This window comes from Idiotropiscis lumnitzeri, chromosome 21, assembly GCF_059441095.1.
Source record: "Idiotropiscis lumnitzeri isolate Australia: NSW breed Sydney's pygmy pipehorse chromosome 21, RoL_Ilum_1.0, whole genome shotgun sequence".
In the NCBI taxonomy this organism is placed as follows: Eukaryota; Metazoa; Chordata; class Actinopteri; order Syngnathiformes; family Syngnathidae; genus Idiotropiscis; species Idiotropiscis lumnitzeri.
In genome coordinates, this window is record NC_142411.1 from 10,349,450 (window position 1) to 10,421,538 (window position 72,089).

Here is a 72,089-nt window from a genome sequence, read left to right on the forward strand (position 1 = left end):
ACTGTACAGTGTTAATACAATTTAACACCACAGGTTAAATTACTCTGAGGAGTGTAAATATGACTCCCGGTGGTGTTGATTATTTACTCTAATGTGGTACCAAATCAACTCTCTTTCACACACTCTTTGCCACTTCATTGGGTTATATAACATTAACTCTGAAGACCCAAATAACTCTAACTGAGTGTTAATTTGACACACTGCTGCATTGATGATTTCTCTGCTGCAGTGAAAAACAAACACAGATTGAGTCAAATCTATACAATATTTAACACTGCACAGATGCATGTCGTTTTATTTTTACACTTCTGTAGTGTTAAAATCCATCTATTAAGAATAGCTTGTTAATTTTTAAAAAACATCACTGAATAAGAACGGGCTAACAAATATCGTTCTTCAACGCTTTATTGTCAAAAAGCATGACTGAACAGCTCATGAACTACAAGCATCCTTTTAGAATTAGAATTAGAATTAGAAATCCCTTTATTGTCATTGTACTCAAGAGTGCAACGAGATTAGAGACCTCCCCTCTCCAGTGCAATACAACAATAATACAGACAAATATATAAATTAGATATATAAGAGAGTGCAATGGAAAATAATACTGAAGGGTATATAAAAACACATCACGATGCTGTTCTACAAGGTAAGGGTGGTCTCGTGTGTGTGTGAGAGTTCAGAATAGAGATGGCTCTCGGAAAGAAACTGTTTCTCAGTCTATTTGTCCTTGTTGTACAATTAGAATTAATTATAGGTAATTACTTTCCCAATAAGTAATTGTTGTTAGTAAATTAGTGACTGAATGATAAATATAATTACCTGGAAAAGTTATTGTTGAATTTCTTTTTTGAAAGGCCTGTAAATAAGTATAAGAAATCTGTTTTTTTTTATGTGTTTCACGTGCTAGTTACATAGAGTACAATGGCATTGATAAAAATTTTTACTTAATATTTATTCGTCTTTAAACCACAAATAGTAGCCGTACTAATTTAGATATTTGCTATATTTTATGCAAAATTACAAAAGCACTCCCACAGACAGTTGTTACGTATTGTATTTCCATATTTTTTCCACAAAATATTCTCCATAACAGCAAAACAACTTAATCTATTATAATGTTGTTGAGGGATGAAGAGAGTCAAGTGTAGATTTAATTACTATATTTTTAAAGTAGATTAATAAACAGATCAATGTATTTCATGAACATCTGTTTACATACCACGGCTATGCTAACGCTGAATTGTTTTGGCAACTAATGCTCACTGGTGATCAACAAGATGTGGAGGCAACATGTCCTCCACATCATAGCTTACTGCTTGTTTTGTTAGGGGCTGTCTGAGACAAAAACTGCAGGGCCGGAAAAAAAAAAAATCAGTGTTCATCTCCTGCTGTGTTAATGACAACTGTGTTTGCAGAAGCATGTGGCGGTGAAAGACGTTTATTCAGGCTGGATTTAGCTAATGCAGGGAAATTCTTTGTCGTGTTCCCTCTTTTTTTTTTCAAAATTTCAGGATGTTTTCAAAGAGGTTATTTCTCTTCTTCCAGATAAAGAAGGCTACATGTTTTACCTGTAGATTTAACTGGGCTCTCCATTCCTGTTGTCGTCTCTTCAGTCCTCACAATGTACTGTTGTCGATTTGTGTGTGCCTCAAGGCAACCATTCTTGGTCCCGTTTGTTTCAATCAACTCTACCTCTGATTCACCAACAATGAAATTTAACCTATCTCAACCAATTATCATCATTGACAAAAACAATTTCCTCACAGTTAAAAAGTCATTTTGGTGATCTTTTTTTCTAAAGAAATTGATTATGTTAGAAGTGTTGGAAACATGCAAAGACTAAGAACAATGTGTATTTTACCTTTTGTGTTAGATTTTTTTTAGGGCATGGCGACGATAAGATAGACTCAGTCTCCCCGACTTAATCTCGGCTCACATGTTGATAAAAGATTCATACACACATTCTCACCAATGGGAATTTCACAGTCTGCAGACACCTGATATGCATATCTCAGAATGCGAAAGGTAAACCCATGCAAGCACCACGCACAAATGAACAATCCCAGATTCGAACCCTGAACCAAAAACATGAAAATTTAATGGATAATTTCCAAAATCATGTACAACATATATTAGATCCAACAGTGTCACCATTCATTATCAGTTTAACACATTTCTTTCTCTTCCAGGTATAATGTCCGCCACAGGGAATGGATATGTCTTGTATATGACTATCAAACGCAAAACTAAGTTGAGGCCACCAGAGCTCATGACGGTGAATTTAGCCATCTTCGACTTTGGCATATCAGGTAATTTTGCATTTTTGCTGGAGCATCAGCAATGCAACAAAACATCGTTTTAGAATCACTCAAAGTATCAATACCTATTCTAACAATCACATAAAATGTAGAATAACAAAATATATAATTCCGAAGTTGTTTTTCTTTGGCAATGTGTCCGATGAACCAAATGCACAGAATTCAACACTCGTAACTGCTTGGTGGTGAAGTATTCACTCCACGAGGCAAAATGTAATCTGTGTGATCTTTGTAGGTGCTCACCGGTGCATCACAATTCATTAACTGAATGCGTACATGTCATTTGTTATTCCAATTTACCAATCCTATAGTTGTCCTGATAACATGATGTGATAACACCGTGCGCATTTGTTCATTCTGTGTTTTACTAATGAGCATCTGTATATATATATATATATATATATATATATATATATATATATATATATATATATATATATATATATATATATATATATATATATATATGACTGTCGAAAGTAAATGCAAGTGCCTTGAAGTTGAATGACTCCAATTAAAGTAAATGAATAAACACTTTCATATTAATTTATGGTTAATTTGATTTCATTTATTTTCACATAATCTAAACAGATAAGACCAAAACATTTATATTCAATAAAACTGATAGTGACACAGATTACGCTATTGCTTGTGCCTGTTTAAAAAAAAAAAAAACCTGGGAAGAGGATGTTTAAAAAAATAATTGCATGTTTAATTGTAATCAGAATTTTAAACAAATGTTCAGCTCAATCTGATATATGTATAATCTTGCCATTTTTTTCTCATTTGGATTTACACACAATATTAAACTATTCAAGTGTGTGAATGCAGTGTAATGGCAAACGGAAACTGAATGCGCTTTCAGAAGCTGCATTGGGAAAGAAAACTTTGCTTTCAAGGACTATAGATGGTCTCAAATGTGAAGCAGGTGGAAAAGATGCCATCAAGCAATGAAACAATGACAGTAAGCATGTGAACATTTTGTGGTTTCTAACAACCACCATAATAGGCCTGCTAAGCTCAAGGGACCATGTTCAATGATGTGGCATGGAGAATTTGCCATGCCGGCTTTCAGATTGACATATGTGCTAAACAACACATGAAAGTCGCCAATTGCTGCTCATCCATTTCTGTCTCTGGAGTGCAGGATTTGTGTGGGATGGGTTTGAAAGTAGATAAAAGCAATTGTTGGCCATCATTTGTGTTTACTAGCCTGCTTTCACATGCTTCCATTTCTTAACAAGAATCAGCAGGTTGGAAGTGCATTTTTACAGTTCAATTGTGCATTAGAAACTGAAGAGAATTGGTTTGGGGCCTCAAGCCTGACTGCTTTCCCAAGTGTAGTTTTGTCGTTTGTGGTGGAAAGCCTTTGCTAATATTGTATCATTCTGGTCTGATGGCAATCATGTGGCACTTCGTGACATGATGACATATTCATGTGCTGCTTTTTTTTTAATTTTTTTTTTTGACCAGATCAATAAACAAATACAGGGTGTGCCAAGAAATTGGAATAAAGAACATGTTGCAGTGATAGTAGTTTTATACATACGTTACACACACATATAAACAACACAATTTCTTAAATTCACATTGTGTAAAGCAACAAACTGAATTTTCTTCTGGTAACATTTTCAGTGCGCCAATTTCAAACAAAAAAAAAGGTACATTTCTTTCTTTCGTTTCTGAATGGCTTGTATGGTCTTTCAGCAAAGGATATCAATTTACTTTAATGTGATTTTGGTGTTCAGACCTCAAAAGTCAAATTGAAACGCAGGACTCGATTGTGAAAACTGACAAATGACAAAATGACGTATTCTGTAACGTAAGGTAATTCATTCCCTGTTTCCGTTCTGTTTAGCCTTGTAGCATCGTGAATAAGACGTCATACGCCTTTTTTGCGCACGTTCAAGGTGGATTCTCCCGTCCAGACTTCTCACAAACCCCTCATGCCTAATCTAGAAATATGTGGGCACACAGCAAAGCGACGGGAAACTAAGGGTGGCTTTAATTGCCGGATCATGCTAGTTATCATGCTGAACGAGTCGTGAAATCGTGAATTCCAAAGAGATTTGTTTTTCAAAATTTGGCACACATTGATTGTGAAATTAATTAAGTGAAGTAAACGCCAGCATTCATTTTTTTAATAAATCCATTACAAGGAATTTTAGCCGAATACCATGCTCATAACTGTACGCTTAAGAGACGGTGCAAATTGATGCTTGACCAGGTTGGCAAGCACCACACTGCGCGCGTGGTGAATCCAAATCCCCCCAAAAAATCCATAACTGAGTGATCGACGCTTTAAGGGTTAAGAAAAAAAGTCAGATGTAATGTAGTGGGACATATTTAAAGTTATTGTGAAGTCGATTCATGACTCACTGTGAGTATCTGAACTGACTCAAAACGTGCAATTTGATGTTTTTGCCTTTAAGAGGTGAGATTAGTTAGCAATGTACAATAGAATACAATTTTATTTGTATAGCACATTTCTCAACAGATTGAGCTGTACAAAGCGGTTTCTGCAGTTTTTTTTATATACACGTGAACAATATACAGTATTTTGTAGTCTTTACCTTTTCACTCAGCATATAATGTTAGTGCATACGTTACAGTTTGTCCTTTTTGTGTGGCTTGTTCATATGGCTATGTTGCTGTGTATGTGCGTGTGCTTATGTTTCAGTTCTAGTCGGTGCCTGGGTGGGAGATTTAAGAACATTACATATTGATTTTGAGTGAGGTAAACAGTGGGTCTGATGTCAGAAAAACATGGCTAGATTAATGCAGCTAACGTCCTCCTGCGTGAACTCGACTTTGTGTATTCTGCTATTGTCTATTGAAGTGTTGAGTCAAATGAATCCAATATGGCAAGAAATCTAAGCCTTTGACTTCTTGCCTACAACCCCCTGTGGTGAAACCAGCTGTTTGGATGAGAAACCAATCAGGTCCTTTAGCTCCTGTGCAGCAATAGATCAATGTGGAAGAATTATTAGAAATGTGGTCTTACGATTACAAAATACATTTCAAAAGATATCCAGGCCTCCTTTGGGTAATCTCAACATTGCAATATTCACTTTTCAGGCTACTACTCCAGAACGACCATTATTTACTTCCAGGCCACTAATCTGTTTTTAATCAGCAAATATAGCTCATCCATAACACTTGAATCTGACTATCTTGTCATAAAAAAAAACATATTGCCATCAGTTGAGGTATATGCCATTATATTATATATTGCAAGGCTCGAAGGAACTTTTTTTTTTTATTTGATGAGCAATTTTGCTAATCACTGACTTAATTCTAGGAAAAAATTGCTAATTTTGAGAAACATTTTTCTCCTCGTTAATACTCGGGACCTGAAGGAAGGGTTTTATAAAACAAAAATATGACTAAGTGGTTTAATGGAGGGCTGCAGCTATAAATATTTCAGTATTTGAATAGCCTCCTAAATATTCCTGAGAATTATCATGTATTCGGTAAAGAATATATACATCTCACTTTTCAACAAACAATCAATTGATTTGGATTTATTTCTTAAATCCACACTGTGCATAGGACCAAAATGTATTTTATTGACCTGAAACATTTTCAGTGGGGCAATTCCCAACAAATATACATTTAAACTTAAACTTATCATTTCTTGTATTTAAAAAACAAAAAAAAACACACATTGGCTGTAAACGCACCAAAAACACTCCTCCGCACGTTTGTTTTTTCCAATCACAATTCTAACACCGATAGCCTTAACATCATTGACGTGGCAAAAAAGACAAGTTTCCCTGGATCGATTTTTGTGCCCCCATAAAATAAAAATTTAAAATAGAAGAAGAAAAACATCTAGATAATATTTATATTTTATTTTTATTTTACATGTGTATATATATATATATATATATATATATATATATATATATATAAAAAGTAATTAATTAATCGCAAAACATTCCGTAATTTATTTGCGATTAATCACCTTTTTCAACTACTATTTTTTTGTGAAGCTTGTAAAAGGTATTTACTTGAACAAAATCCTGTAATTAAAGAACGTGCATACGGAGTGCTGCTGGATCGATAAGATAACTCTGAAGCCTTGGATTCATGCGAGCAGCTCCATGGATTTGCGGGATTTATTCGTGCTGGCTCGTTGAGTAACGGCTACCAAAATACATTAATTCTTATACACAACTAACCACAAGTGAACTCATTAGCAAAATCCTGGTTTAACTTACTACTGTTAAAATTTGTTTCAGTGTTTATATATGACTATATCGTTTCAACACTTTGTGTATATTGGGTAAAATGTATTTTTGATGTTTTGCAGAAGATGCTTCGTCAATATGTGTACGTACGTAGGGTCTGAGGCTGTTCTAAATTTGTTCACAGACTACGTCCAAATCCAACCACGACGATATTTATGAATACCACATTTGCGTGCAAAGCGTGCGTATGCGCCAATTTGTGTGGTTAGTAAATGTCTGGGAAAGTAGCGGGAACAATTGACGGAAATTTTATCTCAAACATAGATCCGTCACAACATAGATATATGTTTGTCTTAAGGCCTACCCACCGCTTTTGCAGTGCAATGTCGACAATTCCACTCATTGTTAATGTGTTTGCGATACCGTGGCATGACAATGAAACTCCCTGACATTGGCGTGAACCTACTTGAGGCAAATGTTTTGCACGGACACTATAGGGACTTTCAGCGGTAGGCAGGACGCAGCAACTGGACGAGACTCGCCAGCAGTTACTAGATTACCTGCTATTACTTTTTTGCATATTGATTCATTGACGGTGTTGTTTCTCTCCCCTGACTTTGGGGCAGGCAGCCTGGGTTCCGTTCCTGCTCAGTAATAGCGTGACTGATTGCTGCTGTGACTCACATGCAATATTCCTACCAAAGGAAAATTGTTTATATTTCTGTCTACTGGATATACGTGAAACAAGTTTGTCAACGGTCAGCGCTTCATTAGTGTGGTCATTTCATTGGTCTTCGTTTGTCTCAGCTATTGGTTGGCCGCGTGCTGACTTTTTCATGCAAAAGCCTTAGACTCGTCACTCGAGGCTTGGAAAATGTCTTTAATTGATTATATTATCATTTGATTATATTATAATCAATTGACAAAGGCATTTTGGGGGGTGGGGGGCTTACACTCCCCTCCAAAATTAGTTTGCCTCAGAGCTACTTTCCAAGTATTTCGTGGACAAAGTAAATATTTGTTCACTAATTTGTCTCATGACTGATGACAGCATATCTGATTCAATGAATTAAATCACATTTCACTGCAACATAAACCATGATAAACATCAGAATGGTCACTCTCTCTCATGTTCAAAGTTTTTTCTTGATTAATGATTGTTTTTCATTTTTGTATGAGTCCGACTAAAAATATTGGAGCGTCTTGGGATAATCGCTTTGTTGAATACTCTCACGTTTGCAAACCACTCATAGTTCCTTACACTGTGGGTGATCTGTACCTCATTTTTCCAGTTCATTGGGAAATCCAAAATTCCAATCTATTCTACCATTTATTTAAAATGTATTTAATGTAAAATGTTTATTGTGCTTATCATGACAATTCCAGATAAAAAAATGTTGAAATTATTACAGAATTTAGTCCTTTTTAGCCAGCATTGTTGATTGTTGAAAGTATGACTTACCATAACAATGTACAGCATAATAAATCTTGATATAAAGCTACGGTTTTTGGTTCCTACTAATATGCATCTTAATATATTTTATGCCAGATTGGCATCCAAGCAAACGATAAATTTAATTTTACAGGGGAAATATGTTGCCCTAATAGTGATATAATAATACACCATTTGAATTTTTATTCTTGCATCTTGACCGCCGCCCTTTCAGATCTGCTTTTGTACGATTACGAGCTGCTGACATTGCCGATGACTCCATCAGACAGGAAAGTCATTCTGCTACTCTGTTTGTCTTGCTTTCCAATTAGTTATGGGAAAAGTATAGCTTATAGCCCTTCCTGTGGCTGTGCTTTATCACTCAAAATGTCATTAGCCAAAGAGATGACTCCACTGAACAACTCGCAGACATTTGCCCGGGAGCATTTCTGCAGCTGGAATCTTAAGAGCTCCTTTCATTGCAAACTGGTCACAAGGTTCGAAGATAGCCAGATATCAGCCAGTAGCCATGACCGTATTTGTAAATATGGGAAGTTGGAGTCGGGGTGATCACATTCACATTGGAGTCGGATATTGATCACAATATGCATACTTTCTTCAGATCATTTAAAAAGGTGTTACCCAAAACTTCCACACTTTCGGGCAGATTTGGTAGAATCATTGTACTTTTCAGTGCAAAATTATTGTGTTTTTCTGATTATTCCATTCCACCTTATTTTCTTGCACAGATATTACAATGTGCTTTTCGGTTATTATTTCCTCTATTTTATTGGTGTTAAATGTATTTATCCTACAGTAAAAGCGCCCACCCACGTGAACGTAAAGTAACCGTTTTAACTATCATGAAACTATCCAAATTAAAAGGCTGTGATGCAAAGTGTGCTTACCTAAACAGGGCTCATTAAAAAAAGACCAACATCTAGTGACATTTGTTGACAATTTAACTTGTTCATAATTGACGTAGCACATTGAACATTGTGGAAAACCACAATTGTTTCGAAGTTCTTTTCCTCACTTAGATCATAAACATTATCCTTATCGGAAAAACAAAAATAATTTCTATTCAACACATTCCTTATCCTCCTGTTTGGACTAAACCTGCTGCTTGACAGCATGAAAGCTAATGACATCAGCGCCTGCCAGTGAGTACAAGCCATCTTCAAATTTACAAAGATGTGTTCTTCTCCTAGATTTCCATACATGACCATACCATGCATACAAATCAATTGTAGAGTGACTAATGCATTTCTTAGCGTGTTGCGTTGTTAGCACGACATGAATCTGCATTAACTTATGCAAAACAGTCAGCCAAAGGATTATAATGGAATGCATTATAAAACGGATAAAGTTCAACACAACATAGAGAAGGGTGCTTTTTGCAATCCTGTCAATTGTGAATGAATCAAAAAAGAAAATCACCAAATCAGACTTTAAAATTGAGACTTTCAATCATCTCTCAGACATTGTGGGCGTGTCTGCTGAATTGGCCAGAAAAACACCATTTTTGACTCTTATCTGCCACTTAACTAACACATTATCACAGTATGTGCTCAGATATCTGTCATTACTCAAAGATGTCTGTAGTGTCAACCACAATTTGAATGGCGAACTTTTCCTGAATTTCTGCTCTTTTGTGTTATACAATATGTGCTTTGTTACAGCTCCGGCTTTTGTGAAATGCAACATATGAATAATTTTGTGTTATTGTATTGAAGTTCAATAATTCCAATGATGTTGCAAACCTTGGAAGATGTTTCAGGTCGTACTAGGTCAGTGACGCTCATTGGTACACAACAAAGGTAAATGCACTAGGGCAGGTCCATTTATAATAATAATAATAATAATGCCTTTATTAGTCCCACAATGGGGAAATTCGAGATTCGAACCCAGGCCTCCTGGGGAGACTGGGTCCTGAACGCGGCGCCTTAGACCACTCGGCCATCCTGGCAGCCACGAGATTCGAACCCAGGCCTCCTGGGGAGACTGCGTCCGGAACGCGGCGCCTTAGACCACTCGGCCATCCTGGCAGCCATTTGTCATGCAGGTCTTCCCCTTTTCGACAGTGTTCATGTGATCCCACACTGCTTGTGTGTTCTTAAGGAGCTGCCTGAAAATCTTGGTACACCAGGCGTCTGTTGTGACGTGAAAGCCAGGTGCAGCCACGTATTTCGATTAGAATAAATCCGATTGATTTCGCAGAATGAATACGCTCCATATGAACGCCTCAATTGTAATAAAATGTCTGAGTCCGAATTGAATTTCATTCAGACTCACTGGAGTGGTATACATGATTCCTTTTGTCATTCCAAACTAGTGTCATCAAAGTAGTCAGGCTGTAACCGATCTTGACATATATGCAGAGTGGCGGGTAAACGTCTAAAAGCCATTTGCAACTTGTTTTTAATCAAGTTTTTGTTTTAATAAAAGTGTTTAAACCATTATAACTTCTGTGACAAATAGAAGAATGAACTCCGTCTTGATGAATCATGTGATGTTTACATCGATCTCTGCGTGTCACACGGCTGTAACAAGGCTGACCTGATTAACGTAGTGCAGCATTTAAACAGCAGATTGGAAAAGATCACATCACATGCAAACAGGTGACCAGAGATCTTCATTCAATCAAAAAGTTTCCATGTCTCAAGCCTCAACAAGTCTCGTACCCCAAAAGTTGAAGCTGTCAAAAATATGAGCGGGGTTTGACTTAAAGTACGAGTGTCATGTGCTTCATGGGAAACTAAATACATTTAACTGATTTTAATTTTGACGCGAAAATAAAGGATTGCACTTATGTTTTGGGTCTTTTTACATTAACAATTTTTCAGACGCTGCTCAAATGTCTGTTGCGTATCCATTATCTTTACCAACTGTCAGTATGTCAACAAACATTTATTTTTAAATGCAAAAGTAACTTATATTTTGTAATTGTAGGGGAGTACAAAAAATAAACTTTATTAAGCTTCTTGAGGAGAAGTTAAACTATTTCTACCTTGTCATTCTTGTCAAGAACAGCTGTGTTATTAATGTAAATGAATGAATGAGTATATGAGTAAACCTCACAAAAAACACTAATCTTATTTTCCATACTTTTACTCTGTCTCCCTCCCTTTTTTCTCTTATGCATCATCATCCTTGTCAAAACACTATCACGCATCTTTTTCCTCATTAATCCTTATTGTTTGTGTCACCCTCTGTTTTTCTTTGACATCCCTTATACCCCGCTACCCCTGTCCTTTAGTGACAGGAAAGCCCTTTTTTATTGTTTCTAGTTTCTCCCACCGTTGGTTGTTTGGTTGGGACGGCTGTCAGTTCTACGGCTGGGCCGGCTTTTTCTTTGGATGCGGGAGCCTCACCACGATGACGATGGTCAGCCTGGATAGATACCTCAAGATCTGCCATCTCAGATATGGTATGTTGTTGATATTTTGTTTGTTTTTCTTGATATTAACTGAGGAAGATAAGCAATAGCTTTGTGTGAACTCATTCTGCCTCATATTTCTTTCATGTATAGGGACATGGTTGAAACGGCAACACGCGTTCCTCTGCTTGACCTTTGTGTGGATATATGCCGGCTTTTGGGCCACCATGCCACTGGTCGGCTGGGGAAGCTATGCCCCAGAGCCTTTCGGGACCTCCTGCACCCTCAATTGGTGGCTGGCGCAATCCTCTGTGTCAGGCCAAAGTTTTGTCATGTCTATTCTCTTCTTCTGTCTTGTCCTACCGACTGGTATTATGGTCTTTTCCTATGTGATGATTATATTTAAAGTCAAGTCTTCTGCCAAAGAAATCTCTCACTTTGATGCCCGGATCAATAACAGTCAAAACCTTGAGATGAAACTTACCAAGGTATGCGAAAGAAGCATCTTTTTAATTCAAGGAGGAGTTACAGCATGACTAAATCATTTGTATGTGTTCAAACGTAGGTGGCCATGCTGATCTGTGCGGGATTTTTGATCGCTTGGATCCCATATGCAGTCGTGTCGGTGGTGTCTGCGTTTGGGGAGCCAGATTCGGTGCCCATACCCGTGTCAGTCATTCCCACTCTGCTTGCCAAGTCCTCAGCAATGTACAACCCAATCATCTACCAGTTAGTGGACCTGAAAAACTCGTGTTCACCCTCCTGCTTGAAGGCTCTGGGGAAACGCAGGCATTTTCGAAAGTCCAGGTAAGGGAGAAGCTTCTGTCGCTTTTTTTCTGATAAGTAAATTATAATTATTTTACCAACTATTAACCCCCTGGATATCTGGTTATCATTAGGTGAACACAGACAATTTCAAGAGTCTTTTAGATGAGTGATTCGTTTGGATTTTGAATTCTTTGCCCCTTTGAAAACAAAAAATGATCTGTTCAAATAATTACAACAAACGAAGAATAAACAACAAGAGTTAAATGTGAAATAAGATACACAAAGATTTAAAAAAAAAATGATGGACCAAGAGACGAAATACATCAAGACTATTTTCCGTCTCACAAATGATTAATTCCAAATTTACGAGTGAGATGCTAATTTGATTAATTTTGCCATTTAATATACAAAGAAAAAAAAATCTACCCTGGACCGGTTCATGCAAATCCATAACTTGGCGGAGGGTAGTTGGGCATTATGTGCTCGCTATTCGCTGATATTGTATAGAACCGACTTTGTCCGTGGCCTGTTTGTCATTTTGTGAGCTTGTGGGTTTTATTATTAGCATAATGCGACCGTGGCAATTAGCGTCTTGACACGCGTCAAGAGTCCGATGTATTGACCCACCATGGCCCGTGGACCGGTAGTGGGCCACGACCCAGTGGTTGGAGACCGCTGATTGCAAACATTGAAAGCACTGTGCCAAGATTGTGCTTGCCAATACCAAAAATAGGTTATTTAAACTTTGATTTTTAGGCTTTAAACCAAGTGTGCTCTACTTTATTGACTCAAGATCTGCTCTTAAAGAAAGGCAAGGCAACTTTATTTATATATATATATCGCGCATTTCATACACCAGGTTACTCAATATGCTTTAAAGCATCCAGCCTCCCTTGATTAAATTGTCCCAAGGTGAGTGAATGGTTGATGTTGACAATAAGTATGTGCTCTGTAATTGGCTGGATACGGTCCAGGATTCCCCGTGCCGTTCTCTGTACGATAGAATTATGTTTGCAGTTAAACCAGATGGGAACGCGTGTCCTTGGATTTTGTGTCCCCGTGGAAACAATATTTCCTCCTGCCTGAGTAGAAGGTCAATAATATCTGTTTGATTTGATCCCCAAATCCTCATTTTAAAATAGACAAGGTGTTATTAGCGCAGCAGCTGAGACAATTCCGTATTTTAAGCAAATAATTGGCAGGGAAATAGATAGTCATCTGTGTTGTGGGGAAAAACATGAGATGGATTGGATTTTTGTGCTTGCAGGTTCTATACGATTTCTGGCTCGCTGAAGGACACACGAGCACCTAGAGAAGCTCAAGTTGAAATGTGAGGCCTGCCTGCAACTCAAACTTGGGACAGTTTGTCTTTTTCCCTGTGTTCTGTGCCCTTTTCACTTTGCCCATTAAAATGCTGCCTATCACCTGCAATGACATTAACAAGCTCTTACCGTTGTCCCTAAATCATGATTACACCAGGCTCGTTTACGCCTACGCTGATACTCGGTGTCCTTCCTACAGCTCTCGTTCACCACAAAAAACGAAAAAAACCTTTGATGATGTCATGAAATGTCTCGGCTCGGTTTTGCAGTAGTATAGGGAAACTGTCATTGTCTGCAAACATTTTATCGATACACCAAATTACTGTGTCCTTCACAAATATTGACTCAGAACTGAAGATGTTTCGCAAGAATAGGAAGATTTCGCTGGAAGCTAAATGTAAAATATGGACTGATCAAAACAAGCTAAACTGCTAATTTGGATTAAAAAAAATACACATCCCATGTTTGACACCAAAACGGATGCGTAACCATCCAAAGTTTGTCTCGGATGTTATCTTTTGCATCCCTACACATGTGGCTAGTGTGAAAAATATTTGAACTTGCACTTTATCCCATCAGGTTGTGTGTTTTTTTTTTTTTTTTTTTTGCATTTGAGTCCAAGCAGTGGAATATTGTATTGTTGCGACGCAGCACTGGTGAGAATTCAGTGGTGATCTAAAAAAAAAAAAAATCACAACAAAACATACACACATATGAGTGCACTTTATTTGCAAAATTTCTTGGTATGCATTGGAAACTGATACGTTTCATAATTTATATTTGTAAATTGTCATATGACACAAAAAAAGAGCTAGGTTCACTGCTTCGGTATTATTAGCAGCGGGGACAGTTCTGATCTTATTAATGTTCCCTTTTATGGGATTGGTTTTAGAATGTTTCCATATGCTTATTTACTTTCTTGTGCTGAAGATAGAAGAATGAAATAATATCAGAATGCAAGTGTTATGAATGGAGTTTCAAAGCATCAGATGGAAGTATTCTGGGAATCTCTCAAGATTTGGGATTCAGATCAGCAAAATGAGGATACTCACACACAAAAAAATAGTACTATATTTTATACAGTGATGTTTTTAAGAATATAGCCTTATGAAGATTAAACTGCGTTTAATGGGATGGACCATTCAGGAAATATAGCAAATAAAATAACGAAAAGAAAATAGCCGGATATTTTTTTATGAAGGGTTCTGCACCGATTAAAGAAAGAATTTTGTATGTTGCTTTGAAACAGTTCTTATCTACTTTGTTGATGTTAAGGCACTGACAATCACTGAAAATTATAATTTTAACATTTCATATGTTATACATTTTATTGAAGAGAAAGAACAGAATGCTAAAAGTAAAGTCAGTCAAATACTTCCTTTTTTTTCTTTTTTTTAATGGTAACATTTGCTCAAATGTTAACATACGTGCTGGTTGATGAATGTCCGACCAAGAAAATAAATACGTTAAAAAAAATAAAATAAAACCTGCCAGGTTTTTTAGCGCGTGGCAAGTAGCAGCAAACATTTACCTCTTCTTTTTGTCACACTGTCCTTTGCCCAAAGAGGTCAACCTGACAAATTCATCAATCTTACTACTGTGTGAGGGCGTGTGTATGATGATAGTGATGAGTATTCGCGGTGTGGGCGATAAACCTTCTTCATCGTTATAGAAATGTATTCATAGAATGCATTATCATCATCATCATCAGTTTTTAAATCAACCCATCGGACGCATTTAAAAACAATGAAAGGAGCTGCTTTGCTAGCGGCGCACACACAGGCTTTTTTGTTTTAAGTAAGCCAGCTTGCTGTGAAATTACCAATAATAACAGGTCGATCCTGCCACCTTGCAAAAATTTGCACAGATCACAAAAATCTGAGTCCCATTTATTTAAAGTTGCTTTATCCCTTCTTACCCCATTTTGCGGTTTTTTTTTGTTTTTGTTTTTTATTTATGGCTTTCGCTTTACCTGAATTGTAAAACCCCTCGGTCCGATAGTATTTCGACCACTGAACCTTATTACCAAACATATATTTGAAAAATACAAATCAAGTTCAATTGAGGTTCTGTATCCTTTGAAATTTCAGGTGAGAGTTGGAGTTGTTTTTACACAAGTTTACTTTTGCGTCCTTTGACTGCTACTTTGACAGTGTTAACTTTGCTTTCCAGTGCATTTCGATTCATCAAGCTTCTACCACTAGTCTTAAAAAGAAAGTGAATAAGCATATATAACAAAATGCTTAAAATAGTTATTTTAAAGCCGGTTGTTTTTTTTTTTTGTTTTTTTTTTGGAACATACACACACGCTTGAATGCTTTTGTGAAAAGCCAGGCTTGTCATTACCTTTTACATTAACACTCACAAATCAACTTTGTAAGAAGCAGCATTCAAAAGGCTTCGCATACAGTATTTTGAAATTGTACAGTACTGCTGTTTGCACTGCCACTCACTGTATCGTTGATGTGATTTCATTCTAAAGCCACTCTTAAGAATCACTTCTGATAGCTGTCAACTGTTTATTGGAATTTATGTAGCAGCTACTGCACTACTTACAAGTTATTGAACTTCTGCACATGAAGTTAAATTGTGTTTGTTTTTTGTTTTTGTTTTATGGAGTCTGGTATGTATTGATAGAGATTGTGAGTCTGGTCCTCTCAACATTGGTAACCTTACCTTGCATAGGTGTCAACATTTAGCACTAAGCACACTTTTCCAATCTCCCACTGTCTTTAATACCTGACATGCCACTGATCCTCTTGTTGTAATGATGTTTGCTTTGATTTAAAACATTTTGCAACATGTTGTATATACTTAAATATAGATATGCTGTATATAATTCATGTTACGTTTCAGACAAATAAAAAGGTTAGGTTTTGTTTTTGTGGTATCTCTGTAGAAAAGATTTTGCACCATTGTCAATATGAATTACAAAACAATTACAGTATTTACTTGCCACCAAAATGTCATTAGTTGTGTTGTACTCTGACCTTTAAGTGTGAGTAGCACCAGCTGATTCTTTCACAAAATATGAAAAACCTCCTTTTGTAACTTCATTTTGGTTTTATTTCAAAGCAGCATAACTTTAAGTGATGGCTAATAGACAAAGCAGCTTTCTACTTTCTGATATCATTGTTGCTCATCAATGTCCTGTAACTTGTTAAGGATTTGAAAGGTTTCTATCGCAAAATATATTGTTCAGTTGTTCTATGTTTTTACTGAAGAAAGAAATTGTTTACAAACTACCTCTTGTGCGTCATCTTTTTCTTTCCTTAAATGTCTGTGTTGTACACTAAGGGTGGCTAACCATGCTCTCTGCAAGAGAATTTAAATCTAAAAACGTGCAGACATCACCCATAAATATTCACATTCCTTTAAAAAAATAAAATAAAAAAACACTCACAACTTCACATTAAGGAGGAGTGGGCCAACATTCCACCGGCCAAAATCAACCCATTGATCAATTCTTTGCGAAGGAGATGTTGCACTGCAAGAGGCGAATGCTGATCAAACCAGACACTGATTACTTTTCAGACAAATCAGACCTTACAAATACATAACGTGAAAGTGCAGATTTTAGAGTGGCCTTTTAATGTTGGCAGCCTAAGGAATGTCTTTATCTTTATCTGGTCTTTTAGTGATCCCGCGAGCCAAAAAGAAGTCCGCAGGTTCTAGAGCGTTCTCTATTCGGGCACCAATGCTTTGGAATGCACTTCCCTCAGATATTAGAGGCGCCACCTCAGTAGAAATGTTCAAAACACTATTAAAGACGCATTTATACTCTTGTGCATTTAGCTGAACTATTTGTTGGCCTGTTTACTGCCGCTTTTTTTTCTTTTGTTTTCTTTTCTGCCCCCTTTTCCCCCGGCTGGGGGATTAGGTGACGGTGACCCACTAGGAAGTTTAAGGCATTGACCAACTGGGCATGCACCTGTTCCAGTGATGTCGTCTTCCTGCAGCGCGACATTTGATCAATTTACTTATATACTTTAGCATTTAATTTAATTATTTGTTGGCCTGTTTACTGCCGCTTCTTCTCTTTTCTGCCCCCTCCTTCCCCTGCTTGGGAATTAGGTGATGGGGACATGCTTTGAAGATTACGGCACTGACGAACTGGGAAGGGACCTGCTCTGCCGAAGTCGTCTTCATGCAGCGCCTTTTCTGATTTCCTTATATTTCAGCACTTCATTGAACTACTTGTTGGCCTGTTTGCTATTTCTGTTCTTTCTTTTCTGTTCCCAATTCCCCGACTTGGGAATTAGGTGATGGCGATTCACTTGGAAGTGGCTGTACTGAATTTACACCAACTGACCGGTACAAGATCGAAGGCTCATCTTCGGATATGCTGCCATGGATATTACGGCCCTGGATGAGGACCCGCTCCACTGAAGTCATCTTCCTGCAGCACTTCATTCAATTGACTCTTATATTATCTCATCTATTATTGCATAGCATCATTGTATGTGTCAAATGTTGCCCAGTTGGCATCCATTGCAGCCTGGTCATCCTGGAAGGGGGATTCCCCCATCTGTGGTCCCTTCTCAAGGTTTCTCACTTTTCCCCTTATGAGGTTTTGTGAGTTTTTCCTTGCCCTCCTGGGGGTTAAGATCGGGGATGTCGATTGTGGCTATGTAAAGCCCTTTGAGACTGTCTGTGATTAAGGGCTATACAAATAAAATTGACTTGACTTGACTTTACAAAAACAACCTTTCGCTTTTTGTTAAGTGCAGGGGTCGCCAACCTCAAATACTCAAACGGCGGTTGACCATTTTGGGAAAAATAAAATATTAATACATAATCACAAGGAGCCAAAAGTGTGTGATAAAAAAAACAGCAACGTCACTTGCCCGAGTCACAATTCTTGAGTATGTGGTCTCTGGATACACTGAACAAATCAATGCATGGACGATAATCCATCATTTGTCATCAATATAATCTCCCCCAAACTCATTTTTTTAAACTCTACTTGCAGAGAACAACCAGCAGGGGGCAGCATTGTCTCACTTGCCGACACTGACTGTGTTGCATTTATAATATCATTGAGCCGCTAAAGGATGTCCAATTATTATCTTTTTTGTTTAAAAAATCATTTAAAAGTATCAAAAAATTCACTATGTACGTGCAAAATAAAACAGTCACTGTCTATTTGAGTCCTCCTCATAGTCATAAAATGAAAGGCAAACTTAATGAGCCTGCTGTCGTGAATTTACAAGTTCATAAAACATACAATACATTTCAGATTAAAACGTCTTTATTTTTTAATGCAGTTTTATGTCCCGGCAAGACCACCATTGAGGTTTTCTCACGAACGGACTCACTGTACATTTTATGCAATATGATCTACATTGCCACACAAAACTCCCGTGAAAGTTTCTCACTGAGTGTGAAATTAGAGACCAAAGGCTGAAAAATCTTAAGAGAAATTAATCATGTATGATGAAAAGCGATACCGTTTGATCAGAAATTAATTCGGCTGTAAAAACAATCTAAATGTGTTGTTGGCGTTTTTTCTGTGCCTCAATATAGATTGGATTGCAGAGAAACAATCAAGCCATGTTTGCTTCAGGCAAAAGAACAGCAGTACGAAGATTGGTTTTACATACTAAACCTGATTGTAAGCAGGTTAGGTTCAGTCTGTTACCATGGTGACTGAATGGGATTTTTCTCATACCTGGCTCCCAAACTTTCCTTCACTTCAGGTTTAACTTGTTTCTACAGTATAACTTACTCCTTGGAATCCCCCCGTGCAATGTAAACCAACCCAAGACACAAGTAAGAATGGTGAACGTCAAATTAATCACTGTTTTTGCTAGAACTGATATTACTACAAAGCAAATAATTTGCTAGAGGGTGTAGTAACCATAGAAAACCAAACACACCAGCATTCAAGATCCTGAGTAGTGGTGTAGTTGAATGATTAATTTAAAAGGGCGGTGTTCAAAATTATAGTCGTGTGGGGTTCAATTAATGGGATTCATTTTGTACTGTAAATATTTGAAAAAAAAAATCAACAACACACAGACATGAAAAAAATATTGATTGTCTTTCTTTTTGGATTCATTACCTATCACAGGCTGTCTGACCTTTTTACTTTAGTCAGGATTTCATTCTCAATATTTCTCTGAGCGCACTAAGTATTCCTCTCAAAAAATTGGTCTCACCTTGTAGCAGTCCATTAGTTCTCAACAATTCATTGCATGCAGTGCCCCACCTTATCCAGTAGATGTCGTTGCTTATCTTTGATTCTTAAGCAAATTCATTTCTATACTGGACCAGCAAAATTATGACCCGTTGTGCAATGGTGGAAAATACAAATTTTAATATTCAATATATACATAATATTCATATATTCTTTCTTTCTTTCTTGAAGAAGATAATATTGCTCGGTTTTAAGTGACACTCTTAAACAAGTGCTAATTTAACAATGCAGGGATCGACTGTGTGATCATTGCAGTGGACAATCGACTCTGCGGTGAGTGGGTGCTTTTGTCATCTTAGGTTAAGGCAAAGCATGGTGACCATTTCTAGTCTAGCATCTCTGGGTGTTTTGAATTTTGCTTGCAGGGTAAGGCTTGTGTTTTTCTCCCCCTGAGCAATATGCCGCACATGAAACCTGCTGATTTTTTGTGTTGTTCTAAAACTTGTCAATTCTAAATTTAATTATATTCTTGACCACTAGATGGTGGCACACAACTTCTTCTGAAATGGTGTGAATTTGAAAGGTGACCATGAACAGAGAAGTCATTAGCCCGACTCAGTTTTATAGTGAGAATGTTGCGAGAGAACCACTTGTCATTTTTTTCTAGTGTTCTTTTTTTGAAAATTAATTGTTTGAAGGATCGGAAAAGTTGTTCAGTATAGTGAAAATTTTGCTTAAATAGCAAGACTTTTGACAAGTCGGAATTCTTGCTTACTACCCGCTTCTGCCCACACATGCACAACTTTCAAAATAAAAATACGTCATACTTCACTATTTTTATTTATTTATTTTCATACCTTTATGGTCACTGTGAGGCCCGGTGATAAACTGATTTAAAGTATACTATATTTTTGTGTTGTCCATTGTTCTTGCGCTCTCTCAATAAATTACGTGTTTAAATGTGTTTGTATTAATTGTGTGTTTAAAGACTTTAACAATTAAGTGCCATATATGCAATATTAAAAAAATCAAATAAAAATACCTAGTTTTTTTTTAAAACTTGGTTATTTCTAAATTGTTGATTTCAATTATTGTCTTTGATCGAGGGGTGATTACAGTAAATCCAAATGAGCCTCTGCTGTTTTCTCCGAACTTTCCCCACTATAATATTTTTATTTTTTATATTTCCTGTCGTACATCCTCTTTAAGGCTGTACAACAGATTTTCCTTTCTCGCTAAATTATACAAAGCAACTCGAGCAAACACTGTATAGTTCCCAGAACTATATGTTGAACATGACTCTGCAGATTGATTATAGAACTCATTCAGTCGTCACATCTCCTGGGAGAGGCTAAAGTACCAAAGGGAGACCCCACTGAAAAGGTTGAAAAGACTTGCAGCTAATGATAATCGTCCTAATGCGTGGTTTAGCTGAGTAATTGATCGGGGCATACACGATCAATGGACCTCTATTGGTCATTGGAGCCAGAACATTTAATCTTGATGAAATACACTCAATGGCAGGCTATTTAACTATAATTTTCCTATAACCATTGTCCCCTGCTGCTTAGACAAGGAAATGTCAGGAAAATAAGAATATTTCTGCACTTTTAAAAGGAGTGTGGTTGGATGACATTTATTATCTAAGAAAATAATACAAAAATAACAAAGTAAAGATATTAATATACTTAGGGAATGGAATTCTGTTGAGACCTCAAAAGTCATGTCTCAAATTTGACGTGAAGTTCATTGCAGATGCAAGTAGGACACCTAGTGGTTAATCTGCACACAACACCCAATTTTAGTGTACTGATATTGTTTTTTCTGAGCTATTGTTTTTTGTTTGTTTGTTTTTAAACTAAGTAGGTAAAATTTATACTTAGTTTTGACTCTACAAATAAACTTTAAAATAAATATACACCAAATATACACTTAACTGAGTTTTTTTTAAGACAGACAGCTTTGATTACCGTCTCTATTAGAAAAAAGAAAGTTGAGAGACATTGTTTCATTAACCAGTGGTAATTGGTTATTTAACAGTCAAATTGTTAAAAATGTGCATAATCATTCCAATGACAGTAAATAAATTAAGAATAAAAAAGAGAGAAACTGAATTAAATTGAAATTAAAATAAAAAAAAAAACAAAAAACAGTTTGAGCCATTTTTTCTATAAAAAGGACAGAGGACAGAAGTTTCCTGGGCAAACCAGCCAAGCCCAATCTGTGCAAGGGCTGATTCAACGACAAGAACATCGGTGCTGACCTCTGACATCACTCATGTCTCGCGATTCCCGGGGAAGCGGCAAGGCAGGGGAGGGCAGTAGTGTGTGGAGTGTGGAGGACACCGAAGCTATACCCTTTTTTGTTTTATGTTTTTTAAGTATATATGAATTATTAAAAGATTCCATTACTTTATGGTGTAGAACAGGGCTCTTCAATCCTGTTCCCCGAGGCCTGCTGTCCTGCCTTTTTTCCAGTGTCGCTCCCTGCAGCATCACACCTGATTCAAATGATCAGGATTGTTATCCAGCTTCTGTAGACTTTGCTGATAGTCTGAAAACAGAAACAGGCAGGACTGTGGCCTTGAGGAACAGGATTGAAGACGCTGGATGTAGGTAGAGTGAAAGAAATAATTCAATGGAAGTCATTATCGTAGCAGTCTTCGGCAGGGAATCCAGTCAATGTTCAAAAAGAGAAGAAAAGCCTTCACGGTGAAAGTGAAAGAAGAGACGAAACTCTTCCTAGTGTGATTATGTCCTCCTATACTTCTATATTTGTCGGATGTGAAGAGAACATGGCCGATGTTCTATGAAGCCTGCTAATTGAAAAAAAAAATTGCTCTGATTAGGCATTCAAACTATCCCGCGATCACATCTCGTGTGCAGACGCCATTAAAAGGCAACCACGTTAAAAAGGAAGAACAGTGAGAAAGGGGAGGAGGAAGTGAGATGGCAGAAGAGGTTGAGATGAGGAAGCACGAATAATCCATTGAAGAGACGCGACATGATTAGCAGCAGGAGACAAAAATATCCCGGGCCAAGGCTTTTTGGCTCAACGTTGCAACGGAGAAAAGCGTTACAGCAGTAACTCCTGCTGTCACTTTGCGGTGATTATAAAAATGACATAAAGACATTGACAATTTGACTTTACTGACTGTTTTCTGAGAAGATCTCTTAGGAGGGGGGATATCTTACTGTGCATTTTATTTGACAAATCCATGATGGTATGATAATGACTTCTTGGTAGTGATGGGAAAATGAAGATTCAAATTTGCTTCATGAACCAGTTGTTGTATTTTTGAGTCCTTAAGCATCATTGTTGGTTCAAATAAAGGGTTAAAAAAATGGCAAGTCAGTGTGCTTTCAGACCAATGTTGAACAGAGAGTGCCATCTACAGGAGTCCAAAAATTCAACAACTGTTTTATGAAGCAGATTTGAAGCTTCATTTACCCATCGCTACTTCTCTGCCATGTTGGGTGTTTGGAATCGTGAAAGTAATAATTTGGAGTGATGTTGCCTGTTAGAAACAATCTAGACGTGGGGCTGGCTTTGGCCGCCCTTGACCTCGGAGCGCCCCGTCCTTGTCTTCCTTCTTTCCTTGTATTTGGGCAAGCAGCAAGACGTTTGGACAGTGTCGCTTTAGACATATTTGTGTGTCCTGTGCATGGCGTCTCACGCCTCGTACAATCCATGAACATGTATTGTACTGTAATCTTCTTGGGTGTGAAAATGAGCCTAGATAGAGGAGTCAAGACACAAAAACAAAACTTTGTCCTATTTAAATGTGAACAGACAACATCGACCGTGCACTGTGCAAGGAATAAGATCTAGTATACTGGTAACATTCCACTGTTTATTACTCGTCTACTGTGTTCAACTTTTTCCCCATTTTCATTCTTTTTTTTTTATTTAAGAAAATCATGTTAAAAATCTTTCTATAGTATATATTTTCTTAGAAAACATAGAAAATAGTATAGTACATTTATTTTACATATGGAATATCCTCTGGTTTTTGTTTAGCATCATACATAACTCATTTTCGTATTTTCGCAGCGTATGGTGTTACACAATATGCATCGAAAGAACAAACATACGTCAGAAGAGATTTGGCAAAGAATATAAAACAAGTTCCATACATGCATACATACAATGCAGTGCCATGCAAACACAGTCAATTTGTCACCTTCTCTCTTTTTTTTAACCCCCCCCAAACACTTCATGCCTTCTTTGCTATACATATGTGACACTAGGTGCCGTCCAACTGCTGCTACTGCTCTTTTTAGGGCAAAGTCTGACTGATGACACGTAGATGTACATAAGAATTCGACACTGACTTGTCAGAAGAACCTTTTCCATAGCTGAGCTGTCACGTGTAACTAGAAACCCATGGTTGTTAAATTCACACTCAACTTTCCATGCCGTCACATATTTCACACAGTCTGGTGCAACATTGATCCATCATGACCCGCGCCATTGTTCTACAAGACACGCATGCACACTGACAGGTGACTGCTTGTGTGTGAATCATTCAGTTTGTCATCGGCACTGCAAGGAAAAACTCCCTCATGACAAAGCATGACAAGCCACTGGTCTCATTGATTGATGTCATTGAAAGACTGGTGTCTATTAGGGGCTGTGACCTTGTTTTTTTGGGGACTGCAACTGAAAGTGAGTATTCAAAAGAAAAAGCACATAACACGATAAAGATATCATTAAAACAACAAAAATACATTTCAAGAAAAAAAATCCATAATGTTTAGAAAATTAGGCTTTTTAATTTAAATACAACCATTATTCAAAGAATGAACCAAAAAAAATGATAGACTGATAATTAAATCTGGATTTTAACAATAATGCCATAATTCGATCAGAAAAGGCTGTATTTCTACCATAACCATATGATATATATTTGGCAGAATTAGAATCAGCACGATAATTAATAATTGCTCCAAAACTTCAAGAGACAATTTAATTCAAGTGTCAAATTTTCCTCCACTGTGACACAAAGCCAATATTGATGTTGGCAAAATTCAGCGTAATTATTATTTTTTTTTTTTTTACTGAACCAATGTAACTTAAAGACAATCTTCCTCATCTTCAAGCAGGTGACAAACTGCTCCTGTCACTTACTTCATTTTGATTCATTTGTAACATTCTGGTTTGACGATCAAAATATTTTTTTTTATAAATGTTCCTGTGATATTACACCTTTTTTTCACCTTCACAAACACCAATTTATACAACTAATTCCAACTTCACTTTTGTGGACTTTAATGTGACAATTTATAATAATCTATAAGATTCATCCATACTTTTAAAATTTGCAATGATGCTTTTCTTTAAAAAGGCAAGAACATTCAGGATGTAGCTTAATGCATCAGAATGAAACTATAAGCAATGAATAAATACATAAATAAATAAATAAAACATGAACAAAAAGCATATTTACTTTTTTTGCAATCGAGCAATCACATACTGTATTTTGTTCCCAATTGTCTTAGTTCATGTATTTAATTTGAGAACAGACTGTGTTTCCTAACTCTTGTTACTGTAAAAAAGCTACATTATCCTGCCAGAAACCAGCTTTGAAAGTCAAAATGTATATGAGAATAAACAAAAAGTTGCTAAAGTGCCACGAATGCAAACTTCAAGGAGGTTGAAATTTTGTCAAATTTTTGTGACTCAAAACCTTTTTTTCATTCTTTCATTCCTTTTTTTTTTAATTTTTTGGGCAATTCTTAAATCCTTTGCTCATAAAACAAAAGCTTACATGTTAATGTTAGTAGATTGTGAATAATTGTTTATTTTAAATCAGTGAAGGAACATGCTATTTGATATGTGCTGGAAAACATTCACAATTTTTGTTTTTCATAATATTCAAATACATTAACTGGTTTGCGCTGCTTAACTAAAGCCTACTGCAAAATTTGTTTCAACTGTTCTGACTGCTGAGTAGCAGTTATTGAAATTCTTGAATAAACCAATTGACTCTTGGGGCCATGCGAAAGAGTGTAAGTCACACTCACAAAATAGTTCCTAATGTCATAGTGTAAAGTTCAATATCAACACGATATTGTCAGTTTGCTACTTATACAAAAATGTTTGAATATTGAAGAAAACGCTGTGGCGTGTAATAAAAATGTGGTAATCATGTTAATATGTATTTGACGAAGGAAGTATTAAATGCACATGCAGTGATTGGTTATACATACTGTGTTTCTAATAAATGTTTTATAAACCATTCATTTGTGGACTCAAGAGATCAATTGAGAAAAATATTTCAGGAAATAAAAAGAAACCTTCAATGGTGAAGTCCACAGAAATTGATAATTTGAGACTTGAAAGGTGGATTGACTTCAAACTTAATAAAAGTGACAAATATTGCTGCTTTCAAAAAATAAATGTTCATGTGCTCAGATGTAAGCGCCCATTCCATCGGAAAAACATACATTCGTAAGCCAATTCACTAGTAACACATAACTGACATGTTACGACAGCAATAAATGAATCCTGCAGCCTGTGGATAAAAAAATCTTTTGAACTGGTATTTCATTATCATTATTGGTATTATTATTTTGGAACTGGACTAGTGATTTAGTAACTTGTGACTTTATATATTTTTCAAATCAAGTTTATGATAAGGGGAAGAGGGTTTTGTCCCCAACATGTATTTTACATCTAAATCAATTGCAAAATAATGTTAATAAATAAACGATAAATAAATGTCTCATCTGCAAGCGCCAATCTCATATACGGACCCCATCGAGTCTATTTCCATTTCCACAATGTCAAGTACGACGTGGGCTCGAACCTCCATGATTTTAATGCAAATGAAAGATGCCGCTACGATTCGCCACGCAATGACCCACAATGGTGCAAATGCCTCATGATTAGGGCTGGGCGATATGACCTCAAATCAATATCGCGAGAAATTGAGCAATTTTACCTCGATAACGATAAATGAAGCGTTTAAATCCTGTGCACGTCACTAACTAGAGGAGCTTTATCTTTAGCTATGTGCTAGGCTATCGCGTCCACCTCTTAGATGTTCTCTCGTTTGGTGTCGCCTCCTAATGGGCTGTTGTCACTTGTCGAACCTTGCTTCTCACTTTGAACTTTCAGCACAGCATGGTTGTGTTGTGGGTGGTGAAAAAGCTTCTGGATTTGAATCCCAGCTACGACAGCGACATCTGTTTTCTTTCTCGATCAGACGGGTGGAGTCACGTGACTAGAGGCGCTGTAGCGGTCTTAAAGGGGCATGAACATTGCCGCCTGTTGCGGTCTTAAAGGGGCATGAACATTGCCGCAGACAGAAAAGGCTTTTCTTATTTTTTTAAACACCGAATTTACCGACATGGGCAAAATGATTTCGGTCATTGTAATGAATTTCGGTAACGGTAAATTTTCGGTTTATCGCCCAGCCCTACTCATTATGCCCAATTTCATCTGTGCAAAATACCAAATGACAGAAAACTCCATCCATGCACACAGTTTGGCTAATATTTCTGCAGGGGAGTGTTTTCTTTTCGCTCTCTAGCCAGCGTTCCCTAGTCCGTCATTCTATCAAATAGCCCAACAGGTATGACTAGTCGATGTTAAACACTGCCTATAGTAACAACTCCACCAGGAAAGTGTGAAATACAAAAAATAATTAACAGAATCCATGCATTGCTGCATCTTGCTAAAACATGATATCCGGCGTGTTTTAGAGTTAAACCCTGTGTTCGTGTTTGTGTTTCGTGACATTACATTTTTTTCAGCATGGGAAAGCTTGTTTCACTTTGAGGAACGTACATTCAAATTGGCAGCTAAAGAGTTTACTGTAAGTCAGTCTGTTGCAAGAATTGGACTGCCAACTTTATCTTGCCTTGCAAATGGGCAACTTCACAATCGCACTCTGGAAAAGTACGAGAACTTAAGAACCCAAAGCTTCTACAGCAAGTGTCTATCCTGTACCTTGAGGTCTGCTGTCCTGTCTGATTTCCATCGTTCCCTGCTGCAAAAAAACTGATTGAAAAGATCAAGATCATGTTCCAGCTTCTACAGACCTTAATGATTACCTGATCATTTGACGCAGGTGTGTTGCAGCAGGGGGGACTAGAAAGTAGGCCTGACAGCGACCCTCGAGGAACAGGATTGAAGACCTCTGTTCTACAGATTTGGACTAAAGTTTTCCATTATGTTCAGATGCAAGACCAGATTCTGCCGAAGGACGTTTTAAACGTCATTGTGGAGGAGAAGAACATAACAACATATTTCTGATCTTTTTGCTTTATATGATTTACTCATTCGAACTCCCGTATTCTTCTTATAAATCACAGCTAAAGTTTACTCCACACCAACAATTTAAGGGGGGGGGGCATTGTAATCCATGTTGTTTTTGTTTTTATGTAGGCACAACTAATAAATTGGCAAACAGGTATAAATAAAAGTTATAGAAGAGATTTGGTTTTCTGGTGAAGTCTCGCTATCGTAAGCGTTGAAGCTCTGTTTGGAGCAAACGGAGGCCCCAGTTAACTCCCCAAACTTTTCAGTTGATGCAACACAAGCAAGTCATCAGTTGACAGGCACAAACAAATCAACACACATCATTTTCACTGTTTTCATTTTACCTTTCCACCATCCTGTTTGCTCTTTCTTGGCTTAACAGACTGCTTTGCACCTCGCTCTTGTAGATGTGGGCTGCTGGAGATAATGTCTGACTTAGAAAACTTTTCAGAGCAATCAACTACATAGTCATAATTTGCGCACAATTCTGGTAAGCTAGTTTCACAACTACTGTACCTAGTAGTAGAACTATGAGTATGCTGAGGTTGGTACCAATGAAAGACTGCCAGGACAAGTTTGTCCAATGGGACTGCGCTCTACGATGGTTTGCTTAGCTGCTATTGGCCGGGGTAAGCAGTGCTTGCCACAAAGGTGACAGACATCTTCACTGCCCTGTATCTTAAGAGATGTCTAATTACGTTATTCAACCAATATTCACTGCGAAAATTACAAACTACTCAGACATTTGTCACATGATCAGGATTCTCTCTAACGTCTATGCACTCAATCTCCTCCCTTTCTCTTTCCCTCTCTCTCTCCCGCTCCCTTTCTTTCCGCTTGGCCCGTTTCTTTTTCTTGTGTCTCTTTTTCGACGGCGGGAAGAAGGTGAGGAAGACGGGCAGGATGACGAAGCAGTGGAGCACGGTGCAGCCGGCTGTGAGGAGCGAGCACTTGAACAGTGTGTAGGTCAGATTGGAAGGCACAAACACTAAAGGTATGATCCCGATCACAAAGCAAGATGTGTTCTGCAGGATGGCCGCACCGTGCTCCTCCAATGCCAGCTTGATGCATTGTGTCCTCGTGTGCTCGGAGGCCAGCACAAAAGTGTACAGGTGTGGTGCACAGTGATCCATGGCGAAGTTCAGTGTATAAATAAGGCACAGGATTGAGATGCTGTCCATACCAACACTCCAAAGAGTCATCAAACCTAGGACGCCCAGCTCCACTGATGTAACTGTGAGGATGAGCCAGAAGTTCCCTAAGGGGTTAATGACAAGGAAGAAAGTCAAGATAAGGATGGTGAGTACACTAAAGCCTGAGGTTAGGATTGGAGAGATGACAGAGGAACTGTAGCGGTCCATGAACACAAATGTGGGATTGAAGGCAATGAATTTGATACTCTCGATTAGCATGAGTGGGCGAAGCTTCTCCAGAAGCTCTACCACCTCCTCACGCTTCTTTTCTGTGGTCCGTGCCACCAAATACATGCGTGAGGCAATTATATCGTACTCTTTCGTGTCACGGTTTTTAGAGAAGATGATGTCCTCTGTGAAATGCTGGTACTCAGGGCTCCGCAGAAATGAGCTTTTGAGAATATTGATGAAGTCACTCTTGGTTGACGCGCTCACATTCACCACGCGCAGGTAGTGGAAAAAGTTGTCAATCCAAGAGATCTTGTTGAAGCCGTGGCCGAGTGTCTTCAAATGCTCCTGCACTGTGGAGTTCCAATACTCAATGGGCTCATAAATGTAAAAACCAATCACAGGGCTGTAGTTGCTGAAGTAATTCTGCTGAGTCAGCGCGTATGAAACGCTTGGAGAGTTACTTGCCAGAAGGTTGACAATGTTTGAGCCGTCACTGATTTGTAAACATCCCATGAATGAGAACGAAGCATAGATGAGATAGAGAATAACCACAAAGGGCTTGACATAGGTGTTGGTAATCCACTCTGTGTAGTGTTCGCGCAGGAAGTGCTGGATGAAGTGGTTCTGGTAAGGGACACTGTCATGGTGTGTAGAAAGGTCATGGCCATCACTCATCATGGTTTTAAACCAAGTGGGCTGGCGGTCCAAGTACTCTACTGAGGGAATTTTACAACAGAAAACACTGTGGTAGCGGTTCTGTTCCAGTTGTCCAGCGAAAACCAAGCAGGAGCCATAGAACGAGAAAACGTAGAAGTAGTTGACCAGGATTGCGACGCACATGCTCTGGCAGAAAATTTTCACTGATTCAATATTGGTGAAAGGGCTGGCTCCCATGCCAAACGTGATGATGTAGAGCGAGCTGGTCATTGTGTAGCACACCATCACATCGGCAAAAGCGTCGGCGACGCGCTCCTTAAAAGGCAGGTTTTCCCTGGTTCTCCTCCAGCCTGCCAGCAGCTCGAATACCCCTTTGGTTCCATGACCTATAGGACACACAGAAGAGAAACCGGTCCGTCATTAGAGTGGTCATTAAGAGTGCATAGAATTATCAAAGACACACTTTTCAAACTTCTCCCATCTGGCAGATACAACAGGAACGTCACTGGCTCAGGTAACACTTAGAAAACAGTAATCCATGTCTTTGCTCCATCTCAGCTGGATCATTTTGGAGTCAGCCAGCCCCCTCTCAAGCTTCGCTAGTTGGTCCAAAATGCTGCTGGTCGCCCGGTGTTCATAGAACATATAACTCCAATTCTGGCTGCACTTTACTGAGTGCCAGTCCAGTTTAAGATTCTTTTGTTTGTTTAAAAATCTCAAAATGGTCTTGCTCCAGATCAAACTCAGAGTATTTGAATGTCTGCATCCTTGCACCATATATAAATATATATATTTTTTTTTACACTCACTAAACTGTCACTGCTGCCGAACCCGAATACATTGTCCTTTTCTTTTAAATTGTCATTGGATTTAAATTGTTCTTATATACACTGCCAAATTGGCTCTTTGTTTATTGCATTGAATATTCTTTGTTTAAGACAGAGGGAGACAATCAATTCAAGCATTTCTTTGTTCAGGGCTACTGTTGTGTTTTTACTCCGCATATGACAAAACACCATCTTGGATCTTTGTATTGTATGTTTTGCTTTCGAAAATTGAGCAAAATGTTGAGAAACCTCAGAAACTCAGTTGTATGATTCAAAATTTACTGAATATTTTACAGGTGGACAGCTTACATGCACTTTCAAATGATGTTGCTGATAAACAGTCAAATTAAAACAGGCTGGCAAGTGTGGCTAGAGAAATGGCTTTTTGCAACCCAAAGAAGAAGCTGAAGCAAAATGAGGAGAGGAATATGTGCCTGGGAGGCAAGCAGCTGTTCAATGCTAATCAGCTTTGGAGCTCACTGGAAATTCTGTGAATGTCTGAATGCTGAATGATGCACAACCAGAATGGAAGCAAGATGACAAAAGCTTGAGAAGGAAGGTGAAGTAAAATAAGATGGAGACAGTGAATAGGTAGCTGAGGTTCAGCAATTATAAGACCTGCAGCACTTTAAAACGGATGGATGGATGGCCGAGATCATCCATAGATGTGGTGGGGAAAAATGTTTAGGTTTAGTTGAAATTTTCTTTCAAAATTTCAAAAAAATCAAATTTTCCTTTAATTATTTGCACTAAATAATCAATAGTAACACATGAATATGTCCATGCTTCATGGCTTCCCATTAATGACTTAGAGTTCACAAAAGAAACTTCACAAAAGACACTTTTAGACATCATTTTACGTGCGCTGAGACAAAAACACACTACATGAACCTGGTGTGAGTGAAACAATGTTTATCTAGTTTAATTCCTAATTTACTCTATCAAGATAGCTACTAAACTCACAAGTCTGAATCCCACTGGTAGTAGAGATTTATTAGCATTTGGAAAGAGGAACATGATCCTGAATGCAGTGAACACACAAAATTGTGCTTTTAAATTGTATGGATTGGCTTCATTGAAGTTGATGTAGTCTTCAGTCTGAGATTGTAGTATTTCCTCAAGAAAAGAAAGAATTTTTGACTGATGTTGAAGCTGCTTTAAATAACGTTACAAATTTGTTCAGCAATTTGTTTATTTTTTTCCGCTGCAACATGATGAATTGCCTAAGAATGGCCTTCATAACCAGCTGCAAAGCCCTATCACCTACCCCCGCTTGTTTAAGGGACAGTGTGTGCTGTCTGGCAGCCACTGCAGCAGTTAGTCAGCAAACGGGTTGGCTAAAGAGCGAGAGGAAGATAAGAAACCATAGCTCACTATGAAAGGACGCAGAGACGCGAGGCATTGTATCTCAAGGCTGGCCTACTCGTAGGTTCAGGGCTCAATGGATTGTTGGAGGGCAGTTTGTCAACATTTGTCCACCAGGCTATTTTATCTTGAGATGAGGTGTGCATGTGCATGTGTTCAATAATCCCACAGCCTGATCACGGCACTCTAATAATGGAAGCCTTGGCTGCATTTGCCCTCTTATCCTCCCTTGGCCCACACCAAAATGCCACTGAGTCATTAAGCTAAATCACTCCACGGAAACCTTTGTGGCTCTCGCCCCCCTAAAACACATCCATCACATGGCAAGAGAGCGTGTCAGCTCCTCCCACCCTCCATACCGTCTTCCAATCAGGTAGACCGCAGCAATGGTAGCGGAGACATTATAGCGAGGGGGATGTTGGACTGTAGACGAGATCGAAACTCAAATAAAACAAATGAGGAAAGTGAAAGAGAGAGCGAACGCATGGGAGGACAAAATCAATCTTCAAACAAAAATCAATATTTGAGGAAGAACATTTTTTATGAATGCCATTCCTCTGGTCTTTAGCCACATTGGACCAACTTTTGACTGTGCAAACTTGACCTGCTTGCATATATGCAAATATGAATATTTCTTTCCTGTCTTGGGTTACGTTTTAAGTTTGTATTTTTATTTTTTCAATGCTGCTTTTTTCATTTTTATCCTTGTGATGTTTTGTTGGTCATCTATATATATATCGTTTGAAAAAGTACCTTGTATTTGCCCCAAAGACACTTGCCAGGTGATTTTCATGGAAATGATTTTTCCCTTTCAGTAGAATTAAAATGTCATTTCATATCTTAATTATTGTCAAACATAATACAATTGTAAGATTTCATCAAGAAAGTTTAAGTTTAAATCAAGATGCTTTTCCATGCAAAGTTTGCATATTCTCTCTGTCTTTTGGTGGTACTTTGGCTGCCTTTCATAGTCCATGTACGACCATGATGTTTGAATACACTCTAAATTGACCAAAAACGGTAATGTATGGATGTTAGTAGATATCTCTCGCCCAGGATGCTTCACCTGGAAATAATAAATATAATAACATAAAAATACAAACAAATAAATATTAGAATAAATGAAAAATCTGATTAAAAAAATTAAAATGAATAAAAAATAAAAAAATAAATTAAATAAATAAAAAATAAAATATAATTTCATAAATAAAAAATAATAATAAATAACAAATAAATAAACACAATAAAATAAAAATAATAAATGCAAAACAATTACCGTATAGGAAATAAGGGTGGATGGATGCATGGCTATACAAATAAAGAAGAAAATTACTAGAGCTGTTTTTATGCCTCTTTGACGTAATGATGAAAGCACAAGTAGGAAAAGACCTGTTCTACTGTATCAACATCTAAGATAACAATAGAAAGGCTCGCCTCTTCACCTCGGTGCAAATCGCCTCCAGGAACACTTATTATTGATGATGAATTCTAATTACACGATTAATCCCACAATCGACAGGATCGGTTTGATTGATTGATTGATTGCTTTTATTTGGTGATAGCACATAAAAGAGCGGATTAGCACTTACCGACATTCAGTCAAGTACCATTTCCGTGGATGAAAATAACACTAAAGCCCCAGGGCTTAGTTCCATTGTGACCCTCAGTGCATAAAAACAAATACTACAAGAAAAAAAAACATTAATGTACAACAAAGGTCACTCAGAATAAGCAATTTACTTGCTCAACTGGACCCACCCAATCTCATGGAGGGTAAACCATTTGGAAGCAAAACAGTATTCATGTATGTGGATCAGAAATTATACTATTAGGCCTGGCACACACATAAGGATCTGTTAGAGTGTCCACATAGAACTAGTAAAACATTAATAGCAAAAGAGTCTCAAAGGGCATCACAAGATCACAGATTAGTGACATCCGCTGACCTAAACCCGACAACCCAAGCAAGGAAAAACTCAAAACCCCGTTTTGTGAAAAAAGAAGAAACAGTGAGAAAGAACCACAGATCTCCATCTGCCCTTGCAGCAAGACCAGGCTACTGTGAGCTGCGGTTTAACTGGAGCTCATTCAAACAGTGAGATGGCGAAGGTCCAGTTTTGTGTGGTCTGAAAGAAGTATACATCCCACTCCACTGGTCACAAATGAGGTTCTATGGATGAAGACTCTCTAGCTTAATTCCCTCTCACCGCGAAGAGAGCGCATGTCAGATCACGCTTCCTTCATCTTGAACTTGGCAGTTATATCACTGTGACCGTTGTACTAGCTTCTACTTGAACTTTCTCATCTATGGCAGTCCTGGCACACTTACTAGCTGAATCCAGTTAAGTCCCCTGAGTCACACATTGTTACATAGGCTCGTCCCTGTGTGAAGGAGTGGCGAAGATCGTATAAGAACAGGACATTTTGGACAGGACAGACCATGTTCCACATCTGGCAAAAAAATGGCTGTGGCGTGTAAATTTTTCTGGCATCTATTGGATAGGTCAAACTGATAATAAACGAGGATTGAAGGTAAATGGACTGGTAGAAGTTCCCTCAGGATAAAGCAGCTGCCAATGTTATATGTCATATATACCATGTCATATACTTACATGATATCGATATTAGGCATAATACAACTTGAACAAAGTAATGATAGGGTAACTCGACCTTGAATGTTGTCATTTTGACAGTACAATAATTGTTTCTGTCGGACGACGATAAGATTCCGAACTGATTTATTAAAAGCGTTGCAAAATTTGCTAGGCTATCACGTCATCCATTGCGACATTAAGAAACCAACACAGGAGTCGTTCAAGTTTTCTGAGGCATATCATAAGTTTCCATTTTAGCTTTCTAAATTCTATAATCCAAGGGATGTTTCTAATTTCAGTAGTTTACTATCGAGCGAATGCTGAACTCGTAAAAAGCCCCACAAGCCAACCTTTTTATTCATAGTCGCAATAAAACAAACAAAACAAAAAAAGTGTTATTTAAGCTCCTACATGGAAACGTGCCATTTGATTTGTGAATATTTTATATCAAGATGAAGGCTGCAGTACGTTGCTCCGTGGGAGTCAATAAAAAGGTGTGTTGGTGGATAATCTATTTTTAATAGGACATGTTGCAGGAAGTGGCAGGATTGAATATCCCTAAATATAGCACCAAGGAGTGACAAAGTGTTGCATTTTTTAAAGGGTCATTGTCAATCAAACTGGGTACGAATGTATATTTAGCTCCACTGGGCTATTTTGATATGGTTTTTGTCAATATTTTCTTGTGAAGTCATCTTATATTAAAGGTACAAGACAGTCATCATTTGTTTTTTTTCTTGTTCAGTCACAGAAAAGAATGAAATTATTTTTTTTACCTACTGTGTTGATGTACTTCCTGTGCTGTGTGGCCTTAAATCCATTGGTATTGAATGCATGCAATGCATGATTGTGTAATTCATTTTCATCCATGACGATGGAGACCACACAAAAATAAACTGACTAGTAATCAACTCGATTCCGTATTTACAACTGGATTTAATGCATTAAGAGTTGTGATGCTGAAAATAAGACAGCATCCATCTACAGACGCACATAGCACCCTTGCAAAATGCTTCATGAATTTGATTAGTTTGAAACTAGCGACACATTCGGAAACTGGTGTCCTTGAATAACCAAGTGAACCCCTAATCACTCAATGTGCTGGATAGAACCTTGCATCACATTCTTTGCCATCTGTGTCTGAATTATTTGTGTGAAAAGGTGAAAGAGACTATGCTGCAAAGCACCTTGAAATGCACCTCATTTTTTATGTGCCGGTAAATCTTCAGCATGTCCATTTGTGAACAGTGAGTGGGTGCGTCCACGCAGGAGTCAAGGAACCATTCCGATGGTCTTTTTAAAAAACATAATTTTCCTCGCTTGATGGTTGAAAATAATCTCTCCATACCTCCATACATACATGCCTTGGAAACAGGTGGCGCAACAACCCTTAGCTCTAAAGCCATTTGAGCTTTTATTAGAAATCATGAAAAGACACTAAATGATAATAATAAATGATAGGGAAAATAGCAATAACACACTTTCATTTATTTATTTATTTTTTTTGTAATTTTTTTCCCATGACATCAAAATGGCACCATGCCATGAAAATATGAGATATGGATTACGTTTGACATCTTTGCGGTTTGTTCATTGTATTCAATAAATGATAAAAGGTCAAAGGTTAGTAAAACAAGTGAATTTGATTTTGGCTTCGCTGTGACGTAAATTCGATATGCATTATTCAAGTACCTGTCCACTTCATGATTTATACACGGCCAATCAACTCGAGAAAAATGGCTGAGCGGTGACATGCCTGCATCTTGTGCAAAGCTAAAACTTGGCAACGGGTTACCAACCTCAGAGGAGTAGAGGATTACACTGCTTCTATTATTTCGGGAGAAAATCCTAAGCATTTCAGAATTAGAATTGTGCTGTGTTTGGGTACATTTTGCGGAGGATGGTGTCACATAAGAAATAAAAAATACTTTCCCGATTTTTACTGCACAGTGGTCAGTCCACAGCAATGGAAGGAAGAAGATGTGGATGTATACAGACAGTTTGCCGAAAATTAACACCTTAGGTGTTGAATTAACACCAGCAGATTTTCGGTGTGGAAAAAGTCATAACATAGATACCCAAAACTTCAAAAGATGAATAAAGGAGGCAATAGATACACAGAGGCATGGAGATGAGGGCTCTAAACTCACACCTGCTAAACTGCCAAATGCGGGTTGATTCTTATTGGTAGGTGCTGATTAAAACGTACGAGTTGAGAGGCAATTGTGTCATTATTTCTGCCTGATGAACGTTAATGTGAATGCGCTCAAGCTGATGTCTGCGAATTATTTTTTAAACAAAGACAATTTTTGTTCAAGAGGGCCAAGTTGCATTTGACCTACAGAAAAAAAACCACCTGAAGAAAAAGCAAAAGACGTTCATAACAAAAACAAAGTGTATGGCTTGTTGGCTCTCCTAACACTGATAAAAACAAAAATATTTTGTTTCTTGCTCCAAAAAAAACAGCATAAATATACTTCAATAGCCTGAACAGAGGAGTTGAGACGTGAGCATTAAATGACAAATTGCTTTGTGTTTCACCTGCGGGCAAATATTGTAAAACATGTTTTAAACCCAGCAAGACTCCAAATCTAAGAAAATACTTCTGCTTAATTGAGTGTTCCTGAAAACAGAAACATGTTGTGCCACCGTGTCGTACAAATTGGACTATCTATGCGATGCAGGTAAATGAGTTGTGCAAATACGACAAGCTGTGAAAAACGGCATGTTTGCCACTGATACAAATTGCAGGCAATGTGTTTTACATGCCACACCAGCTGCAAAGGCCCACAATGCACGCCACGGTTGGTATAGTTTGGTTGTTGGACACGGTGGAGGGTGAAGGCTGGTAGCGTGGAGAACATTTATTTTAAAGGTCATCAGAGAAAAAAAGTTTCACACAGTGGGTGTTAATTGTTAAATAGAAAAATTATTTGGTTCAGTAGAGTAAGCGCAAAATAATTAAACATGGGACCAAATTGCTTTCTTGTCTGTTGCGCTATACCAACATACGATTAATAAATGATAACTTTTGAATGTGATGTGACTCTCAATACTTGCCATGTATGTTCATTCATTTTGCTTTGACAAAGACCACTGAGAAGTGTATTTTTGTGTTATTTTAATGATTATGTATGCTTATTGAACAAGACTTTTTTTTTTCTTTTTAAATTACAACACTACTACTACTACGAATCAACCGGTTTTATAGAAAGGTTTTCGAGATATGCAAGCATTAAGAATTAAATAGTGAGAGCATTTTGATGTAATGCCTCATGAATAAAGATTCAGTTTCCGAAGCAAAAAATGTTTTCCTCCACTTTCAGCTCAGTGTCAAGGTCTGATGTGTGAAAATATCACATTAATAAATAATTATAATCCTCAACTTAAAGATTGTCAGTTTTTTACAGATGGCTCTGGTTTTGGTTCGGAATATGAAGCCTCGCTCAGGGCAGTGGCGGATTTATTCAAATAGGATCATCACCAAATCATGAAAAATCCCCAAATATTTGGATTGTGATGATGTAGCAGTTTCTCAAATTGACTCCCATGCATAGTTGCTAACTTGCTGCATAGCTTGATGGATTGTTTTTAGAGTGATCAAGAAAGTTGAAGAATGTCAAATTGGCCTTTTAATTTCTCTCTATAAGGGCCTTGGAAGGGAAATTCCTGGGTTTTGTCCTCATAGGTTGCACGCAGACTTTTAGGGCTCCTGAGAAAAATGGGTGACACTTAAGAAATATTAAATTTTCTTTTATATGAAACAAACATGTTTGATGAATCTATTATCTTCCAGTCTCATATGCATCATGATTGGAGCTGTTCAATTATTTTCGTAATCAATTATTTTACCGATCGATCTAATCCAATTTCATTTTGCATTGACGTCTATTGCATTCCGCTTTTTAACCATTAGTTTATGAAGCAATTATCGTGCAGTATTATATATGTTTAGCGTTGAAAAAAAACCACCAAAAAATATTAAGCAATATCACACTAGAGGGATTGATGTAGTTGCCAATATTATTAAAAATATTCAGTCATTGTTTTTCAAATTAAAAGCTGATGTTTCTCAAAAGTTTTTTTGATTAAACACAAAATAATCAGTCTGCTTTCATGCAGGCCTACAGAAATCAAAGCATAATTGCTGTTGACAGGCTGAAATCAGAGGATTTGGACGACTATCAAGTGTATAGGACACGAAAAAAAAATTTGCGTAAAAACTTTTTTAAAATTGTGCAAGTACAAATAAGATTACGATTACTTTGGTGAAACTAAATTAAAAGGCCTCAAAAAAGATGCAGAAAATTCTTTATTTTCACCCGTACGCTGAGCACCGGTTCCCCTCAAGGATGCGTGCTGGGCCCTCTCCTGTACGCCCTCTACACCTACGACTGCAGCCCGGCCCACGGCAACAACACCATCGTCAAGTTTGCTGACGACACGACAGTGGTCGGTCTGATCTCGGAAGGTGACGAGACAGCCTACAGAGAGGAGGTCCAGAGACTGACGGCTTGGTGCGAGGACAACAGACTGCAACTCAACATTGCAAAAACAAAGGAGATCGTCATCGACTTCAGGAGGAACAAGACGGCGCCGCCCCCCCTCTGCATCGAAGGCGTGTGGGTGGAGAGGGTCCACACGTTCAAGTTCCTGGGAGTACAGATCTCTGATGACCTTTCTTGGACACACAACACCACAGCAGTGGTAAAGAAGGTCCACCAGCGTCTGCACTTCCTGAGTGTCCTCAGGAAATTCAACCTGGACAGGAAGCTGCTGCTGGCCTTCTACCACTCGTCCATCGAGAGCCTGCTGACGTACTGTGTCTCCACCTGGTACAGCGGCTGCACTGAGGCGGACAGAGTGAGGCTCCAGAGGATTATTGCGCAAAGGATTATTGGCTGCCCTCTCCCCTCACTGTCGGACATCTACACCGCCCGGTGCCTCAGAAGGGCTCTCAACATCGTCAAAGACAATACCCACCCAAACTCACACCTGCTCGACCTGATGCCCTCTGGCAGGCGCTACAGGTGCATCAAATCAAGGACCAATAGATTGAGAAACAGTTTCTTCCCAAGAGCCATCTCCATTCTAAACTCACACACACACACACGACCACCCGTACCTTGCAGAACAGCATATATCCTATTCAGTATTATTTTCCATTGCACTAACTATTCTCTTATTTATCAAATTCATATATTTATCTGAATTATTGTTGTATTGCACTGGAGAGGGGAGCTCTCTAATCTCGTTGCACACTTGAGTACAATGACAATAAAGGGATTTCTGATTCTGATGAGCTAGATCCGCCCACTGGCCGTTCGACCCATTGCCACCACAGAGAAGATTTCAAAGGGCATTGCTTAAATCCATGGCAGTGTGTCAATTTGAGAAACTGCTCATTGCGATATGGGTATTTTAGTGTTTAATCCAACATATTACATTTTGAAAAAATTGTGTCCCATACCAGGGCTCTAAACCAGGCGTGGGCAAACTACAGCCCAGGGGGCTACATGCGTCCCGTTAAATGTTTGAAAAAAATTTAATGAATAAATCTTGTTAATGTTTTATTTTCTAAATACTGTGGTTTTTCAAAGACATATATTGTTGTAAGGCCTTTGTTCAATGTCATTTACAATTAAATGTATTTTTTTTTCTACCATGATATGAGGTTGTTGCTCTAAATGATGATTCAATGAATAAAAAAAAAAGATTATTATTTTTATAATGGACTAGGTGTTGATGAATCAATTAGTCTAATGGTGATCAGGGGCGGAGTCGGCATGGGGTATTTTGGGAATTTTCCCGAATGGCCGGTGTAGTTCCAGGTCGGTCCTGGACATCTTGGCCTCCAGCAGCTGTCCCCCCAGCAGGGTACACACAGGACTGGACCAGTCATTCCAAATTATATACACCTTTGCCCTCTATGTGGCATAAGTTACCAATCAACTGCAAAATTGTTGCGAATTGTTCGTGCCTGGGACAACAGCCACAAGGACACATCATGAAATAATTCTTGCGCAACCACAAATGAATCACACAACTATGGGGAATAACATTTTCCCGTGCTCAGGGGTGGAAAAAAAAAAAATCGACCATCGCATTCAACATATTGCTGTAGCTGCAGGCGAACTCATTAGTAGAAACGGGTTTCAGTAAACTGGGCCAGATTCAAGATGGTCTGAACAGCCCTTGGTGGAATTTCTCATAACTAATAAAACAGGGAAAAATATGTGTAGTGAAGTCTCAACGTGGGTTGCCACATTAGTAGACCGGGCCCTCAAGTGAGAAAAAAAAAGTCAGTATCCATTTCAAATAGCAACCCTGATGTGACATTGATACAGTGATAGGAGGAGTATGTGTCAGTCAAGGCCTCCAGGGAGGAGGGTGGACATCTGCTGTCTCTAAGGTCCTGTCACATAAAATTATAGACTTAATCAAGTCCTCTTCATCTCGTCTCCTCCTGCATTGCCTCCTCTCTCCTTTCCTCTTGTTATTTGTCTTTTTCATTACGACTCCCGTGTTTTTATTCTCACGTTTTTCCACCTTTGCTCCTTTCTCCTTTGCTAAAGTGCCTTTTCCAAAACACCACCCCCACTAGGTCACAAGAAGTTCATTAAAATGCTTTTTCTTACATTATTTTTAAACGTCAGTCATGTCACACAGCCTACAGCAGGACTGTATCGAAATCCAGAGTAATCCTTTGACCTTGTGGCGTATGGACAGTACTGCTGGCTATACTTAATGTATTAAAGAAGAAAACAGCAAGAAAGTGGCGGATTAAAAAATTGTTGGTTTGCATAGTAAAAAACAATTCTAGTGGTAGGTGGACTAATGGCTTGGACAAAGAAGTTTGCCAAAATCACAGTTGGGATTGCTGCGGCCTGTAAATATGACGTCTATTAAAAAAAAAAAAAACAAACAAAAAAAAAAAACATTGGCCCAATTTGTCTATCATCAGTTCAGAAGATTATTATTTTATTCAACTGAGAGGTTGCCTTCTACTAAAGTGTTTTGCTTTTACTAAATCCAAAAACAATTACAAAAGATCTGAGAGGAAGAAAAACGACAGAATGATATTCTGTCACATGAATCAATGTGACACCTAGCTATTTCCTCTACAAACTTGTATTCGATATGAATAAAAATGTTTCGTAGTTAAGACAGCTATCGCATAAAACCCCTGATAGCAGGATGCTATCGTTTCAACGAAACACACTCCCATACTCACCCATAGCAAAGAATGGAATCCCCAACAGTGTCGAATTGAATTTCCCATCTGATATGAAAAAGATCCCTGCTGCTGTCACGTTGGCAATACAGATGGTCAACACCCCCAGGAGGCCCAGGAAGGGTTTCCCTCTCAAACAGTCCCGCATGGAGCTGGATATGGTGGCAGCCAGGAGAACCAGCACCAGGCTAACCAACACCTCCCCTTTGGCTAGCACGCCTGTCTGATGGAAGTCTCGCCACAAGCTGAAGGAGGTGAGGGAGTGGATGTGGAGCTGGTCCGGTCCGTGAGGAGCTTCGGCAGTTGACAGCCGACTGACCAGGGCACAGAATTCATTCTCCCAGCGCTCTGCAATGGCATCCTGCACCACGGGTCCGTTGTTGCGGAGGTAGTAGGTGATCTGGACAGCGCGGGCGAACTTAACTTGTTGGTCCCGGCTGTTGGGTGAGAAGGACACGCCTCCCAGCTGGTGACCGATGAAGGACACGCGACCATCCTGCAAGAGGTTTCAAGGACATGGGAGTTAACATTCACCAAACTACGGAATTATGTCAGCACTTTGTTGAGCAGCAAAACGTGGCAGTATTAGAACCAATAAACAGTAGTGCAGCAACAAGTTCCATTGATTAACAAACTCTTTAAATGTATATAAAACGTAGACAGAAATGGATGATATAGTGGTACAAGGTTTGAGAATGAAGTGAATGTTGGCTCATTATTTGTCACGATTAAAAAAAGAATGATGTCAGCAGTAGGACAGTAAATGTGTACAACGTTAACCAGAACATTCGTATTCTCAAAATTAAAACAAAAAAGTATATTGAACACAACAAAAAAATATATCATTAACCAGGAAGTCAAACACCCAAAATTATTTGTAATAATATGTTCCTTGTTCCTTAATTTTTTTAAACATGGCATTCTGATTAATATTGCATATGAGCGATATGAGTAATAAAATTCACTTGTTTTTAGCCATCTCAAGGGTGGCCAATTTGTCACTTTCTGTCTGACATCAAAATGACATCAAAGTTGCCCAGTTGCTCAGGTAACATCCAATCACTGCTCATCTATTTTTTTAAGCTGCGCCATGATTGGTTGTTCGTTGAGCCTGAGGAACTGCGATGTAATTTTTAGTGGTAAAATGGCTGCCACTTGAGATGGCTAAAAACGGGCGGATTCTACTGCCACTGATTTTACTAATTCATATTCTGCAAACGCAATAATAATCAGAATGACGTGTTTCAACTCGTGGAGCTCCATAGAATATATTCTTTAATAATGACAAGGCTACAGAGAACGTTAGGTCCAGACGTATCGCAATTCACCACACACCGAGCGATGTGACTGAAACTGTCTAAACTGTCGCATAGTGTGCGAAGTTCTGCTGCCAGTTTTCATGAGTGGCAGCCCATCAGCCACCGGTTTTGCTCCATTTCCAAATTGAAAACCTTGATCAATGGAATAGCATGGTTGTAGATTGTTAGAGCCAAATCTAAAAATACCATATTATATCACTTCAACTTTTACAACCAAAATCAACGTTTCCACTTATACTCAAGTGTCAGCCAGTCGCCATCATTGCCAAACAGCATTATAATACTTGACCATATTTATAAATTCATATGCACGTCGATAAAAAAGTGAAGTGTGGACAGTCTCTGTCGTGTAAATGCACAAATACGCTCTCCATTATTTCTCAACCACTTCCTCTCTTTATACTATTATCGCTACAGCGACCAGGGGAAACGGCTTCTTCCTGGAAAAATTGTACCATGTAGGTTGTAGATCAATCGATAAAAAATAATACAGTACAGTATATTTAGCACCTTTAAATGTTGATTTCCTCTTCAGAACTCTGGGCGGTTGTAGTTTTTCTGTTGTATCAAGTTAGTTGATATGCATGAGTTTTAATCGCCATGTCACAGATTTTGTGCCAATTATATTTCATCCATTAATGGTCTGTTTGCAATTCCTCAAGCAAATCAGTGTCAAAGACTATTAGCCCGCCTCCCTCGCACGACATTTAAAGGGAATGAAACGAGCCTCTGGCGAAGCAAGTCATCTGTGTTCACACTCACAACGGCGCAAAACGCCCTTTATATCATTTGCCGTGATGCACCCAATTGCATGGGTCTGCAAAAATGACAATGATTTACACCACCCCTCATGCCAGACTTGCACTGAGTACAAAAATAGAGCCTTATATTTCAATAATTCAGGACCAAATTCGTAATAGTCTTTGAAGATGTATCTTCAAAAATATTAATTGTATTCAGAAACAAATCGCTGAAATGATTTTGAAGGTTCTTTAAACTATCACTCAAGTAAACTGCTTTCGGTGCAGCCTGTCAGGAATCTCTTCTTTTGCTAGTCAATGCATATACAATCTATTTTCTATGATTAAATTGTGTGTGATTTATTTGCACTGCAAGGTATTATCATCAGCGCGTGAGAAGACCGAAGAGGAAATAAATGCAGGGAATATCCGCAGCAGCACCGAGCACAGGTGGATTTGAAGGATGACCAGCCATAACATTATGACCACTTGCTCAATATAATGATATCAAATGTTGTGCCTTTCCAATCACAATGCACAGTTTACATTTACACAATTGGAGAGGCATTAATTTAAGCAGTGTACAACTGTACTGCATCATGAGAACTGTGCCTAATATTTTGATCACCTCAATTAGCTGCGCAAAAAAAAAAAAAAAACTCAATAAGATCACCTCAGTATTTTTGCATTCTACACTTGATTAGTTTCACAATCATTCAAAATCTCACCTTCCATTTTTTGCTTTTGGCAGAGGTCACAGCGCTAGGCGCGTTCATTGCGGGTAAAATGCGTAAAAATGCACGTATCTGACACTATTCTAAAATCTAATTCTGACGTTTTTATGCCAAAGGAAATACACATGAACATGCATTTGGTTTCATTCATTTGAATTGAAGGTTGTCAGAAAGGTCAATGTGACATTCAAGGACGCTTTTGACTTGCTTTTATTGCCTTGTCCACACATGGACAGCCAGACGTTTATTGCACTGCATACACTATACGCCATCAGCCAGTACCGCTTGCTGACTCATCCATTCGCCCATCTTCCAATCACATTCTCTCAACATGACTATTTAAACTGTTCATGTTGCTGCTGCATCTTAACTTCTGTTGTGTAATTCAACAAAGACAATTGGGGTGCATGAGTGTAAAACAAGAACTGAACTCAGTGTGATACACTGACAGGCAGTCGTGGAAAGTAATGTATTAAAAAAAAATCTTTTTGGTGGCTGTACTTCACTTGAATATAAATGTTGTAATTTTTTTTGGACTGTTTGCATTTGCTAAAAAATACCATCAATACTTTCTACTCCTCACTGTCTCATTACTTCTTTCAACCTCCGTGGATGAAATGATATAAAAGACGATTAAGTCACTAGTGATGATTGAGACCTTGAAAAAATGGGCGCAAATATTCAAGAATGTTTTGTGGTGAAAATGTCAATTCTCTCAGCTATATAAAAAAGGTAAAGTTTAGCAATCTGTCAAATCAAAAATCAACGTATTTTTTTATTGTTATTATTAGCTAATTTAGATTTTTTTTTTTTAAGTGAGATCACACTAGATATAGTATTTTTTTTTCTTGTTTTTTTTTTTTGGGAGAGCATAAAAACCTCAGCAGTGAAAAAAAAATCGAATAACTCGGTCAAGTCGACAAGTGTAGATTGACACACCCACAAACATCATGTTTCTTCGCTGTCCGGACTCACTTGAGATGATTTTGGTCATGGTACAAAATATGTACAAAAATAAATAAATAAATAGCAGGTGGGCAGATTGCACAAATAAATTTAGAGACAGTTGTTTTCTTGTGAGTGAGTGCAGTTTCACTTTACTTAAAATTCAGCAACTTAAAGCGTTATTTTCTATTAAGGAATACCATATAAACAGTCATGTCATGTCATTATCCACACCAATTATCCTGTACAGGGTCGCGGGAGGGTGCTGGAGCCTATCCCAGCTGACTACGGGCGAAAGGCGCGCTACATCCTGAACTGGTTGCCAGCCAGTCACAGGGCAGACATAGACACCATCACTGAGTGGGAACTGAACCCACGCTGCCCGCACACAACTCAGGCGAGTGTACCACTACACCATCAGGGACCAAATAAACAGTAATTAGTTATTAAACTGTAGTTAAATAAACATTTATTTTGCAATACATTTAATGCAAAATCAAATTGATCCAGTTATTCTATGGAATAATCAGTAGGGCAATCAATTCTGAAAAAAATATTTCATAGTGACAGTCCATATATTAAACAATAATAAACAAATGCGCAGTGCGAAATATGGTTCCTTAATTCAACTTTTTACCATGCTAATGAAGCTGTAGCATGGCGACATCCATACTTGTCCGATGCGGCAGATAATCGCATGTAATCTGAGTATTGCCATATGTTGTGGTTGTTGCTGCAAAAGCAGTCAGCAAATGTTAATTAACCATAGGCCGGTCACGTGGCAAGTCACTTGCTTGTGGTGGGCATGCAGGATGAAACCACAGACCAACATCACACCTCAGCTACCACATATTATTTTGTTGAGAGTTTCTTTGTGCTCTTCCTGTATTTAAATTGTTTGTGTGAAGATACAGACTTTCTCAAGTTAGATGAGTGCTTATGAAAAAGGTGATGCATATATTGAAGAATGTCTGAATGCCACTAACAGAATTAAATAAAATCCAGAAATCAAAATTAAAGATGTGCGGAATTTCCATATTAATTTTGACCACCCACATTTTCATCAAGAAAAGTACACTATGATATTTAGGAAACTTTTCATTTCTTTTACATATCACCATCCTTAAATCCTTCTCTCTACAATGGCAGTTAAAATTTTGAAAAAAAATCGAAAACATTTGAATGCAAGTTTAATGATGGTGATTTTTTTTCTCGATTCGGTCTGCGTGAATAGGAATTTGACTATCATCATGCAACAGATTTTTTGCACCGGAGTCAGAATTGAGTCACAGAGTCACAATCCAATACCTCGCCATTGCATCAAGAAGAAAAAACATAAAAATTGTAACACATGATTTATTCCATAGTAAGCATCACATTTACAACACACTACTTTTAGTATGTCTTAATTAAATATCAAATGACAAGTCCATGCAGCTGTGTAGTTGGTGGGTGATACAATACAAAAATAGTTCACATTCTTATAACTTCCATTTCAAGGTCTCTTTAATTTGGTTAAATGCTGTGGTGGAGCTCGACTTTTATCCTTGGGGGGGGGCCAAGGCTATTTCAGGAGGGGGGCGGCATAAAACAAGACAAAAAAATAAGATGTTTTTACAAATCCAAGCAATTCTTCACAAAACAGCGACAGTAATATCTTGTCTATAAAATAGGGATTTTAAACGTATGGCCTGTGGGCCAACTCAGGCCCACAAACGGGTTTAATCCAGCTCATGAGAGGATTTGGCCAAGTGTAAAATTACGTGCGCACAATTTGAAGTCACGGTTCGTTTGGGGGGAACACATTTCAACATTCTGGGTTAAATATTATACATAATAGACATTCCTCAACTGGTAACACAAACACAAATGAGACGGATTAACCATACTTATTTCCTCTCTTTTGTACCGCTTCTCCTCACTAGGGTCGCGGTGGGTGCTGAAGCCTATCCCAGCTATCTTTGGGCAGTAGGCGGGGGACGCCGTGAACTGGTTGCCAGTCAATTGGAGGGCACACAGAGACGAACAACCATCCGCGCTCACACTCATACCGAGGGGCAATTTAGAGTGTTTAATCGGCCTGCCATGCATGTTTTTGGAATGTGGGAGGAAACCAGAGTATCCGGAAGAAACCCACGCAGGCACGGGGAGAACATGAAAACGCCACACAGAATAGCCCGATGCTGTCTCTCACTGTGAGGCCATCGTTCTAACCAGTCTGGCCACCGTGCCACAACCATACTTAGAACTTAATTTATTGAATGCATTGCATCACACATTACATTCTGGGCATCGTCGATGTGCAATTAGGTAGGTACGGGCTTGTTATTTCAATGCACATGCATTGCCTTTGATGGCATCAACACATGTGCACTGTGCTACTTATGAAAGCTGAAGCGCTCTTCAATTTGTAATAAGCTAATAGCTTGACGATCGCTGAAGTGATAGAAAGCGGGTAACTGCACTTGCGTTCACATTTGCATTGAGCTTTGTCGCTCAGCACAGGTAAAAGCCGTAGATCGCCGCAAAGACATTCACAATGGGTTGGGGTCGAAATCTGAGCCTGCACCAGACATTCATCTGAGTCTTGCAGTGCTTTTTTTATTGACTTGATTACAACTTAGCACATAGTGCTACATTATTTGACATGACATTAGTATTTCTTCTTTGTGAATTTTCTTTATCATTTGGAGCACGTCATTATGTGGGTGCCACCCAGTGTTCAAACACCCCTGATAACAAAGAATGGGGGAGAATTTGGGGAAAAAAATCAATAAAAAAAAAAATCATAAAATACCCGAAAATGAATTATCTGGCCAGGGACCTGCAGGTCCAATCTTATTTCAGTGCCCCTGCGGTCCCGCCAGTGGTTAAATGTGTCAATTTTTCTAACCTGTCACACTTTAGATGCTGCTGAGCCAGCAAGATATTTTGCACCTCTAGTGGTGTGTGTGGCTTTGCAGTCCGAATCTGCCTGGTTTGCACATCTTTCATGATGCTACACTCATTCTCCCATCCAGACATCTGACACACCCACTCTGCATAAGAGGTGTGACTGAATGAAATCTGAGGCTGGCTGTAAATCATGGAGCATGGAGTTTTCCTGACACCTGTGAATGTCATAGACATCCCAACTATGGCACACTATATATGACACAACCTCATGAAGCGGATGTGTAATTGCCCGTGGGACGTGCACGTCGCTGCACTTTTAAGGGGATGCGTTTTGTAGATGTAATAAATTAACAGGAAATACTGTACTTCTGACTGAACATATATATATATATATATATATATATATATATATGGAGGTCCATCAATAAAAAGGGGGTGTGCCTGCCATTCTACACATCAGTGGTGTCCAACCTTCATTTTGCCACAGACAAGGGACGTTACATTAACGTATGTGTCGACCGACAGAAGCAAATAAAAACAGATTAACCTTCATTCCCTCTGAGGCTGAAGGTGAAACATCATGTTGCACGTTTTGACAGCTGACTCGTTGACACACCTGGCTCACAACGCTCACGTCCATTCTCCAACCGCGCAACGACCGTCGATCGTGTGCCCCTGACACATCACACTGTTGGCCAAACCTTGATATTTCCTATCATAATAATAGGTGAGAAATATCGTCGTCAGGTGACATTTTATTCATCTATGCAATTGCAGTCCTTCCTGCTTCAATTAATGCATTCTGCAAGTGGCTTGGAGTTTTGTAGAACGAAATTACATGCAGGGCAGATTAGATTTTTTTTTTTTTTTTTGGACACTTCTTCAACCTAAAATTGATGTGCTTAATTAGCAATGGCTTGCCATTTCTGTAAACAACCATGAATGAATGAATGACGGTGACCCTGTGAAGCTATGATCTGGTAGCTTTAATCCCATTGCAGACACAAGCAGGGAAAAGCACATGTGTCACATGTGGAGGTACAGGCAAACAGGCGCAGACTCAAGTGGCAATGATGCAATTAAGTATGTGTGTGGCGACAATGTGGGTGTGTGTGTGGTTCTGCAATAAACGGAAATAATGAGTGCAAATGCCGGACTTCTTATATCACAGAAAAACTACAATTCATAGAGGTGAAGTCAACCCCCAAATTTTCTTTACGAAAATATATTCAATGTGCCTTTTCTAGTCTAAACGGGGAATTCTGATTAATATTGTCTTTGTGGAATATGAGTGAAGCCCCAAAATCCACCCACTTTCTGTCGACTGAAAATTACATCACAGTTGCTCAGGTGACGACCAATCTTGGCTCACTTGTTCTCTGAAGCCGAGTCTTGTTGACGAATGTTCACTGATCAAATGCATGCTATAGATTGTTCGAAGTTTTTACTGACTATCGCCACGGCCGCCATGATAGTGTAACCTCCTTTTTTGCAACGTAAACAGTTGGCAAACAGAGAAGATTTTCAATCGAAAATGGTGCACCGCTATCCCCTCATGAAAAAAAAATGGAACTGAATATTTTTCTTCTAATGGACCACTTAAGTCATTCTCAATTTAATAAAGTTAAATGGATCACAATATCTTAGTAATTTTGCCAGGCTGGTAAGCGGATCTGCAGGAGGCCGGGCTGGGCTGCTGTAGTAGTACACATCTTTCAATCCCTTTAAATGCAGCGCGCTAGTCGCGCACTAGAGTCTTGACATGGTTGAAGCACATCTACACCGTCAAGTAGGCACTTGGAGACCGACCCCTTCTTTCAGCTGACTTGTAGAAAGACACATTTCTTGTGAGTGTGTGCCTTTTTTTTTTAACAATTTGGGGTCTGGCAGTGAGAATTAAAATTGATGACACTAATGGAAATCAAATAATTTATAGGTTGTTGTTTTAGAGGCTCAGGATTGGCCGTGTCGTGCTTAATGCTGCTTCCTTTAATGCAGTTGGTATGCGTTTCTCTGTTCTAAGTTGAGATAAAGGGCATTGTTGTATCAGGAAGGAAATCCGGTGTAAACACTGCACCAAGGAAATCATGAGAGTGAGATTTTTGTGTCGGAAAAAAAATGCACTTTTTGGAGAATTTTTTTGGTGTGATATTGCCTATAAAAAAATCCGGTCAAAATAACAAATTCAAATAGCAGTAAAATAGTATAACTTGATTAGTTCTCAACACATGTTTTATTTCATCTGCTACTCTGGGTACCCGTTTTCTGATTGGCTGTCGTTTCAATTAGAAATTGCCACCAATTACTCGTTTGGGCTGAAATTCCGAGAACATCGACATACTAAATCGTAGCAACGTTTCAAATCCTACAAAAACACGACTTAACTACTGTTGAGAATTGCATGTAGGTAAAAAAGTAGGTCATGATTTTTTTCCATAAATTTCTTTGTTATGAAGGATTTTAAATGCGCTTAAAGTGCTCATTTCATATTTTTCCAAAATTCCGCAAAGTGACGGCCATTTGTCCCGCTACATTTGCCTGAGTCTGGCAACTGAAAAAGGAGATGTTGCAGAAGGACAATGCATCCATCGATCCATTCGCTTTACCACTTGTCCTCATTTGAGTAGTACAGGTTGACTTTTGGGGTGAGAGGCAATGGGGGACACCCAGGACATGCCAGGCAATCGCAGGACAATCTCTATATATGACTATTTCAATCGGGTGCCAATTCTGTGCGAGAATCAATAGAGAGTTGCAACCAATTATGATTACAAAAAAAAACAAACATGTGACACTAACTGGTCAAAAGAAAAAGGACATCTGATTATTTAACCTACAATAAATCAATGTTTGGAAACACATTTGTGAGGTCAGGTCACAATCTTAGTTATAGTTCATCCAACAGGTATTTTATTGAGAGACCAAGAATGTTCTCCCATTATAATATTCTCTTTATGAAATACACTGTCACAGCACAAAGGCTTTCTTCAGTCTCCGAAATCTACAAATAAAATAATGTATACGTCATGTTGTATTAAGTGGAATTTATTGCTCGAAACAAACTGCTGATTAATTAATTGTCCGTATATTCGACATAGAATGGACCTTAAGACAACACATGCTACACAGAAGCACTGATTCATTCATATTTTTCCACAGCGGAAGTGCTGTGAAGGGCACTAAATAAAATTGAAAATGACTGGGGAAAAAAATGCACCTGAATCATGCAGCAAGTAGCACACGAGTCAACACTGCAACACCACTGTTGCACCCCCCCTCCACCCCAATAAATGCTTTTATGGGCAATTATCAATTGTTGCAAATTGTGTATTGCAATCTACATGAGAGCAGTATGAGGTCACACGAGAAAAAGATGGAAAATTAATTTAGACGGAGTCTGTTAGCTATTGCAGTCATGTCATGCTGCATGTGTTGCCAGGAGATGGCAAGAGGGAACCACTGCATAAAAAAAAGAAAGAGGATATCCCTGTGTGTGTATGTGTGCGTGAGTGTGTGCGTGTGAAGAGATGAACACCCAAAGGAGCCAATCAATTCACCTGCACCAACACACGCGAGAGAGAAACCTAGAAAAGATATTGCAGATGTCTGGGTTATGGACAGGTTTCCCTCATATGTTGTTATGTACTGTACACGGCCACACAGTGTGTTGCAATGCACAAGCCATCATTGTGCAAATGCTGCATTCATTCAGAAATCGTGGCAAAGGCTGCACGTCTATTTGCATTCTGCACCATCACCATCACAGGGACTCGGGATTCTGTTTTGGGGAGGGTAGTGGGGTAGCGCAGGTTAAGAACAGGCCTGTCTGTAACGCAAACTCACCTTTAACGTCGTGTTGGGGTAGCTGACGGGCACCTTGTGGAAAGTGCTGTTGGAAAGCACCGCCTGTCTGATGTCTTCGAAGATCGTGATGATATCATCCAGCAGGCAGCGCTTGTCTCTATGGCTCAGCACGCAGAGGTGCGCGAAGGTGTAGTTGAATCCTTTGTAATTGACTCGCAAATCCAACACCTGCTTGTGAACTTGCAACACCTGATCGGCCACCTCCAGGATGTTCCCCCCGGACTTGGCCAGCAGTATCAGCCTGCCATATCTGCCCGGAGTGTGTAAATCCGAGTACAGCTTTTGCTTAGACTGGTCGATGTGAAACAAGCTGTTGGCCAGACTTCGTTCAATCTTTGCCAGGCTGTGCGTCGGGGCCACCAGCAACTCAAGGTCCGTCTCCGGCTTGAATCTGCTCAGCACCGTAGATCCAAAAATGATGGTGAGAACCGCGGGCACAGTGAGAAAGAAAACGGGGTGTCTGCTAACGAATAAGCCTAACCAGTAGAAGGAAGCCTTGAGCCCTCTGTGTATCACTTGCCGCAGCATCCTCCACAAAATCCAGCTTGCAGATGCCCCGTCTCCTCCGATCAAGCACATGTGACATCAGACCCTCGATTCCCGGCTCGGTCCAATTCGTATGAGAAATAACGCCATGCACACACATACACACACCTGGAAAGACAGCATTGCAGCAATTCGCTGCAAGACGCGCGGGGAGTCACGGCGACAGTCGGACAGTCACTAATTCATCCTTCATCAGCCTCTCCAAAAGAATCCGTCTTGTCTCATTTCAAGCCATTCCTCCCGTGCGTGTGGGGGGTGCGGGGGGAGCCGCGCGAGTGCTCTTGACTGTAGCGGCTGCACAACAGTGACTAGTGGCGGCGGTGTGAAATGTGCAATGTACGTGCATGTGCTTGTGCTTGTGCATGTGCTTTTGCATGTGCGTACTCCTGTCTGTCTCCACACATGTTTGGCCAGCGGTGGCGGCTGGTTTATGTGCTTAATCGTTTGCGTGTGACGCTGGTGAGACGAGTGCAAGGCAACGGAATGGGCGATGGTGGTTATGGAGGTGGTGTCTAGTTATTTAAGCAAGTGTGGAGGCAACAGGCAACGCAAGCGTTGTAAAATCCCCCCCGCCCAAATGCAAGTAGTGGGGGTAAGCCTCATTGTGTGGCGATTCGTGCTGGGTGGGTTGCACTTGTACAGGCCACGTGACGCTGAGAGGGCAAATTACCTGTCATCCCTCTACTCGTTATTGTATGAAGTGCATTAATTTACTGAAGTATTGTTTAGAGCAGGGGTGTCAAACTCATTTTTCTCGCGGGCCACATCATAGTTTTGGTTTCCCTCGGTGGGCCATTATGACAGTTAACCAAAATAAATCATCATCGTCATATTATTATTACATATACACAACAAACTGATGGATAACTATTTTTTTAAATCAGAATTCAGGAAAATATTGTTTAACTACCATCCAATTCCTTTTAAAAGTGTGATTGGTAACAAAAACAAGTACTCGCAATATTTTAATGGTTTTCAAATCGAAGAAAATGTTCCCATTTTAGCAAGAAACATGAAGTCGTGCATGATTTGCCTTTGTGGACGACATAAAATTATGTGGTGGGACGGATCTGGCCTTGAGTTTTACACCTGTGGTTTGGACTGAGAAAAAAAAAACAGATGCAGAATCATCCAAATAATTTACATTCCCAAAAATTGGCATCATCAAATTGTGTGTGTTGGGAGGGGTCCCTGTAAAAACAGTTAAGCCCCCCCCACGCAACAAATTATCTAAACATTTTAAATGTACTGTGCAATCAAGGATCATAGTGCTTGTCTCTCAGCACACAAAAAGAGATTCATATGATAGTGTACACACAAACACACACACCAAGAACCCCAGTCAGCAGCCCGCTACTTCTGTTAATCAAATCCATAAATGTTTTTTTTTCTTTTTGCATGTTTGCACAGCAACTCAATGAGTGGGCACATAAAGTGTTTTCCCCAGCATCAATATGGTGCATGGCCGTCAATTGACAGACACTCTGATACTAGAATGACAGGTATGCTCAATAGACTTTTTTTCTTCCATTGTCCATCGGATTCTTTTTAAAAAGTGGTGCTCTAGTAAAACAAAAGAAAACATATTTATTATCGCAAATTAAACACATCTCAGCCCAGCGATTAACTGCCAGTCCAGGGCGTGTCCCGTCTCTCACCCACAAGTCAGTTGGGATGTTCTCCTATTACCCTCTCAGCTCACAGAATGTTTTTGTTGTCCGAGGAGATAAAACGCTCATTTGAATGAACTGCAATCAATGCCAAGAGTGCTGAGTGCTAACAAGTCTGTCAGTCAACTCTCTTACTATGTGGGCTAACTGGTCATTCACTACAGTCAGGGAATAAACCTTATACTTGACACTTGCTGTTGTCTGCTTCGTTGTTGTATTTTTGGAGTCCTTAGATGGCACTCTCTGTTCCACATAGGGCTGAAAACACACCGAGTTGCCATTTCTTTAACAATTTATTTAAACCAACAATGATGCTAGAAGACTCAGAAATACAACTGATTCATGAAGCAAATTTGAAGCCATTTTCCCCACGTGGACAAAATAAACTTAACGAGAGACACACAAAAGAAAACAGGAAAAACATGAAGCTAAATACTAAATCTAAAACAACAAACACAGACCATGACACTTACGTCGCTTAATATGGAAAAAAAACTGCAATCATTCGTCCACAAAATGTATGTAGACGTCTCTACTTATGGCCACACCAAACTCTAAAAACAATATCCCCCGATATTTTGTATTTTATGGGCGATGTTTTTCTCTCATTTAGTGACTTAAGCTTAGTTGTGAAGAAGAAAATGCCCTAATACCCGAAATATTCCTGCAATCATTCTAATATTTTCAGAGGTTGATGTGCGTATAAGTAAAGATGTCAACATACACTTTGGTGACATTGATCGCGGTTTTTGCACATAATGCGGCGTTTTGTTTCCTACAGACCTTCGTGGTGTGTGACTGTAGGGCTAGTGAGGAGGGACGTTTTTGAGGGGAAATCTAAAATATATCATGGACAGAAATGCAATCAATCAACATTGATAGAATCTTTGACATGACAATGATGACATCACAAAGCATTTCAGAATTCCATTCCAATTAATTTAATGCCACCAGCCACCCACTGTTTCTTGGTACAGTTAAAGTATATGATACTGTTTGATTAATGAATTGTTAATATTTGTCTTGATACCATGGATTAAAAATACTGAGGGAATCCCATGAATAAAAACTTTCAGTCTATATTAAAATATATACTGGCGCTAGAACAGGCTCATACACCAGCCCATCCTGTTGCCACATAAAATATCTATGCAGATTATTGAGATCTAAATCGAGAGGACCCGGTGTGATATGTAAGGCAGTCATGACTATCTGATGCTTTTCTGGTTGTTTCACAATAAATCAAAACACTTAGTTTGCTAGAGGAGGCATGTCACCTGTCATAGGAGTTATCATCAAAATCTTCAGCAGCCATATCAAGCAAAAGGGCAGGGAAGGGGCGGTAGTGGACCATTTCATTCAAATTGGACTTGAGAATTGACGAGTCAAAAGGAGTGAATACAGATGTGGGAAATGGAACTGAAATTGAAGAGCTGCTCCTTGTCTGCATGGACATATAATTTCCTTTAGAAAATGTATGAAATTCACTGACTTGTTGTCAATTGTTATCCATCAAAAGTTCATAATTTCTTCCAAGAAAAACAATAATTTTAAAGTATTAATGCAAACATTTCTCAAGTCAAACCTCATCTCCCCCCAAAGAAATTTGCAATAAAATGTTGTATTTGCCTCAACTAGTCTGAAAATGGCATTCTGATATATTTTGGATTTGTGGAATATGAGTTAAACAGCGATAGCCACCTGTTATTAGCCACCAAGGGGGGCGGCCATTTTGTCACTTTTGTCAACTGAAAGGACTCATCTGTTTTCTGAAGCTGTGCTCTGAGCAACTGCCATATTTAGTCAACAGAAAGTGACAAAATGGCCGCCCATTGAGATGGCTCAAAATTGGGTCGATTTTACTGCTTTAACTGATATTACACAAACATAATATTAATCTGAAAGCCATTTTTTGAGTAGTGGAGATGCATAGAACACAATTTTGTAAAGGAAACTTTTGGATTGCCTTCCCCTTTAAGTGTCTGAAATTAAGCTTCATGCTAGTTAAAATTTTTGGGGATATATCAGATTTTTTCCCATTGCTTATTTTTGTTGAAAAATATTCATTAGAAACTTTCTACAAAAAACGTGGGGTGAATAAAAATTCTGGAAAAACTGAAACAAAAAACAAAATACAAACAAATATTGGAGAAAAAAACAACGTACATTCGAATTTGTGGTTGCTAACGAGTGTCAAGTGTAGTTTTAAATAATAATATCAACATTGATCGCTAGATGGCAGACATGGCTCGGTTGCGCTGATATTGCGCTACACTACAACGTAATCGGCCTAAAGATTTTTGGGCAAATTTGGAATGATGGGCAAGACAAACATAGCACTTCAATAATATCAAAATGTTGTTTATCTGTTTGGAAGTTTTGTGCCATCTTAGAATGGCAATTTTAATATAACAGAGCCCTTTGCCCAGGCACGGGGAGAACATGCAAACTCCACACAGGAAGGCCTGAGCCGGAATCAAACCCACAACCTCTGCTGTGTCTCGTTGTGAGGCCTTCGTGCTAACCAGTCAGCCACCCTGCCGCCCATCAGCATTTATATTGTTTTTAAAAAATTAAATGCTGGCCCGCAGCATTGTTAAAGTTTTACTTTTCGGCCCATTGTGTATTTGAGTTTGACACGTCTGGGATGGAAAATCATCCCTGAGCTGGACCATTGCTAATGCATGCCCTGCGTCGTTCTCACTTTGATTTTTCTGTATTCTTTATTGGTATCTAAAATGTGAAAAGTATTATCTAAAATATTTTAAAGTGTGGAATATCTTTAAATTTCACAATAATTTTAGATCTTTGCATTGTCCCTCCTGACTATTTGAACTAATCTCAATTTAAATTGGCTTTGGTTTGATTGCCAGCATTAACTTCCATACATCATTATATTTTTTACTATTATTATCAAAATAATAATTTTTAAAGTTTTTTGTCTGCTCTCTAACTCGGACAGTTGCACCACCTGACATCTTAGAGGTTTGAGAGGTCATGTCATGTCATTATCCACACCGCTTATCCTGTACAGGGTCGCGGGAGGGTGCTGGAACCTATCCCAGCTGACTACGGGCGAAAGGTGCACTACACCCTGAACTGGTCGCCAGCCAGTAACAGGGCAGACATAGACACCGTCACTGAGTGGGAACTGAACCCACGCTGCCCGCACACAACTCGGGCGAGTGAACTACTACACCATTCGTGACGGTTTGAGAGGTCAATACTTTAAATTTAATGAACAATGTATGAAGAAAATAGCTCATATTATCAATAGATATTCTTTATATTGTTTTTCTAATATGAGAGTCGGCACAAAAATATGGGTCATGTCATTGACCCATGTATGTAAATAGATATGTATGCGTGTGTGTGTGTGTGTGTGTGTGAGAATGTGAATGTGTATGTTATACCTGCATTATGGAGACCAACACCATCTGCGTACAAAGATTCCAGCAAATTGTGTACGCGGTGCAGCAAATTACTCTATTCACTGTATTTGTATCTGTGTGTGAGTATGTGTGTGCCACTATCTAAAAGTGATTTTCTGCCTGAGTGGTTGTTTCCCGAATGCTGCCGATGCCTTGTAATCCTGTGGGAAGCTGCAAAGTTACTCCTCACCACTAATCAGATCCATTCATCAGCAATGCAAGGTATGCCCCAAGTGCATTTGTAACACAAAGACACACAGTGGCCATTGCACAATGAGCGGCGAATGCTTGGGTGAAATTTTGGTTTCATCCGGGTTGGTAAAATGTTGCAAACATGTTACTTGCTAACAGTGGCAAGTGTTCGCAAAACAGTCGGGAGCGTTTGAAAACAGTTTTTTTTTCCATTTCCCAAGCTCGAGCCCAAGTGAACATGGTTACCATGGTTACCAACTAACATCAACACAGCATTCACAAAGGCCAGACTGTAGCAACCTATAAGTAATAATGTTTTTTGTGTTACATTTTTAGTTACCCATCCATCTTGGATGGTTTTAAGATCAATCCTTCCCTTCGAGTCAGTGTGATAGAGATAATGAAAGAAGAAAAAGGTACCATTTTGATCTCAAATAAGTTCTATTTTTTCCTTTTAAGGTTAGTTTCACTTTCTGTGCCTTCTACAGGATGGAAGTTGCTTAAAATGGGGTGCAGGACGGTCAGCGTGCAGTGCAATAATATCGGTGAAAAGTTGGCAGCCTGAGTTTGATTCCCGGGGTGGTGGTGGTGTATGAATAATTGGATTAAAATTGACATGCATTTCTTTATTTATGGAATTATTTTTTTAATCTTTTTTCATTTTGAGCATCAAACTTCCATGCACTGGAATACGTAATTCTGAGATATACTTAGGACTCATTATGTTTTTTGACAACCATAAAAAATTGCATGGAATATGTTTAGATAAGTAGTTGATAAATTAAATCAATGTGGATAGCTCTTAAAATACCTCTAGGCTAGCTCACCAAAATGAAATTCTTGTTCTTAAAAGCCAGTGTGCAAACAAAATATCCAATTTTAAAGCAATGCCACATGTTGCTTCAAGAGGAATTTTGAACTGTCCATGATAGTTCCTTTGGGAGGTAATTAAAAAATAAGGACATTCGGAGAAGGCCGTATGAATGAGTCTGATGTTGCTAAGCATTAGTGGCAATTTAACCAGTAATTCTGTGCTTATTATATCTGAAGAATTAATGTCATTATGCACACAAATGTGTATGGATTAGATGCAGGGTATGTATTTCACCTCAATTCAAGTCAGTGTCTATTCAATCTGACATTAAAGAGAAACCTGTTTTTATGGAACAGCCAGTGTCATGTGTGGGTGTGTCCAAATGGTGTTTTTTCCAGCCCGTAGCATATCTAAGGCCCGCAGAGCGATCGACGCTGACTCTGCAGTAATCCACGGCAGCTTGCTGCCATAGTCTGCTTTCCTCGTCCATCATCCATATCTGAGTTAATAAATTGAAATTTCCCTCTTTATTATTATTTTATCTCATTACCTTCTAATTGCTCTTCATACTGCTACCTATACATTCTCTTTGGATTATCCATAGAAAATTCCCTAAATGTTTCAATCTATTCATCCATTTACTGTACCAATTATACTGGCAGGAGCATGGGGGTTTAGAGTCTATCTCAGCAAATATGGGATTTAAGTTGTGGGTCTAAATACTAAATTTCAAGGGATAAGATTTTGAATACTAAAATGACCTTCACGCAAGGAAAATTATGTCCTAGGTCAGAGTTGCTCAATCCTGTTCCTCGAAGGTCCTCCTTGTTTTCCATCTCTCCCTGCAGCAACACACCTGTTTAAATGATCAGAAAATTAGCAAGGCCTGCAGAAGCTGGATAACGATCCTGATCATTTGAATCAGGTGTGTTACAGCAGAGACAGATGGAAAACAAGCTTGACAGCGGCCCTCGAGGAACAGGGTTGAACACTCCTGTTCTGAGTGGAACCTCAGGGTCATATTTTGAGAAAACTCTCGAAATCAACTCACAGGAAGGCCAACATACTTTCATCTTAAACTGTAAGTATTTGCCTTCATGAAAAAAACAATGGATTCTACTATATATTACTAATAGCCGAATATTTCATATATATATATATATATATATATATATATATATATATATATATATATAATTTCCTTCCTGTTTTTATTCAGAGAATGCAATGTGCTGTGGTCTTAATTCATTTGAGCAAAATACGAAATGACAGCTATTTATTTATTTTATTTTACAATTTTAAATTAAGAATTTTACATTTAAAAAAAAAATATATATCTTATGGTTGTTATCTAGGAACATTTAAGTCCTGCTATCGGTAGATTTGTATTTGTATTTGCCATTTTATTCAAGAGTAACTACAGAAGCGCACACATGCAGTTGGTTAATAATTGATATAGGAACTATATGAAGAGCACTAGAACTAACACCTCAGCACTCTGCATAGGATGCTTTAAGAATCTGCAGATGCAGAGCATAAGAACCCCCTGAAGGATGGATTTGAAGTTGTGCTCAAAAGCTACAATTGCCCTTCTGGGTTTTTACCCCCACACTCACCCACATGGAAAGATTGCGTATTCCTACAGGAGAATGCAAGTGTAATAGTAAAAAGATTTAAAAAAAAAAAAAAATAAAAAGGAAGGTTCGTAATTTTGTTTCTGTGCAATGAATGTGAAAATTTAGCTAAATATAAATTATAATTATCTTCTAAGACACTAGAGAAAATATGCTCTCCTGTATTTATTTAAACTACCTTAGTAGCAGCTAAGAAAGAACAATTTTCATCCTCTGAAGAATAGTTACTTCAGTGTGCACATACATTTTTACCCTATTTTACAGTTCTGTCCTCTATCCTCGACCTGGGCAATGATTTTGCTGTTTTCATTACTTTTTTGTGATGTTATTGATGTTATTTTTTTTTTTTTTGGGGGGGGGGTGTTTTTAATTTGCTTTTTGTGTTTATTTGTTTTTGTGTATTGCAGCTCCATATCTGATCATAGCAGCATGAGAAGTAATCATTTTCTAAATAGGATAGAAGCTTCACTAAATGAAAGCCACACATTTAAATATTGTATTTTCCAGACTATAAAGCATTACTTTTTTACCAGATTTTGAACCATGTGGCTAATACAACGGTGGAGCTTTTCTGTGGATTTTTCTTTCACCGGTAGGGCCTCTCTATAGTTCAGAAATTTTTTTTTTTTTTTTTTTCTGTTTTATTTAGCAAAGTTGTTGCCGTGTTAAAAGGCACTGTTTTAACAATCTGTTTATGTACCTTTATCTGCATTTACAGTATAAAATCGTACATGCAGTAAACAACTAATTTTTTTTCAACATAGAACACTGTGGCTTGTTTTTTTTCCCCCCAAAAAAGAGTTGCTGTGGGTTATATACTGGTGCGCCTTACTGTTCGGAAAATACGATACATCTTTGTTTGTTTTATAACAGTACTTAATTTTTTTAAAGGTTTTTAAACACACTTTAAACAAAATACAAACACCACATCTAAACACAAATACCAGTGGTTGTCAACTAGTGACAACTTTCATTAAAAAAAATAGTCAGTTAGTTGAAAATACAAATTATCTCCCAATGTGACAGTCAGAATAGTTTCCAAACGACTTAATATTCACACAGTAATATGACTTCACTCACATTCCCACATCACTTTATCTGCGATTGTTATCACTGCTGCGGCAGAAAATAACTTCTAGGTGTCTGCTTTGATCACTTAAATGTGGTAATAGGGACACCTGTTGTTTCTAGCGATCTTTTACTTAGTGAAGAAAATTGTCCTGTAAGTTGCACTGAGTTCTCGTCTTTCAAAACATTTTATTCTAATACAACTCAAAGTCCTTTGTTGTTAGGACTAATTCATTTTAGCAATATTTATGTATACCAGTAGTATTTGAGTCATAATAATTTGTATTGTCAATGCAAAAAAACAAAACATTCAGACTCTCCATCACATCATCACTTCTGCAAAATGTACTGGTTAATAAATTCATTTTGTTCAGCTTCTACTTTCGACAGGGTCTCATACTCAACACGATATCGCTTAAGTTGCATCATCTTCTCTGCAATAAGAGCTGAAAGTTGCTGTTGCTGGGCCTCTCTTTGCTTTGCCACAAACTTCAGCAGGTTTCTGGTTCCAAGGGCCTTCAACTTTTCTCTCTCTGTCTCATTTGCCAACTCATCCACCAGGTCCATGAGACCACCAATTATCTTCAGAAACTGCACAATTTTGTCCAAAAAATCTTTACAGTCTTCTTTGAGCTCCGCTGTCTTTTGGCTGACATCTGGCTCGAGTGCCCGTAGTTTGTTGAGTTCATCAAAATAACAGCCCACCTCTGCCAATGCATCTTTAGCCATCGTCTGCACAACTGTGTCAAAACATAATCCTCATTAACTTTATGAGCATTCTTTACTAGAATTATTCACAAGGTATGCTAATTGTTTAGACACAAATGTTTTCCCAAAATTCTCATAAATTGTCAATACATCAACTAAATTTGTCCTCATCATTTTTACGTAGTATTAACTATACAAATCTGGGCTAGTTATAGCATGCTATTGAAATGAAATGCTCAATATAACCCACCTGCTGTCAAAGGTGAATATCAATCAGTTTCTTGGAAAACAATCAGGAGACCAAATAATGTCAATTTTATAATAACTGGATTATCCTGCTATTTTTCATTTTTATTTTTTTCACAACTTTTTTTCCCCTTGGGAGACATCTGTTTATGACACAAAGGATCAAAGCTCTGTTTATGTTTAAGCCTCACTGGATGACATCTTCAACAGCAAACATCATTCTGTGACAACCACACGTGTTTAGGCAGCTTCAAAAGGCTTTTTGATACCGGTTGATGAGATAACAATAACAGATTGTCAAAACTCTAAGATTGGAAAGGTCTCAGTAGGATTTTACGGTTCATCATAACTATGCAATAAAATGCTTGTAGCAGGTAAATAATGCCTAACCGACAGAGTAAGGTCCTCAAGAGAGTTTGTGAAACAAATTTCACTTATTCAAATGAATGGAAATAGAATGTTCTCATATTGCCAGATGCTAATGCTAAATTGCACAATACAAACTAGTTCAAGCTGAATTAACAGTGCCTGTGCCGGTTCCATTAATACACTCTGGCATTATAAATGTCAAATTTGCTTAGTTAGCAGTTCAAAGTTTCTGAAGACATCTCTCTCGTGTGCGGGCCAATTCTGCTCGTCGTGCTTACTGTAATATTATCCCACTGCTCATCCTCCCATTGCATTGGTGCCAAAAGGAGTCAATCCTAGAGAGAGATTAATGCTAATAACCTTGACACACATCACAGAGCTCTATACCGTTAATGGCTTCATCAGCAGAAACACACAGACAACTACTGTATAATTTGTGCATATTAATGAGGGTTGAGTCACAACTCTTGGAAAGCTTCAAAGTTAAAATACTGACTCTAGAGTGAACAGATTTGCATTGATTTGGGTAAAAACACAACCAGCAAAACTAGTACAAATACAAAACATGTATGTTCCCATTTTATTTTCTCAATCGAAATATGTATTTAATCCAGAACATTAAAAAAATACAGTTCAATTCTACCATTGCTCTTGAGTATTGATTCTTGTTTCTTCTCTCCACATTTTTGACAATGTCCTCCCTGACACCAGATAGCTGAAAAACGCATTCAAACCTGCCCTCGTTTTTTAATTAAAATATGAATAATCAAAGTTCCACCTATAGCTCTTCTGAAAACAAATGCAGTGTGAATGTTTTCTTAAAGGACAGCATCTAAGGGTGTCAGAACTAAACCAGTGGATAAAAAAAAAGTTTTTTATGGAAAGATTTTTTGAGTGTCATACATTTTGAACGTGGCTTCATGCTCCAGTTACAGCAGGACCTTAAATGACCCACTTTTGTTCCCCTGCACTTTTGCCGTCTAGCAACATCACATTTTTCTGTATCGGTATGCCAGTCTCATTTGTATGGATTTCCATGGGCCAGCTAGATACAGTATAAAATGAACAAACATTTACATTCACACAACTCTGGTTTTAAAATTAAATAAATAAATAAATTATTGTTTAATAAAAGGCTAGGCTCAATATACAGGCATTCAATTAGAGAAGGGAGAGGTATAAAACTATCAGACAAGGCACATGTATAGGTTAACCCCAAATAGTGCTTCTCAATCTATTTAAACAAATTATCATTTCAAATATTACTTATTATTACTATTACTAGGTACTACCACCAAATGACAAAAAATAAAATATAATAGGCTTAAATTGTCATCAAAAATGAGGCAGAGAATTTACAATATGTTCCACCAAGCAGTTCCTTTGAAATATGTTCACTTCGTGTTAGTCTGAGAGATCGACTAATCTGTTCTGTCCAACACTGTGACAATAAAAAGGACCATAGCAACCAACATCATAAAGAACCCAAACACAGTCACACCAAAATGCGTGCAAATCATTTTATCACGAGCTATGCTATCGAGCAAGGCTGTTCAGTCCTGTTCCTCGAGGGCCGCTGTCCTACCTTTCTGTCGCTGCTCCAACACACCTGATTCAAATGATCGGGATCGTTCTCCAGCTTCTGCGGACCTTGCTGATTATCTGCTCATTTAAATCAGGTGTGTTGCAGCAGTGAGAAATTGAAAACGGGTAAGGACAGGCCCTCGAGGAACAGGATTGAACACCTCTAATCTGTGGTGTTGTTTTTTCCCTAGACAAAACTGTGCAATATAAGCTAACTTGCCACGTGGCCATTGCGCGATTGTTGTCACATCTACTAAGCAGCCAATATTTTCCAGAAATCTCACCTGCTCCTTCCAGTGTTGCTGTCGACTTCTTGACAGGCTTTTTAAGACATCTCCAGGTTTCTTTTATGAATTTTGGAGGGTTCTGTTTTTAATGCTGTGTCTTATTTTCTGTTCATTACTCTTCCCTATAGTCCATGGTACATTTCATGCCTTGGAAATTATTTTGTACATTTCTCCTGACTGATGCATATGAAAACTGACATCCTTCTGATGCTGTGGAGGCTCTCTTTATACTGCAACTATTTTAGCAGTTATAAATACAAATTAACTATATGTAATATGCTGAATAATTGTTTTTCTATCTTTGGTGCAAGTAGTCCTGTCTCCTCTGTTTTGCTCCAGTTAGTGTTTACTCTGCTGCATGTCTGTCGCCTCCCTCTTTTCCTTAAAGTGGAGGCAGATGCCGCCACACATTTTGACCATGCGTGTGTGGCTTTTACAAGAAAAAAATAGATAAAAATCGGCCCCAATCAGGCTCCATTTAGCGGGCTCTAAGAATGAATCATTCACAATCCTACACATCACTATTCTATAATTCAGTCCAAGCAAAATGATAAGTGTTAACATTGGCATGTGAATTGAGCCCCCCAACTGTAGCCTGTCCAAGCTTACTTGGAGGGAAATTGGAGGGGAATAATACAAGACCATAGACTTCATCAGTAAATCAGTTGAAGATTTTCAATTATTTCCCAATTTTCAGGTTGATGACTGGAATGGAATGGAAAAGAAAATAGATAATTAAAATGTTTGCACAAAGTTTATTCCCTTATTATAAATTAATTCTAAGTTTCCCATACGTGTTCCTGAAAGAAAAATATTTGTATCCCCCTCTGCTCTTCTCTTCCTACCACCACACATTGTCATTGGTTCCCAAGTGAAACGACGATAGCGAGTGTTCCACGCCACTATATATTCTCTATCAGCAATTTACAAGGACTAAAGAATACTTGCTTTTAATTAGGCAAAATCAAAATTTCAAATGATAAACCACTCCGACATGATCTACTCGCTCCATGTCCCAAAGCACCAAGACAATTAAAATCACTGGAAAAAAGGATTAATGGATTATTGCAAGACACAAAATCAACTTGGGTGCATTGGGAGTTCATCTTGAATCCATTTTCACGCCCTTTGTCCAGCACAGAGGCTGAGTGAGTGTTTTTGTATCAGCTGTCAAGTATCAACTATGTTAATATGAATAACTAAATTACTAAACGCTGCCCTCCACAACACAAATAAAAGTAAGGCAGCCCATGTCAATACATGTATAAGGTGCATTCATTCTACACTAGTACGGGTTCCAGTCCCCTCATTTACATTAATGTTTTTCCAACATTTATAAAGAAATGTACCCAAAAAGACATTGCAGTGTTACCAAACACAAATCCAGTTTATTAGTTTTTTTTCCCCCAACAATATTTAATGACTTTTTAGCCTTAGCAATGTGGTTAGCCATCAATTATGACACTCAACACCTGCTCTGCACTTCTCATCAGGGCCAACTGCAGAGTGGAATAAAGTTCAACTACTCAGACTCTTTGAAAAACACCTTTATATTAATAATTAATAATTAATTTTATCTGAATGTATGCACCACACTGCCTCCAAGAGGCCAACACACATACAACACTTTGCACTTAGCCAAAGTCGAGTGCAAAGAGAAGTGTTTCACTTCTCGGACTGGCGGCGATTGATAATCGGCATCAGGGGCGTCACAAGGTTTCGTGGACATGACAGACTTGGCCCTCAGGATATGCACACATGGATAGATTTAAAAACAATACAATTTTGTGTTAAGATTTCATTCACTAGTAGAATTGAAGTGTTATTTCAAGCTTGCTTTTGGAAGTATGTTTACAAAATTAACCACACAAGAAAACAAAAACATACGCATAATGTCTACAGTGTACACAAAACTGTATTAAAAAATAAAAGCTCGCTGTGTGACCTTAGCCTCTCCTTCTCCCTGCATCTACAATATTCATTGAAACACATTGAATTATAAAATGCTTTTTTCCTCATGCCTATGATTGAGGAATTTTAGAAATGTCATATATGTAAAAATGTATTTATGTTCTTTGTTATGACGTGTCTTTAATTAGTTTGTGTTTGGTTTTTTTTTGCTTTTAAAAAATTGTCCTTTTATTTATGTAAAGTTGAGTGAGTGAGTTACGGGTGGCACTGGTTAGCACATCTGCCTCACTGGGTTTGAATCCAACCCCGGCCTTCCTGTGCATGTTCTCCGTGTGCCAGTGTTTTTTTCTCCGGGTACTCCGGTTTCCTCCCTCATTCAAAACACACTTGCATGGTTGATCAGACACTCTATGTCCCAAGGTGTCAGTGTGAGCGCGGATGGTTGTTTGTCTTTGTGTTCCCTGCGATTGGCTGGCGACCAGTTCACGGTGCCCCCCCGCCTACTGCCCGAAGACAGCTGGGATAGGCTCCAGCATGCCCGCGAACCTCGTGAGTAGAAGAGGCTTGGATAAAAATAGATTGAGTCCCCTTGTGTAGGAAACATGCTGTATAGCTGCCTTAAAATAATCTTAAATAACACCGGTTTACGTTTATGTTAAATAAGTCATAAATAATTGACCTATACAGCTTCACATTCATAAGATTAAATCCATGTTGAGTTTGATAGATTTTTGCATCACAAATGGATTTTTCTCTCTCCCGTCCGTCCCTAACACTCCCGATTCAAATGATCAGCTCAGCAGCAATCTTTGTAGACGCTTGATAACAGTCCTGATCATTGGAATCGGGTGTGTTGGAGAAGAGAGCCATCTTAAACAAGCTGGATATGCAGTTTTAAGGACTCGACTTGCTCTAAAAAACTTACCAACAATTTTGGTGAGAGTCTCTACAGTAGTGTTAACTGTTGTTCTCCATTCTTACAGCTAAGTCATCGATTCAATGATCAGCATTGATGCAGATTGATTTAATTATGTGACTAAGGCCTGGGAACAGGGTTTACATGTAAATACGTGTTTTGTGTTTGCATCTTAGTTACTGTTAATTTGAATGGGAGTACCGCTGAGAATATAGACAGGAATTTTCCTTACATTGATGAGGAGCTTTTTGTGTTTAGAATACAGTTAACTCATTCACTGCCATTGACGAGTATAGAAGCCAAAAATTACATTCATTTTACCCTGGAGTGAGTATGTAAGAAGTAAAGTCACTCTCCACGACTGCAAATGTGATTTCAAGAAGTTGACTCTGACTGATGGGATGGTATTTGCTGATCCCTACGCGCTCACTCACTGAATCGATGATTTAACAAGACTGACCACCGTGCAATAGCCGTATTTATACCTTCCTGATAGAAAAAGTGAGTGTACACCAAAAGATAAAGTCTCTAATTCATCTGAACCATTGTAGGGACTATTACCTGGACACAACTGACACATCCAGTTACCGTTGAGTTAGCAAGTGGTTAGCATTAGCGGCTGTATGTCTAAGTCTACTGCATATAATTTTTCAGGCGGAAACACTTCACGTTAAATCTTACCTGCTATTCAATCTGTGATTTCTCTCATTGGAAGAAGCTGGGATGGAATAGAACTTCAAGTTTTTGTTTTTATGGTTTGGCAACAAAATTACAGTCTTTCTACAAAAAAATGTAGCAGCGTTTACTTCTGGCTTTGATTCTGTTGCCTCCAGCCTGAGTTTCTTTTGTGTGACATCATCGCGACGTAGGCCATAACAGAGTCTTTCATTCGACTGTGTGCTTCTATGAAAATGTAAGTATTAGTGCCTCTCAAGTTGGAGTGTCTGGCAAGTACCTGTTGCACCAGAATATCTTAGAATAGTGGCCTCGTACCAAGTGGCCCGTGATCTGCTTCTTCTGGTTCTTTCTTTCTAACCAAATGAGGCGTTTCAGTCTCGAGGATGGAACTGATTCTCTGACCTCCTGCCATGGTCAGTCTTGTGTAAGAGGACAATGAAAGATGCCCCCCCCCACACCCCCCTGTCATCGCCCCCTCAGACAGACAAGGACTCAGAGTGACACAGCAAGGCTCAACTGTAATGTATTTAATCTGTGTGCTGAGGACAGACCAGCAAAACGATCCCACAGCCTCCTCAAAATAGCTAAATCAATATATATGTAATGAGGAGTGGTCATGCTGAGACATGATGAGGGAAAGAGCATATTACAAAACGACGCTAAGAATGACATCTCTCCTTCATATGGCCATGCCATTATTTTGAAGTTGTCCCTGCATGCTATCCCCAAGTGAGTTATCTCTTCCATTATGACAGGGCCAGGTCCATATTCATATAAAGGTCTTCCTATATGACAGAAGGCTGCAAGCTCTTAGCTGTGTCCTTCGCCTCTGTGCTCCTCCTCTCTGGGTTTGCCCTGTTCATGCACCTTCACCTCAGCACCACACACTCACCATGTCCTTCTCTTCAAGGAAAAGCTTCAATGTGGTTTTGAAAAGCTGTGCTTTATGTATCTTGCATATAAAATATCGGTTTCTACAAATTCCTAAATTTTTAGTATCGGCACACATTATTAATTATATTTAGTAATGGCTTTTCCTATATTGCATTCTATATACAAAGGTCTCAATTTGAAATTATTGAGGTTACTTTAACATAACAACACAATAGTTATATGAAACTAGTAAATAGCTTCAAGACCTTTTAGCTGATTCTTTTCTTCCACCAGTTTGAGTCTTTTTCACCTTTTGGGACCATTGATGAATTTATGAATCACAAAACAGAGTGAAGAAATGCATAACGTCTCAGTAAAAAGGTTTGGGATAACGGTGAATTGTGATTGCAAAGTAATCCAGTATCCAACATAAAAATTAGACCTTCGGTTAGAAAGTAGATCACAAATTTAAAAAAAAAATGGATTTATAGAGCACTTTAAAACCTCTTTCACTATGCTGCCCCTACTTGCAGAGACATCAAATAAATAATGATTTAAACCTTTCAGAAGACATTTTTCCATTGCAATTCCAGCACTGCACATTATTGTTGATAGAAGATTTACTGCTTTGTGAAGAGGGTACATATTTTTTCCTGCCCTTGAAATTGTGTGTATAAAACACCGTGAGCAATTAGTCCTACTTCATGGAGAAGAGTAATGGGCCCACAGTCAATCAATAATCAAACTCATTTGAATTCATATTCATAATACAAATTACACTTGTACTCTTAGAAATGATTGTCTTTTGGTTCTCATCTGATTTCACTTTGCCCTCCGTTTGCCTTTTTCACATTTTGAGGATATGACCAAATAAACCTAACGCGTTCTCTTTTGCTGCCATCGCAGTTTCAGCAGTATCTTTCTTCCTAATATGGTTTTGGTGTCCAACGTTAGACTTTTGGTTTGAGGACCTTAAGTTACAGATTGATACAAATGTGAGAGAAATCAATATATTGTGTTCTTGCTCTCTGACAACAACCGCAACGAAAAAAGATAAAGATATTTGCATCAGCAGTCGTTTTCCCATCAATACACTATTTTTTTTTTTCCTGTTGACCATGTAAACCCTTCTGCTTTTCTCTGGCGGCATGCATAAGCTCATCTGCCCTGCAGTGAAGACTTTAAAAGCATGCTGCGTTCCCCTGCAAGCACCTGCTGTCAGTTAGAGCTCACATGCTACGTTGACAACATGGATTTGGGTAATGGTCCAGCAACAACATGCAGGCATAAACTGTCAAGATCCCACAGAGAGAAAGGGAATGACAACGGAATCCGGGACTCCTGCAGATATTTCAATTGGAATCGGAGGGCCAATCAGAATCATTCAGTGACTGTGTATATCAGTGGTTGTCATCGAACTCTGATGATTTTGCATTCTGCAGATAGAAGCTCATCATAATTCATTCAAATAGTATCGAAGGAGCATAATGACACACCTCTTGATTTTTCAAAATTCTAACTTTCTTTCTAGATTTGTTTCTGGTAATGAGTGTGCTGGGTAAGGTTGGTATATATTGTATGTGTGCATTTTATTTCAAGGGACCGGCTGCGGATTGTATGATAAAAATTGACTTCTCAGCCATGGTCACTATGACCTGAAGTGTGAACGTAATACTGGGTAGGTAAAAGGGTTTAAAGCTCAGAAAAAGTATCAAATATTAAAATGTTATGCAACCAAATGGTTGCAACCATAATTCAACGAAAGTCTTCATCCGAGCTGAAAAAAATTGGAATAATAAATATTTAACATAACTGGGCATCTGCAGTCAAAGAAAACAAGTGCTACTACTTTCCCAACAATCACTCAATAATATTTCACAATTCAATGTGTCGTTATATATGAATTTAACTCTACAGAATTTTGATTTCATGAAATATTCTCCATACAAATTAAATCTCTTTTCAAAATACTCAATTATTTATCCCACATAACGATATGTTACATTATTGCTGCTCCAGCCTTTGTTTGTAGAGTTAGTGTTGGTTTACTTGACCACAAACTGTATGCACATTTAATAACACAAAGGCCTTTTTCTCGCCACTGAACTGTGAAGTGCAGCAATTTAATTTTACTGGTGACTAGCGGCTCATGAACAGCTCTGAAGATAGTGGCTAGGCAATGATACATGGGCTTTACCATGTTCACCTTGGGGTCTCCTTTTTCCGCTTCATAACATTACACCACATAGCCACAAAATGGAAAATGCTTTTTCACAGTGTGGGCGCAAAAGAACGTGGATTTACTGGAGTATCAGGGTAGTAAAATGAATTATTTTCCAAGTGCTGAATAGCATTTCAACAGTGCTTCTAGATTTTTTTTTTTTTTTTAAAAAGGAAATATGGTGTTACAATTAGTTTTATCCTGCTGCCCTGATTTCAGAGCAAAGGGCGTGTGGGAACAAGGCTGTTCGGGCAAAAATCAATAGCATTGAGAGCAACAGCATTTTACCCCTGACAAGTATATTCATCAAACGTAAAACAAGGAGAGCAATTGTCATTGGTGATAATTCCTCAGAGCGACAAGGTACTAATTGTAAGCTCATTTTCATTCACTGACGTTAACATGTCCACATGCTCTCCAACTGGAATTTTCGACATTTTTCCTGCTGTTACTTAACACAAACTGAACGGCCGTCTTGCACGTTGGCGTCACTGTTCATGCAGTTACTGGACTGTACGCATGTTAATCGCCATCGCTGTGCAATCGATTTGCTGAGTATGCGTTTATCATTGTTGTCATGATTC

The 72,089-nt window shown here is 38.5% G+C and overlaps 3 protein-coding genes across 3 annotated transcripts in view; 1 reads left to right on the forward strand and 2 right to left on the reverse strand.

The window, feature by feature from the left end:
• The window catches only part of opn5 (opsin 5), a 26,131-nt gene extending 12,370 nt beyond the window's left edge, over positions 1 to 13,761 (forward strand). Inside the window, exons 3-7 of the mRNA XM_088286511.1 lie at positions 2,190 to 2,309; positions 11,203 to 11,373; positions 11,476 to 11,810; positions 11,888 to 12,129; positions 13,358 to 13,761. Coding sequence (XP_088142637.1) covers positions 2,190 to 2,309; positions 11,203 to 11,373; positions 11,476 to 11,810; positions 11,888 to 12,129; positions 13,358 to 13,424 — 935 coding nt within the window. The 3' untranslated portion in view covers positions 13,425 to 13,761. The remainder of the gene's footprint in view (positions 1 to 2,189; positions 2,310 to 11,202; positions 11,374 to 11,475; positions 11,811 to 11,887; positions 12,130 to 13,357) is intronic.
• Positions 13,762 to 26,983: 13,222 nt separating this feature from the next.
• Positions 26,984 to 53,179, reverse strand: ptchd4 (patched domain containing 4). The gene is made up of 3 exons (XM_088286460.1): positions 52,337 to 53,179; positions 41,861 to 42,356; positions 26,984 to 30,226 (listed from the first exon to the last, which is right to left on the reverse strand). Exons 1-3 carry the CDS (start codon positions 52,934 to 52,936, stop codon positions 28,557 to 28,559), a joined length of 2,766 nt encoding a protein of 921 aa, XP_088142586.1. The 5' UTR covers positions 52,937 to 53,179; the 3' UTR covers positions 26,984 to 28,556.
• An 8,863-nt stretch (positions 53,180 to 62,042) lies between these two features.
• Positions 62,043 to 72,089, reverse strand: part of LOC148316934 (intraflagellar transport protein 20 homolog) — a 22,515-nt gene continuing 12,468 nt past the window's right edge. Inside the window, exon 2 of the mRNA XM_088286639.1 lies at positions 62,043 to 62,452. Within this exon, the coding sequence (XP_088142765.1) occupies positions 62,043 to 62,441 (399 nt within the window). The 5' untranslated portion in view covers positions 62,442 to 62,452. The remainder of the gene's footprint in view (positions 62,453 to 72,089) is intronic.

Coding starts and splice junctions, on each gene's coding strand:
- ptchd4 (XM_088286460.1), bottom strand. CDS start 52,936: ATGTGCTTGATCGGAGGAGACGGGGCATCTGCAAGCTGGATTTTGTGG. Junction 42,357..52,336: donor ACCCCAACACGACGTTAAAG/GTGAGTTTGCGT, acceptor AACCTCTTGCAG/GATGGTCGCGTGTCCTTCAT. Junction 30,227..41,860: donor GATTCCATTCTTTGCTATGG/GTGAGTATGGGA, acceptor TGTGTCCTATAG/GTCATGGAACCAAAGGGGTA.